Source organism: Pempheris klunzingeri, chromosome 23 (genome assembly GCF_042242105.1).
Source record: "Pempheris klunzingeri isolate RE-2024b chromosome 23, fPemKlu1.hap1, whole genome shotgun sequence".
Classification (NCBI taxonomy): Eukaryota; Metazoa; Chordata; class Actinopteri; order Acropomatiformes; family Pempheridae; genus Pempheris; species Pempheris klunzingeri.
Window position 1 is genome coordinate 2,690,184 of NC_092034.1, and position 69,927 is coordinate 2,760,110.

The following is a 69,927-nucleotide window of genomic DNA, read 5'->3' on the forward strand; positions in this document are numbered from 1 at the left end:
AATATAAGAAAATGTAATGATAAAGTTATCAACACTATCTGAATCAGAAACCATTCAATCTGGTTGCATTTACACATTTTCTCTCTCTGAAACACTTGATTTTACTCTTTTTTTTCCCCCAGTTGTCCAGACAAAGCACATAAAACCTTCCAACAGGACTGATCATTATTAGAATATATGCAGTCATTACCTGCTCTCACAGTACCTGCATGTGATTGTTGTGTGATTGTCCTCAAACGACCGGGCTTTTATTCTGAAGGCCGAACCCGGAAACAGGAAGTGCTCTCGTTGTTGTTGTGTTTAGCTCGGAGGAGCTTCCTGCCAGCAGCCCGGAGACGCACCTGAGCGAGTGGCAGCTGCGAGATTCACACACAAAACCCAGAAGGTATGCCGGAGAACAGCTTAAGAAACACGGAGGGAACCACCAGGCGCCTCCAGCGGGGGTTGTCTAGCGGTAGTTTCTGTAAACGGGCCCCGCTGGGAGAGCTCCGTTAGCGGTAGCTCTTGCTAGCAGCAGCGCTCAAGTCCACTTTTAGACATTTTAGGGCTCACAGACGGTTCAAACTAATCTTAGCCGCTTGACAACATTTTGTTTTACTGTTAAATCTCCACTTTAAAGGCCGGAGTGCAGCCTGTTTTAGAGACACCTTTGGGGGGGGATGTGTTGATCAGTAATTAGATATTAAAAATCAGTGGCCTGCAGTGAACCCACCTGTCTACCTGCCTGGATGTTGTTGTAAACCTCTCTGTGCTGTTTGTCTGAGTTCTTGGTTTGAATCTCAGTTTAATTGAAAAGTTAAATGAGAATTAAATGGGATGTTTTAGGAATACAGGCCTGATCATGATGGAGTTAGGGAGAAGTTATTTTCTGTGAAGTTGTTGAATATAATGACACCTCTGTGCTCATCAGCTTGGCTTGACTAGAAGATTCAGAAGGTTTTGGTAAGAAAGGGTTTGATTTGAGTTTGTCAGGCAATAAACTCTTCTGCAGCTTGTTTTCCTCACTCACTCCAAGATATTTTTGGAAGTACCTGGATCATTCATTCCTCATTGTTTGGGCCCCATAGAGGATACAAGTGTCTCAGGCCTGGCGAGCTGGTAGACGTTAACACGATTGGGGCTCTTCTACATTTTCCAAATGCTACTGGACTGTATGGATCAAATTCTGATGGTGAAATGAGTCATTTCATGGAGGATATGGCCTACAAATCTATCCCCTGGTTTACAGACGCCTCTTTCACAATGCCACTACGTGAAATTGGCCTCAAAGCCCGGCACGCTTCCTTAAAGCTAGTGAGCTAGTTGTTTAGAAACAGCCGAAAAAGTGCAGCCAAAACTTGAGCAGCAGTCGAAAGCACGAACCCACTGAGCCGAAGAAAGAGAGAAGACGCTCCGATGTGTGGACAGACTGTGGTTTGGTATGACAGCAAGATGCATTCAAGAACTTCATCAACCTCCGAGTCTGATATCACAGGCAGAGATGAGAGACTAAAGAAGCTTCCACATTTTTAGGATTCTGCAAGTAATATCTGGTTTCACGTGTGTGAGGGAGTAACCCAGACATGGACGTGACCTTCCCTTGGACCCAACAGATGTCCAGACAAAGCGGAGCCAAGAAGATCAAATTCGGACTTAAAGATAGCGTGCACAGTCCATGTTCCTGCAACATGTAACATAAACAAAACCTGCTAACGTCCATGGAGCTAACCTGCTAGCACAAACCACAGCTGAGCCAAGTGATCATATATTGTAGTGTAACAGACAAGTGTTGTGCTAAAAGGAATGAAGTTTGCACGCTGCTCTGTTGATTGAAGCACTGGAACTATAGGAGTAATGGAAAGACACTGGAACAACTACATATATGCTGGAGGGTGATATGTTGTTTGTAGTTTTAGTAATTATCCCAACTATGACTTATATTCTTCACCATAGTTGAATACATATACTCCTCACTATGATCTTACATGTACTCATCACTGGACTAAAGTGTGACTGTGTGTGTCCCTCACTCATTGACCCTCACTGTATCACATGTCTTATAAAATAAGAAATAAGGGTGTAATAAGAAGAGAGAACTTAGAATAAAAATAAGAACAAGGCAAGTTTAAAAGATACTGGTGTAAAGTTTAGATAACATGGCATATAAAAAAGGAAACTTTAAGGATTACATCATCTAGGCCCCACACCTGATCAATGAATATAATGGTGTAATGTTACAATATAACTCCATTGGTCATTTTGATGCTGTGACGAAGGAAAAACAGGTGGAGCCCCATGGGAATATAAGCTGGTGTACTGTCTGTGAGAGCTCAGCATTGTTAAGACAACTGTAAATCAGGCCCAGTGGCCTTGGACCCTGGTTCATTGCCACGACAATATATAGATATATAGATTGTGGCATTCAGCAATTGTTTTAGGAGTTGTTTATTTGTCCGACTGAAAAGTTAAGAGAGGTTGTCAGTCAGCAGTTTTGTAAAGGGCGGATGAGAGACCTGGCCATGGAGCCGTGGAAGTGACGGCTGATCCTCTCATCGTTGTTGTAGACTCGTCTTCCAGCAGTAGTCAGGTGGGACTGGCTCTGGAGGGACACCTGAAGGGAGGGAGTGGGATTTTCTTTTGGTGGGATAGTTTAAAAAAAATCTGGCTGCTCTAGCTCGTCTCTCTAATGCTGCAGATCCTGCCTTTAAAGTGGCAACTTTTATGTATTTATTTTTGTATCGTCATATTTGCTGAAACCGTCACTGTATCCTAACAGCAGTGCACGAGAGAAGTCATCTGTGAATAAAAATCAGCCTCCTTTGTGCTCCTAATTTCAATTTGCGAGAATCCACTGTGCCCGAATGAAAACAGGAGGAATCTGTGACACCGTGCCAATCAGTCAAGCTCAGTATCTTCAGCGGCAGCTTCAGGAGGAGCTTTGCAAGCACAACGGCTGAGAAACGTTCACCAGCAATGAAAATGTATGATTTCTAGCTGTGTGGAGAAGGAGAAGGAGAAGGAGAAGGAGACGCCATGAAGTGCCAAGATTTGTTGTTTCTCGCCTGGCTGTTCACAGCAGAAGCATTTTTCTCCACACCGGTCTGCAAATGTTCCTCGTCTCTGTGTCTCTCTGCTTGTCTTTCTGCTTGTGTGCCGCCTTCTTCGCTCTTTGTGTAAACATAATTGAGGAATATGTGGAATGAGGTCGTAGTTTGAAAAAGCAAATTAGAAATGAGTCTGAATTTCATCACGTGGGGGGAAAAAAAATCAACAGTTCAACAGCAGCTCATGAAACATAACCCAGGAAGTCCAATTAGAGTAACAGATCCATGAGATTTAAGGGGCAACAAAACACTGCACAGTGGTTTTGTAGTATAATTTTCAATAAGACAAGTGTTGTGCTAGAAGAATAAGCTTGCAAAAACAGTATATTGTAACAGTAGAGTAAGAAAAAAAACATGTTATGAAACCTATTTACAGTTTGTTCCATGTAATCCTCAGTACATCGGTCATCTTATCTTTATGTAACCTCCACTGCAACATATTGTCGCGTGTTCGTTTATTTCGATGAAGGACAGGCAACTTCTCTCATTTAAGGTGTTTTATTTTCTGTGTGAATAAGTATTGAGTCTTGATCGAGGGCACAGTCTGAGCTCTGAACAGGTCCCAGAGTGAGCCCCGGACCTCGTATGCCGTAGCAGTTTATTACATTCCAGCAAGAAAACAATTATTTATGATTGGTCAGGGCTAGTTGGGGAGTAACCAGTTTAGACTTGGTCCTCCCTTGTTGGTGCTCAGGCTGGTCCCAGCCTCTTGGCATCACGACCTTCCATTCAGTAACCGCACCTGTGAACAAAGTATCCTCCCTGGTGACCTTTCCCTATCATGTGAGCGCTTCATACAATAGAGTCATTCTGAGAGCATCCCTCCCCTGCAGCTATCTCGCCCTCCCGTTACAATGACGGCCTTCCACCAGCTTTCGGCCTTGGAGCTCACAGTATGGGGTGTGAAGTGTAAGCGTGTTTGTGCTCTCTTGCCATAAACGATCCTGATCCTCATGTGTCTGACCCTTCAGAACCTGGGGCCAGTGCTTGCTCCCCTCATTAGCAACTATGGGGTATGGCCCTCCCTGTGGCGATACATTGCATTATTATGTCTTTCCCTGCAGATACAACACAACACATACATTGTTAGTAGGAACTGAGCATCCAGTGTTATTGGTTGATTATATAATATTATTAGTTCACTCACAGGTCACTCAGTTAGTTCAAATATAGGTTATACAGTTTATTATGATGTTAGTCATACAGTTAATAGTGCTAATTCAAGTCCAGTGTTCTGTAATTAGTTATACATATAGTGCTGTTAGTACAAATTTGAGGCACACAGTATATTATGATTGGGCCCTTTATAAGTAGTGATTAAAAGTAGTATTAAATTCCCCACAATATGTAACTCATATATGCCCTCACATTTTTAAAAAAGGCAACCAGCAGTCATTGAGAGATAAGGGTGTAATGTAGCATGTAATGCTTAGTTGATGGGTGGAGCGTTGAGGGCTCCAGGGAATATAAACAGGTAGACTGTCCAGTGGAGCTCAGAGCTCTCTGGTGAGAAGTCTCTGGCTTTGCTGCCAGCATTAAAGACGTTGCTGCCTCTGATCGGTTGTTAACTGACTCCAGCCGCTCGTTTTTTGAACCTATTGAAAGACCTTTTTCAGACAATTTTGACATAGCTGAATTTCTTGAAGATTGGCCTTTGGCTTCAGGATCCCTCCATCAGTTTATAGTCCTTTGTGTCAGGATTTCCCAACTGTTAACAATGATTTTAGCCTCACTAGTAGAAATCCGGCATTTGAATCACATAGTGGTCCACCAGGAACGTACATTCGCTTGTATTTGTAATGAGGTCTGGCACAAGTTGAGTCAGAGTCCACTGTGTTGAGGTGGAGCTCTCTGTATCAGCACCAGCTGACCAAGTTTGACATGAATTTTAACTTTTGTTTTTGTCTTTTGGGGGCCCTTCACACCAGATATCCATTTGGTTTGGTCTGAATCATTTATTGGATTTATTGCATTCTTTTGTTATTAGGTAAATTACAATGGGCCTCATTCACAAATATATGTAGGAATGTTGTTACGACAGATGACAGAGTGTCCACTATTTGCGATCAGCAGACTGCCGTGGCCCCATTTGCCTAAACAAGGAAATAAGTTTGCCTTAGAGGAAAGAGTTGAAGTGGACTGGAACAATCTGGAACAGTGTTCTGGCACTGTAATGTTCAATTGGTACCGGGCTAGCCAGGACTCAGCCCAGTTTTGTGTGTGCTTGCAGAGCTGATCATACTAGTAATGTTTCAGACAGATTAGTGCAACAAATTGGCCATGTGTCAGATTTTTACTTGGATTAAAATAAAGTAAAGGCCAGATAAGATTTTGCGGTGTCCAGGATTCTGCTGCTTTATTCCAAAATATTGAACTGGATAAACCTAGAGTGGACCTGAGCAGCACGGTGGTTAACACTATTGCCTCACAGCAAACCTACTGGCCGGATGAGGTCCTTGTGTGTGGAGTTTGCATGTTCTCCCTGTGCTTGCATGGGTCCTCCCCAGGTACTCCAACTTCCTCCCACGGTCCAAAGACATGCAGGTTAATTGGTGACTCTAAATTGCCCGTAGGCGTTAGTCTGAGCATGTATGGTTGTCTGCCTCTTTCCCAATGTCAGCTGCCAAGACCCTGAAGGATAACCAGTATAGATAATGGATGGATGGAACTTAAAGGACCTTCACTGTCTGCCCATACAAAACTGGTCTGCTCTCTTCTGGTCTGTAGGCCTAGTCATCAGGGCTTAATAAACAGATTTATTTAAAAGATTTCACCCTAAGTTGTCAAAATTCTTTCATGTACATTCTTGTTACAAATCATTACCTTTTGTATCTTCCAGTATGATCTAATGTGATGTTCTGAAATGCAAATTGCATTTATGAGAGTCAAATGTCACCTGTTTCCACCAGAGATGAGCATGGACAGGAAATAAATGAATATATTCTGAACATCTAACAGCAGTAATGTTGTTTTCTCTCTTTCTCTGTGCTTTGTTGCTTTTTGCCTCCACTGTTCTTTCTTGCTAGTGAAGACCAGGAAGTGAAATAGACAGAATGAATGTGTGTCCAACAGGAGGCACCAGAGTGAGCATCTCAACACCTTCCAGATAATGGATGCTGATAATTCCTGAATCGTTGGGTCTCTTAATTAAAGAGTTTGGTCAAGACCTATTGTTTATGGAAAACATTTGTTAAGAATTGGCGCTATATACCTAATGGTTGCCTGATTGTTTGATTGTACCCGTCCAAGAAGTTTAATTTCAGTCTTACTCAATAATCCGTTCCTTTGTCTTTTTTTTTAACTTTTCAGCTTTGCATTGCTATTGGAGCTTTGTGCCCCTTCCCCTGGTTCCTAACGAGCCCTCTACTTGGAGGGCTCCAAGGGAGCTCACTCACTCCTGATTCGCCAGCAGACTATCTCCTTGTAGCTGGCTAAAGTGAAAGTCCAGCTAGCACTGACAGAGATGAACAACGCTCTCGCTGCTAGCAGCTGAGCCTCAACTTTTGCAGCCAACTCCAACATACTTGTTCCCTATATACCTATGACACCCCCCTCCCCAACTGCTGTGGCCATTTTATTAACCTTCTGAAGATTGCAATGTCCCATCCCCTGTATAACCCCTATGCCTCTGGGGACCAGAGATCCACCCAGGGGCAATATGGACTCCCTGGTATACAGACAGAGAGGGACCTTTGGAGGGCATCCTCTCGTCTTGAAGCTGGGACCAGCTTCAGTTCTTCCGGAGCTTCCTCTGTGATTCCTGACACCTCTGGGGGAATGTTACCGCCGCTGATGTCTCAGTCGGTGAGCTACAGGCCTGAACAGAGCAAGGCCATAATGGATCAAGACGTAGAGAGGTCTGTAGACATGCATCTTAGCAGAGCCAGAGAGGAAGTGAGGATTCAAGGCAAACCAATGTATCAGCCTGTGGACCAGGACACTTGCTTTAGCAGCATTCGGGGGGAGGGGTTTCGCCCCTCAAGTACGGGGATGGCCTCTTACCAAATGTCATCAACCCCTGCCCCTCTAGGACAAAGACACTCAGAAGTTGAAAGTGGCAAGAGCTCCATGGACTGGTTGTCAAAGTGCAAATGGCCCCTTGCTGATAAACTTTATTCATCATCGACTTCGTCTAGCTATGCAAGCGGAAGTGATGGTATGTTTAAAGCCCCCAGCAAAAGAGAAGGTGATATTCAGTCCGTTCCAGGGTTAGGTGATTATGACTACCCAGTGCCGGACAAACCTGCAGCCTCTACAGACTCCAGTCGACCCAAGTATACGTCTGAATCAGCTACTAAAATCCTTCTAAGCTTTGGACTTGAAAAAGAGGATTTGGAACATCTCTTCGCCTACCCTGAAGATGAGCTCACTCCTGCTAACCTGCCATTCATCTTGCGCCAAATCCGCCTTCAGAAGACCAAGAGAGCTACAACTGTAGTGCAGTCGAAACCCTACCCTGAACCCCAACCTACCAGAAGCATGAGTGGGATCAGCGGTCACAGTTTGAGTAGTTCTGGAGGGGCCTTTCTCCAGCCGAGTAAAGTGATTGATTATGGACATACTGGCAAGTACACTGGAGGGGTTGTGGAAGACATTGGAAGGACCAGTGATAATAGAGCTGATAGTGGTGGGAGTGGAAGTTTGCTGCTGATGGACACTTATGACAGTAGCAGACATGGTCGGGAACCATTGAAAAACAATCCAACAGAAATGAAAAGCAGTGCCTCGGGTCCTTCACATCAGCAGGCAAGTTCTGTTCCCAGTTTTGGCTCTTCGTACAGTTCAGTACTGAGCTCTATGGCTCCCACAAGCAGCGATCAGACCAAACGATTGCAGACGGGACCAAATCAGACTTCCCAAACAATCCCCAGCTCTTTCTCTCTACCAAAGAAAGACACCGACATCAGAGTTCTCAAGTCTGAAGCCTCTAAACCTGTTCTGTTTAAAGAAGCAGAGGCAGATCACCAGCCAGCGTCGAAAAGCCAGCCACCCCATACTCTGATACAAAGCATACAAAGCGTGCATCCCAATCGACCTGGCATTGTGCTCATCGACAGCAATGACACCAATCGCAGTAAAGACCAGAGTAAAAGTAGAGGTCAAGGGCCAACGGTTCCTGAGCAGATGAAAAAGCAGCAGATGCAGAATCAGCCAATGCAGCAACAATTGGAGCAACAGATCCAGCAGAAGCAGCCGATTTCAACACCAATATTGCAGCAGGGTCAAGCAATGTGGCCTCCATTTTTTCCTGCTTCTCCATTTGTTTTCCCTGATCCTCGCATCACCGGCATCACCGGCATCACCGATGCCTCACGGGCCACGCAACATCCGCTGTTTGTCCCTGGTGATCCTCGCACCATTGCTTGTCCTCCACCTCTGCTTCAGCCAACCAAGGGCCCGTTTAATGTGTCACCTTCCCAGATGAATCCTCCATCATCCGTCTCCAAGGGTCTGCCAACACCAGGCATGCTGTATGACTATGTGACAGCCTCGCCGAGAAACTTTCCACATACCTGTTCTCTGTGTAGCAAAGAATGTGCTCATATGAAGGTGAGTGGACGACTGCACTCTGTTCTCTCTCCCTGTAGGACATTGTCTGTTGTTTTATCTGAAATGTTCGTTCTTTTTTCATTTGAAACTACCAATTTAAACTGTTTCTTTCTTTGTTTTGTTCGGAAGCACGTAGGAATTTATATTATCTTAAAAAAAACCAAGGCTTACACAGTCAAGGCTACTTTAAAGTAGTTTCCAGTACCAAGGCTTTTACCTTTAACAAATTAATCAGTGGCCCTAAAGCGGAGGTCGACCAATTAATTAGTCAGGCCAATTAATAGGTGCAGCTAGGATGTTATCAGTGGAACTTGGCTGTGATAGTGGCTGACAGCTGTGCAACCTCCTCCTGTCATGCGGGGACGTACATCAACGTCTTCCAAGGAGAGAGGAAGAGGCGCAGTACTTGTTAGCTGTTAGCTTGCTAATCGCTGGTAACCATAGACTTTATAAAAGACGTGGACGTAACCACTGTGATGTCACCCATGTCGACTGCCATAAATATCTTGGTTTAGGAACTAGAAGTGACATTCAGTCAGGGAAGACCTCAGTGTCTAATGGGCAGTCCCATTCAGTCAGTCCCTGAAGCAGACCCTGCTTTAATGGGACCTTAATTTACTGAATGCGCATTAGCCAAAAGGTCTGTCGTTTGTAGTTTTACTCCTCAGTAACTTCTTCCTCTAATCCCGAAATTCACCAGCAAACCATCTTGTTGGTAAAGGCCGATTAATTGGCAATAAGTCTTTTCCTTCTCTTAGCCATAGTTATCATAACAGCCTTAGAAAATACATCATTGGTCGACCGCCATGAAAGTAAATATTTAGGGCCAAAATGTTTTAAGGTTGCCTGTTGGTGCTAAGGTCTGATTTACATGTGATTTGATTGACGTAAACTTGCTTTAACATAATTGTCTAGTTAAGACTGATGTGTAGCAGCCATTGCCAGATCTAAACTGACTGTTTCATAACTTGATGTAAAATGATGAGATATGGCCAACCTGGGAACCTGAGACTGGAACCGCGGGCTTAGAAGACCTAACGAGGAAGAATCTGAAGAACAAGTGCGTCAGAGGATGATGAAAGATCCTTGTTTCCCATTTTTAGTTTGAAGTTTTTGAAACTGCTGTCAGTGAATGTGTTATTTTTGTCTTTTTTAGATCTATCAGTAATGCATTTTGTTTTGTACCACTTAATTGTGATATTCACTATTGTTATGGAGCCCCTTTTGTATTTTGTAGTACTTTTGTGTCTGATAAAGGAACTCCAATCACCACTACAAATACCATTAACCCCACAATATATCCGACTGAAGAACCAGACATCGCTGGATCAAGAATCAGGAAGAAGAATTTTTTTTGTTTTGCTCAAACAGTCACTCTTCTTGTTCTTTATTTGTCCAATGTTTCCTCGTGTGGGGTTGCTTTAAGAATCAGGGGGATTTAAGGAACTTTTTTGTAAGGCTTCTGTTTAGTTCAATAAAAGATATCTGTATTGTCAAAAATGGCATTTGACGTATTGAACCTGATAACAGTTTTGAAGAAACTGAAGCCAATCTGAATGCTGTTTCTGTGTTGTTCTTACTACTAGGATTGGATCTCCCACCAGAGCACCTGCCTTCATCTTGAGAGCTGCAACCTCCTCCGAAAACAGTCAGTCGTTTTTCTTTTACCTTTCCCGTTTTTGAAAGATGTTGTTGATTTGAGTTATTTTTTCATAATCGTTGCCCTTTTTCAGAATATTTTTGGGGAATGTCTGATAGGGATGCGCCAAAAAGGAGAGGTTGTAATACTATAACTTTTAGCTCAGGATTATTGGTCCCTGATGAACTTGTCCTTTTGGTGTTACCGCTTTAATTACACAGCATGTATAGCAATTGCCAAATGCTCATAAGCATCTCCTGCAGTAGTTAAAATGTGTACATTGTGCGTATCTTTGGGGGGTAGAGCTTTCAGCGTCGCAGCCCCGACCCTCTGGGGCTCTAGGGCCCTCTGGGGCCCTCTGGGACGCTCTCCATGCTCACATCCACAACGCTGCATCTTTGGACATATTTAAAAGACTCCTCGAACACCACCTTTTCCCCACAGCCTACAACCTCTTTTGACTCTGTTCCTGTTCTTTTTATTTGCTGTATTGTGTAAAGCGCCCCTTGAGTTTCTTGAAATGCACTATTTAAATCCAAGTCATTATTATTATTATTAATAACTTGTAGCATACCAGAAATCCAAATGGCTGGGAAGAGACTGTTTGCTTAAATTCCACCAAATTCTAAAATGTGTGACGTGCTGTGTGAATCCGTACAGTATCTGCCTGGCTTTATTTATTTATTTATTTATTTTAACTTTCTCTTTCTTATTGTTCACATATGCATTTCTGATTCATTGCTCTGTTCAGGGAACCAGCTAGTGATGCCAAGCCCTCAACCTCGACTTCCCAGCATCGTCAACAGAAAGCCAGGCATGGAAGACGCTCCCGTTCCCGTTCCCGTTCCAGCTCCCGTTCCCGTTCCTGCTCCCGTTCCAGCTCGCGCTCCCGTTCCCGCTCACGCTCACCCAGCCCCCGTCGTAGGAGGGACAAACGCAGGAGCCGATCACGATCGCCACGCAGCTCCAGACACAAACGGTCTGTCAGGCATAAATCCTGATATGAGCAATAACATGCGTGAAGAGAAGAGATTCCTCTCACAACTGCATAGTGAAATTACCAAATAAGTTCCTGCAGAACATTAAAACATCTGCATCAACATCAGCATTCATTTTAGTCTGTATTTGTCAGTCATTCCTCGAGAAATCTGAATTGAATTACTTAATTGCCATTCTTCAATTAAGTGAGTCATGAAATTATTTCATCCATACTTTAATCAGGTCCCGGTCTCGTTCACGCTCCCCATGGTATGACCGTCCGACCTCCTCTCGCTTTCGATCACGTTCAAGGAGCCCCGAGAGACGCTCGCCGCAGAGAAGAAGAGATGAAAAACGGCCCTCACCAAGGAGGAATGATGCGAGGCGATCGTCTCCAAGGAGGAGCCGTGAGAGACGATCGTCTCCAAGGAGGAGCCGTGAGAGACGATCGTCTCCAAAGAGGAGCCGTGAGAGACGATCGTCTCCAAGGAGGAGCCGTGAGAGACGATCGTCTCCAAGGAGGAGCAGCGAGAGACGATCGTCTCCAAGGAGGAGCCGCGAGAGACGATCGTCTCCAAGGAGAGGTGACGAGAGGAGGTCACCGCCAAGGAGAAGCCGTAAGAGCCAATCGTCGCCGGAGTCATCCCCTCAACGAAAGAGGTCAAGCAGTGCAGAGAGACTCGCTAAGAAACTTCTGGAAACATCAGGTTTGAGAAATTGCAAACGTTTTAAGACATCTGAGACTGAATCTTGTCAGTGAATATACCTACAGTACATACAGCGACATGCCACAAAAACAATTAGTAGTTTTGTATGTAATGTTCAGGCAGTGCTTTGCTGTTTTCGCTTATTTGCTTTCTTGCTTTTGAGAGTTGGATTCGAAAAACAAGGCCACAGAAATCTGCTCACCAGCCCCTGAGAGGAGTTAAATGTTGAATGCAAGTAGGCTGAGAACATTTCGAGATCTTTGTCTGACACTCTTTCTGTCTTCATCCCTCTAGCTGCCAAGTCTCTGTCAAAAGAGTCCGACGTGGAGGCCGTGCTTAAAACCCTGGCTCCTGCCATACTGGCCGAGCTAGCCAAGATGAAGTCCTCCTCCTCAGCATCCTCCTCCTCTTCTTTGAAAGGAGTAAACCCCACCTCGTCTCCTCCCACTGCAGGAGGAAAGAGATCGTCTTCTAATGCCTCTTCCTCATCCTCTTCCTCTACAGCAAAGAAGGATTCGACTGCAAAGCCTTCTAAAGCAAAGCCCTGCCTGAAGAGTGAGACAAGTCTTCCCACAAAGACTAAGGTTGGTGTGTGTTATTGTACCAACAAACAATATCATCCAGTAAATAATTTCTTGTGCCTCTGTTGGATTCTTTTCATCCATGTACCACTTTGATCAAAGACTAAGTAATGATAATTACACAAAAAGGACCCAAAGGTTTCACTGGACACTTAAAGCACAGAGGCATTTGTTATTTCTAAGTGTTAAAAAAACCAAAAACTAATGAACTAAAAAACTAATTTATAGAGCGAATGGATGCTTCTTGCTATGGCAGGTTGTCGGAGTTCTGTCAACTAGTATTTATGCTGTCGTGTATAATTTTATGTGGACAGGAAGATTAGCAACCACAGTAGCAGAAGCTAAAGAACATCCAAATAAAGAATAAAGTAGTCCGCTCATGATGACCAACTCTTATTTGGTCTGAGTTTGTTTTTCTCTCTGTCTTCTCTCAGTCTGGTAAATCTTCACCTCCAACCATGGTGAAACTAGAAGGGATTCATAGTTCTCTGACTCACAAAGATGTGACCTCTGCTGTGGAGAGCTTTGGAAAAACCAAGTCAGTCATACTGTCTCGGTCCAAAGAGCAGGTATGTGTAGAGGGAGTGAAGAGTGAGAACGTTATTTGGTACCCAAGGAGATACAGTTCTGTTTTCCCATGACCATCTGTTGGTTTGATTTTGTTATTTGGTTTGATGCTTTTATCCAAAGCATCACTTTAACATTAGGCCCAGAAGTCTGTATTCAGGCCTCTATGCGGACTGAGAACATGATGTACATGACTACTGAAGAGTCTGTGTATTATGTCTCCCACAGATCCCCAAATATCACTACTTTTATTATTGATTAACCTGCTAATTAGATATTTTTGATCAAACTGTAAAATGTCCAAAATGAATGTATCACAGTGTGTCAGACCCCAAGATAATGTCTTCAAATTTAGAAATACTAAATTTGTTATTGCAGAAGAAAATACTCACTTTTCTGAAGCTGAAATTGCAGATTTTTTGGCATTTTCCAAACATGATTGAAACATTGACTTGATCATCAAACTTGTTGCTGTTTAATGAATTGTTATCTGTGTGCACATGTAGTGCCTTGTGTGCTTTGAGAAAGAGGAAGACGCCAAGAAACTGAAGAGCGTAAAGAGCCTCAAGGTGAAGGGGATGACAATCACTGTTGTTGGAGAAAAGGTATTACAGATATTGTCTTTCTTGTCCTCTCGGTTCCTTGGAAAATATTAACATGTGCTGCAGCGTGGTCACACTGTCATTTATCACATCAATCTAAAATAACGACTCTCTCTTTACAGGAGACTGTTTCTAATGAGCAAAAGAAGCCTCCTCAGAAGTAAGATATATTTCACACAGACCTGTTTTTAACAGCAGCAATGAAGGATTTTGTCAATATGTTACCATAAGTATTCAATTTACTGCCTAAATGTGTGTTCGGATTAGGATCTTTCCAGCATAAAGTTCATGTGTTCAGATTTGTCGATACTTGCTGTATTGACTTTATGGGGATTAAAAAGAATTCGGTATGTGCATGCACAGGGGACGGACACAATATGTGTCACCTGTGCAATTTAACATCTTTTAACTGTACAGGTATTATGAACATGATAGGCACAGTTCATCCCCTGTATTAAAGGTCATTAATATTTTTCCATTTAAAAACAAACTTGCTGACACATGGAATAAAAGTCATTCCAGGAATTCGGCCTAACTAACTTAACTTCCAATAGTTTGGAACATATAGAAACATTCAGACTGTGTCCTTGACTGTCCATTTCTCAGTTTCCTCCTGCTTGACCCATGCAACTCACATTTGTTTGCAGAAAACCTGCCACGTCTAGTGTTTCTACACGTCAGACCACTAAATCCACGACCACCACAGCCACTGAAAAGGTCCCTCTCCAAACACCCAACACGCCTCCGCTTAAAGGGCATTCATCCTCTGGAGCCAAACAAGTGACAACAGACAATCTTACCAACCAGAAAATTACAGCTGAAGTTAAGCACCCTGCGGCTGTCACTAAAGCAAAAGAGGTTTCACCCAAGCAGAAAGCCAAAATGGTAGAAACAAAGAAGCCTGACGCTAGTGATTCTAAACAAGAAACGACACTTGAAAAATCTGAAACGAATGTTCAAGAAGCTGTGGTGGTGCTGAAAGAGACCGCTGAGGTTGATAAATCGACAAACATGGCTGTTACTGAACCAACAAAAAGCAAAAGGAGCAAAACTGAAGCGAAGGCCTCAGCTACAGCCACCAGAACGCGCTCAACTCGAGCGCACAAGTCAGCTGCAACAGGAACTCTGACAAAAGAAAAGGTTAAAGAAACATCTTCAAAGGTTGCGAGTGGAGAAGAAGAAACCAATGTTAAAGAAGCTGTGGTGGTGCTGAAAGAGAGAGCTCAGGTTGATAAATCGACAAACATGGCCGTTACTGAACCAACAAAAGGTAAAGGGATCAAAACTGTAGCAAAGGCCTCAGCTTCTGAAGCAAAAATATCCTCAACTAAAGAGAAACCCCAAACTCCAGCGGACAAGTCAGCTGCAACAAGAACTCTGACAAAAGAAAAGGTTGAAGAAACGGCTGCAAAAGCTGTGAGTGGAGAAGAAGAATCCAATGTTCAAGAAGCTGTGGTGGTGCTGAAAGACACAGCTGAGGTTGATAAATCGACAAACATGGCTGTTACTGAACCAACAAAAGGCAAAGGGATCAAAACTGAAGCTATGCAGAAACCCCAAACTCCAGCGGACAAGTCAGCTGCAACAGGAACTCTGACAAAAGAAAAGGTTGAAGAAACGGCTGCAAAAGCTGTGAGTGGAGAAGAAGAAACCAATGTTCAAGAAGCTGTGGTGGTGCTGAAAGAGAGAGCTCAGGTTGATAAATCGACAAACATGGCCGTTACTGAACCAACAAAAGGCAAAGGGATCAAAACTGTAGCAAAGGCCTCAGCTTCTGAAGCAAAAATAGCCTCAACTAAAGAGAAACCCCAAACTCCAGCAGACAAGTCAGCTGCAACAAGAACTCTGACAAAAGAAAAGGTTGAAGAAACGGTTGCAAAAGCTGTGAGTGGAGAAGAAGAAACCAATGTTCAAGAAGCTGTGGTGGTGCTGAAAGAGACCGCTGAGGTTGATAAATCGACAAACTTGGCTGTTACTGAATCAACAAAAGGCAAAGGGATCAAAACTGAAGTGAAGGCCTCAGCTACAGCCACCAGAACACCCTCAGCTAAAGTGAAACCCCAAACTCCAGCGGACAAGTCAGCTGCAACAGGAACTCTGACAAAAGAAAAGGTTGAAGAAACAGCTTCAAAGGTTGCGAGTGGAGAAGAAGCAACCAGTGTTAAAGAAGCTGTGGTGGTGCTGAAAGAGAGAGCTCAGGTTGATAAATCGACAAACATGGCCGTTACTGAACCAACAAAAGGCAAAGGGATCAAAACTGTAGCAAAGGCCTCAGCTTCTGAAGCAAAAATAGCCTCAACTAAAGAGAAACCCCAAACTCCAGTGGACAAGTCAGCTGCAACAGGAACTCTTGCAGGAAAGGTTGTAGAAACGGCTACAAAAGCTGTGAGTGGAGAAGAAGAATCTGAAACCAGTGTTAAAGAAGCTGTGGTGGTGCTGAAAGACACAGCTGAGGCTGTTGAACATCGAGCAAAGCTTGACAAAGCCGATGTTGGTGAACCAATGGAGCTTGATGAAGCAGGAGTTCCAGTGACAGAGCCCATGGAAGTAGGAAGTTGTGCTGAGGGCAAAGGGGAGAAAACGCCAACTACTATAGAGGCTGCACCAGAAAATTCAGCTGACAAACCCAGTGAGAGTGAACCACCAACCAGTACAGTTGAGACCCGGCCAACAGAAACCTCTGAAACTGTCAAAGCTTTACCTCGTGTCCAGCAAAGCACCCTGTCAGAACCAGAGTCCACCGCACAAGGACCAGAGACTAAACCAGAAGCTTCTCAAACACAACAGCAGGCTGCAGGAAGCCCAGCTGAAGCTGCTGTGGAGGCGAAAACAAAGGGGAAAGGTATGTTGGAAACCTTTTCAATGGGTGGATGTATGTTACAATGTGGCACTTGGAGTTTCTTGATCATGTTCATCATATTTCGTGGCCCTCATCCTGTTTTTTAGTCAAGCTTTCAGGCGTTTTTCTGATATTCACCTTCACTGAATTTGATACTTTGAAGATCCTGTCCCTACAGTGAAGACACAAACGGGTGCAGCGTCATTCAAGGACGCCTCCAAAGCCGTCAGCAATGTCTCAGCTGTGTCGACTGTGGGAGCCCCGTCCGTCACAATTCCGCCAACAACTGCAGCAGTGAGCAAGCAGCGACCGGCAGCGCCCACGCCATCTTCCGCTGCAGCTCACCGCCCGACTTTGGGGGAGATGATAGAAAAGCCCTTGCAGCAAACTAAAATAAGTACGAAATACAGGAAACACACTGTTTGTCAATCACAAATGTCATGAGATCATCATTTTGCTATCTCTGGCTTCACATTTCCTTTTTCTTTCTCTGTCACAGTTTGCCTCAAGTTGGAAACCTGCCTTGCACCAAAAGTAGGTTTGCAAAAATCCCTTGAAGTGCTACAAGAAATACTCCCTCAAAATGCTAATCCCATCATGCTGCCCAATGTATTCATGTCTAAAAAACCCATTACTGGCCCTTATCGATATCCTTCTCTTTATTTCTTTATTTTCCTCCAGTTCCAGTTCTTTGGAAAGAAGGTGTTGTACATAACAAACCTGCCGAGGTACAACAATGGCTACTACACCGAGGATGACATCGCCAAACTGCTCAGGCCATTTGGGCTTCAGCCTAAAGATGGCATCTATATTATTCCTCAGGCTCACATGGTAGGCAGCAGGTTATAAATCTGCATCTGGTTAGTTTACTAATCCCCACGCTTCTGCTGTTGCTTTTCAGTCTTTGCTCAAAGGGACAAATTCTGAGATCTATACTATACTAGTGTTTTTTTTATACTTGTATTTGACTTATTATTTTAACCCAAATCATCTTTTCCTAAACCTAACCAAACTGTGACTGAAAGCTGACGATAATAAAGGAGAACTGGCATATCAACAACATAAGTTATATATAATAATAATAATAATAATATAATGTATATCTATATATATAAATGGTGACAGCTGTCTTGAAGTCCTGTACCTAAAATATTTCCACCACTTTCTGATTTTTCTCTCAGGCCTTCGTTGAGATGAAAACAGTGGAGAACGTGCAAAACATTTTAAGGAGAGCCGGAAGAAGCGGCCTTTTTTTCAAAGGGTCTCAACTCCAGTTCCGTGTAATACATGAAAATATCAGAATGGCGCCGGTGAGCATGTACACAAAACTGTTTTTACTGACGGATGTTTCGGATTATTCAGTATATTAAAGAACCCGTCAAAATAGAAAATGTTCTCTATGTATGTAAACATTGTATTATTATTTATTAGGCAAATAACCAACTGGAACAACTAAATAGTCCTTATTCACATATTTTAACCAGAAATCTTAATATCTAGTTTGACCTCCTTTGGCCCTGATTGTTTTCATGGACTTTTCGACCGTCTGTTTTGTTATTGAGCTCCAAATAGTTCCCAGCTGTTCCCACAGACTTGCTTTGGATTGAATGTGTGATTCCTTTTCCATCATTTCAAATACATCATTCTGATTAAAGAGCTGCACATACTGGAGGATTAACCATCACAGGAACTAAAAAAATATTTTGGTAATCAGCAATACTGTTAATTTAGGGCAGGGGAGGCAAACACCTTCCACTGGGTGGAGGTCTGATACATTTGTTAAGCACCGTATATTTATGTAATCAGATCTTGACATGACTATAATCAGATATTATAGATATTATTGTATGTGTGCAGTTTAACAATGCCGACTGTGATCTCTCCATTTTAGGTTGAGTTCTATAGATCATTCATGAAGCTGGTGAAGTTCGTAAGTAGTACACACACACACGCCTACACATAATTCGTAATTGTAATTGCAAAATTCTTTCATTGCAACAATGCAGTGCAGTTGTGTGTGTGTGTGTGTATCTGCCCTCTTGTTAACTTCGTGGGCTGGATGTTCACTCCCTGTTCTTGATGCAGGGTGTGTGTAAAGACGGAGCGAAAATAATCTTCATCAAGAACATTTCACCAAGTGAGAGCAGAGACCTCTGCGAAGCTTTGAGGAAAATCAGTACGGTCAAGAACTACCTGCCTCTCCTCAACAAGGTATAAACGTCTATTTAAGTGACTGTAAATAAGACTTGCTGTCTTAATGCCTGTAATGCATGTGTGTGTGTGTGTGTGTGTGTTCCAGGTATTTATAGAATTTGAATCCACTTGCGATGCCGAGCGCCTCGGAATTTGGTACAGTCTCCTGAAACAACCTCCTCGTTACGAAATCTACAGGATGCAAGTACCAGAAAACTGTAAATCACAGCGTAAGTTTGCTTAAAGATTTAACAATTTGGAAAGATGATATATCAATATTCAGTAATGGAAGTTACCGGATGCATCGAATGTATTTTCACTGAGCAGTTCGTTTCGTGTTTGTGCAGCACTGTTATTTGCTGAGAGGGCTCTGCCCGACATCAAGGATGCAGTTAACGAGCCAACCGTCCCGCAAATGCAATTTGGCATTCCATGGGGCAGCAACGCACCGTTTTGGGTCACGACGAGGACTAAGCCCTTCCTGTTCCCTATCACTTCTGTTTGGTTTATCATCCCAGGTATTAAGGCTGCCGCTTAATAGTCGACTTGACATCAGTTGATGAGGAGTCTTTCGTTGGTTGGCTCTTTGCGGGGAAAACTCAAATGTCTTTCGTCACAGTTACGTTAAAAACCAATGTGGCTGGAACGTAAATGAATCACAGCCCTGGAGCTCAAACTATCCCAAAAATACATTGCATTTACATTTTTAAATTAATGTGTGACAGCTGGTCGACTTGAACTAACGACTGTTAGATGACTGGGAACATTTATAATGTTCAATTATTCAGTAGGGTAATAATGTTTGTCCTTGTTCATTTTTAACTTTAAGAATACCTGACAGCCAGAGGAAGGAACATCATCCAGGTAAGCCTGCTTCTCTCCATAACTACACCCATTTTGCTTTTATTTTTCTTTTTTATATTCAATCGGAGTTCATTCAAGAATCATTACACCGTTTGGACTGAAACATGTCTGTTTATTGCTCCTAGTTCAGAGGATGTGACTGTTCTTCTTCATGCAGTTATAACTAGAGATGTCTCTGGCTGCTCCTAAGGAAACAGTATAGGCACTGACCAGTATCAGCTAAAATTAAAAAATCTAAATCCAAACCTTACAGAAACTCACAACTTACTTCATGCATCTGAGAGGCCGTTGTTCTCAGACAGCCTAACGCACCGTGAAGCTGAATCAGCGTCTACGCGTGAATTAAACTTTTAACGTTGTGTTTTCGAGAAGGGTGCTTATCGTCATCTCCGGACGCACACAGTCATGTTGACCAATTTGCCGCCGGAAAACTACCAGCATGAGGACGTTGCCCAGCTGGTGTGGCCGTATTTCCCCAAACAGAACCTTCACTCCCTGTACTACAACGTGACGGTGTTACCGCTGCAGAGGAGGGTAAGGAGCAGGAACTGTTATGGGCATTTTATTAGTTAGAAAGATCTCTGCTGCTTAGAATAACGGCTTAATAATGATAATAATTCCTTCTCCATCTTTCCTCTCTTCACCTCCAGGCCTTTGTGTTTTTCACCGATTGGACTTCGTGCAGCAATTTTGTCCTAAATTACATCACACGTCCGGTTCCTGTTGCAGGTCGCAAACTCAGTGTTCATTTTGTTTTGCAACCCATGAATCCTGAATCCAGTGAGGTACGGACACTAAAACACTAAAGGGAGCTTTAACACTTTTTATTTAACACGTGTTGTTATACTGCAAATAATTCCTGTGTTCTTTAGACATTTTAGAAAGAAATAATAACAGATGTACAAGTATTTTTGGAGGACAAGCACAGAAGATGTACATGCAATTCAGGCCATATTACAAACACCAGCATCTATTAAGATGACTTTCTGATCTTTTTGCAGGAAATGATGTACAGAAGTCTGATGCAGTTGAGCAACGCTGTAAGTCATCAGTCACTAATGTAAATCTTTAGTAAAAGCTTCATCTGTGAATCTCTGGTCCTTACCAACAACTCTGTCCTGCTCTTCAGGGAGATCCAGACTCGGAGTCTCTGGAGGAGCGTTTGCTCTGCGTGGAGATTTCTGAGACGTCTCTGGAAGTCATCAGGACGGTGATGAAAGTGGTGGCGTCCATCGCCAACTTTGTCAACTTCCTCCCGCTCGCCAACCGGGTACAGGAAAACAAATGTGTATTTTATAAAAGATTTAATTCTATATTTTTCTTAATGGCTTAATGTTGTCTGCGTGTGTTGCTCTCGCTCTTCCTCAGATATGCATTGAGATGGCTGACTGCAGAGGTGCAACACAAGTGGTGGAGAAATACCACACGTTCTCACCAGACTCTTTTAATGAGTCGGCGGCTTGGTATGCATGTGTCCCTTTAAACGTTTGGGGTATGAAATGGGGATTAAATCTTTTTTTTTTTTTACTACTTTAATCTCCATCCTCACATCTAAACCGACCAACTCATTTTTCTCTTCCTCCAGGAGCAAAGTTCGACGTTTTGAGACGTGAGTATCACTTTGTAATTGATTCTTGTCTGATTAAGAGGCAGATAAAACATGTTTTAGGTGCCAAAGCACAACAATAATCACATTTAATTGAATATGTGTGTTTAGGTAAAGATCTAAATATTCTAAGGTCGTTAAAACATTTGACAACATCAATAAGCACTAATCTGATGATGATTAAAGTCATCGTTAGCCTTAAAGGTTCTACAGGATGAGCAAAGAGGGATTTAGACATAAAAACACTCAATCCAGTGACCTGTATTTGGTATAAACCAAGAAATAACTGAACAACTAACTCAGCGAGAACAACCCTGCTTTCATTTGCAAATGACGATCCTTTTATATTTTAGTGTGACGAGCCTAAAACAGCGTCTGCAGGAATCCAGTGAGGTCACAATAAGATTTGAAGTGAACACCATCACCGAGCCCCAAACTGTGGGATATCTGGCGCAGCCTCCTCCTCCCGGACCTTCAAGTGAGTTTGGATCTCCCTGTCTCTACAGTTATGATCTCACTCCTTCATCGGCTATCTGACAAAAAAGATCTATGTTATAGTATAACATAGATAACAAATGAATATAATTTCGTTTGAATTGGTATTTCTAATTTGTCTAATATTAACTGTGCACATCGGGCTGTTTTTTAGCTCGTCCATCTAACCTGGAGGGCCTATTGTTACATGTTTAGTGCCACAGAACTTTATTTTCAAGTAAACATACTTCTATTAATCCTAAACCTTACTTGACACTCTGATTCACCTCACTAATTGATTTTAGCTAAGAATTGTGTTTCAAAATCAATTTGAAATAGGTGTAACATTTGGCTGTGGGTCAGTCTTTAGTGTTGATCTGGAGGAAGTGGAGATGATGATGATGATGATGATGATGATGATGATGATCTTTAAAAATACCTTTGAAGATCCTGCGACTGCAGCGAAGACACAAACGAGCACGGCGTCGACCAAAGACACCTCCAGAGCTGCAGCAGTGAGCGAAATCACCAGGCTGACTGTTGGGGAGACGATCGAGAAGCACCTGGATCCAGATTCAATAAGTAAATGATCTAAAACATGACAGTGATCAGAATTCTACTGCCTCTCTTTTGTTCCTATTTTTAACCTTTTCTTTATCTCTGTTTCACAGCGTGCTCCCACGAGGTAGACGACTGTTTGCGAGTACGTAAAATCACCTGTATGAAGTACTTAAACATGCCATTTCACACATGTAGCTTTCCTGAAGACGTGAATTAAACTAGGAGGTAAAAGGGTTCTCTAAAAGAGAATAAGGCGTACCCCCATGTTTGCCTCCATTTACATGATTCACATAAAAGCAGTTCTGGCTCCTTGAGTATTTTTTAAATTTGTTTTTATTTCCCACAAAAACTTTTAGTGAAAGAGTTCATCTGCTTTATGTTGTGGACTAAACGCTGATGTGTGCACTTAACTTAAGATCACTGCCCCTTATTATCATCCTCTCTCTCTTTTCCCTGATTTTTCCAGATTTGTAGACATGTCAAGACGCTGCTGCTAGTAACCAGACTGCCGGTGTATTCCAAGTGCTGCTACACAGAGGAGGACGTCGCCAATCTGCTCAAGCCATTTGGGTTTCAGTGCAAAGAGAACGACCTCTATGTTGTTCCCCAGATGTGCATGGTAGGCACAAGGTCGTAAAGCTCTACTTATTGTTTTAGATACATGATGGTGGCGCCTATATGAGGCTGAGAAAGTAAATCAAAGAAGGAATACATTTATATTTCTGGTTTTCCTTCAGGCCTTCGTCAGGATACCAAATATAGAGGCTATGAAGCACTTAATGAAGGTCTCTGATGAAAGGAATGGCATCGTTCTCAAAGGGTCTAAACTCCGTGTCCAAGTAGTGTGCAGCGACATTGAAATGGAACCGGTAAGCACCGCACGACGCTGTTTTTATAGATGTACAGATGTTTTTACACATGTTCAGTGTATTCAAGCCCCGCAGAAAAAAAGGACCTTACACAGAAAAACAGACATCTTCATTAAAAGTTTCCGTTGCAAGAGGACGCTATAGTTTAAAGTTTGGGAATGAGGGCATGCTGGGAAAACTGGAACGATTTGTGTTTGTTCTGCTTTTAATCTAATCTTAACTGGACTCTTTCAAATTGAATTTTCATTAGATTAATTAATATTATTCTTATTGAAATATCAATACTGTATTAATATTAAGAATAAATATTACAGACATTAGGTAATGTGTTGTGGAAAAGTGTCATTAACTGTATATTAACAATGTCTGCTGTAATGTTTCTGTTTTTTAGTTTGAGTTTTACAAATCACTGATGAAGCTGGTTTTGCATGTAAGTGACACACACACACACACACACACACACTTAATTCCTCCTCATTTGTAAACTGCTTTAAAATTTAGTTGGTAAAAGTAATCATCTCCAAACGCTCCTTCTTGTCTCAGTTCAGAAATTTGAGGGCGTTTCTTAATTCCTGCATTCGTCTCACCCAAATATATATTTAACTTGATTAAAAAAAATACAGGAAAAATATCAACAATGATGTTAAATATTGTAGAAATACAGAAAAGTGCAATACAGATGTTGTCTTTTACTTTGAAAAACTGATTTATTGCAGCTATGCAGTGCGACTGCGTTATCGATCTGTCGCCCTGCTAACTTTTTGGTTTGTACCTTCGCTTCCTGTTGTTGTTTTGCAGCCTGTGCTTGATGATGGAATGAGATCAGTCTTCATCAGGAACATTTCACCGAGTCAGATCAGCGACCTGAGAGAAACGTTGAAGAGGATCAGCTGTGCCATGAACTACCTGCCTCTGCTCAACAAGGTAGAAACACACACACACTGGGATGGATTAAAGATTAAAGGGATTATCTTTAACTGTCTCTGTCTTATATGAAGACGTTAAAACTTGTTTTAAAAAAGTCTTGATTCTTATATACTGATTGTTTCATCCAGAGCTACGGCTATGGTCTTTAATTATCACTTAGATGTAGAGCTGCTCTGTTATGAACTGGCGCTATACTAATAAAGATTAATTGATTGATAGATCCCAAACAATGTCAGCTTTGCATTAAAAGTGTCGGATACAGGCAGAGTCTTGTGCACACCCCTTCAAATAAAGTGTGACCATCTTACCGTGTTGTGTGTGTGTGTGTGTGTGTGTTAATGTGTTCCAGGTATTTATAGAGTTTCAGTCGAGTCACGACGTTGATCGGCTCGGGGTTTGGTACAGTCTCCTGAGAGAAGCCCCTGCATACAACATCCACAGGCTGAAAACACCACACAGGAGCTGTAAAGCACCACGTAAGTAGATTAAAGTAAAAATATAAAGAATGGTCGCATACGATGTAGAACATTTTGTTTCTTTAGGGTTTGGAGAAACCTGTTTTTTCCCAGGTAGATGCACAAGAATGCAAGGGCATGACAAGCAAGCAAAGTAAAGCGAGCAATGCAGAATTATTTATTTTAATTTAGAATTATTTCACTAAAAGTTGAAATTGAAACTAAGAAAGTATCCTGTTGAAGGCTGAATAAGTCAACCTGGATTGGGAATAGCGAAAATGCATCATAGACGAACGTCTCATCTTATTGCAAATTAGAAAAGGTGCAAGATAATGTTTATAGGAAATCTCTTTGATTAGTTTTTACCGAAACAGGAAACATCAGAGATTATCAAAACTACGGTCACAACAATCACAAACAGCCGGGGCAGCTAGTTATCACGTTTGATTAAAGTTTAGATTAGTACAGAATAAAATTACAAAATGCTCCACTGTTCTATCTCATATTCAAAATGAGCCTTTGCTTGTTTCCGTGTCCGTGCAGCACCCAGACTTCCTGAAAAAGCTCTGCCAGACAGCAAAGACGCAGTTGCGGGGGCAGCTGTCGTGCCCGTGGAATATGACATCCCAAAAGGCACTTCTTCACCGTTTTGGATCACGATGAGAACTAGTCCCTTCCTGTTCGATACCAGTTCTCCTTGGTTCATCATCCCAGGTAAGAGAGACAGTTTTTTTCTAACATTATGAACTCAACTAGTTTTATCCTGCTAAATTTACCATGTTGAATTATTTGTTTATGTTTATTTTTCCCTCCAAGAGTACCTGACAGTCAAAGGAAAGAACGACATCAAGGTAAGCCTGTTTGCATTAGGGTTACCCACAACAACACACCTTTTTATAGACATTGCAACTGGTTTAAATGATTTTTTTATTGACTTTGTAGATTAACTAGCTAGAAATGTTTAGCCAGTTCAAATAGAAAATATTACAACAAACACAAAACAAGTCTTTCAGTATCAAAATGATCAGCATACAGTACACAACACCCACCTACTTTTGCAGAACCGTTAGGTCAACCATAAACTTACCTATAGCTGCAGAAAGACTGTAACAGAAATTATTATTTTTACATACATGTTCAGCCATACATCTGCCTGAACACCACCCACTTCTTCACATTTAGTCTTACAAAACATTCTGGTGTGCGATCGTCTGTGTTTTTGGTCATTTGAAATAGTCTGACGTCAAAATACGTTGAAGCCGCGTCGACACGTGAATTAAACTTTGTGCTTCGAACGTCGTGTTTTCTAGAGGGCCGGTTATCATCGTCCCAGGATCACCACGATCATGTTGACCGGGCTGCCATGGCAGAGCTATAAGCACGAGGACGTGGCCAAGCTGGTGTCGCCGTATTTCCCCAAACAGGACCTTCAGTCTCTGTACTACAACGTGATCGTCTTACCGCTGCAGAGGAGGGTAAGGAGCAGAAACTAATGTTATGAGTACAAACATTATTGTAGTTACAGTTGTATTAGGTAAATGAAACTGATTTCAATCCTTCCTCTCTTTGCCTCCAGGCCTTTGTGTTTTTCGCTGATTGGACATCGTGCTGCAATTTTCTCAACGATCACATCGCATGTCCGGTTTCTGTGGCGGACCACACGCTCAGTGCTCACTTTGTTGTGCAACACATGAATCCTGGATCCAGTGAGGTATGGACACTAAAACACTGAAGTAATCAATGTGAGCTGTAATTCTGTGTCAGGACAAAAAAAACACTTTCAGAAGTCAACAGAAATCAAGAGGAATTTCTATCTGCTAGAAAAATACGTTTGAATACAAAATGTTATGTTATGTTATGCAGATATGATTTAAACTTTGTTTTGACAGCAGCTGTTACAACCTGTGACTTGTCGTCTTTTTGCAGGAGATGATGTACAAAACTCTGATGAAGTTGAGCAACACTGTAAGTCATTAGTCACTCATGTAAATCTTTTGTCAAGTGAAAGCAGCTGTTCATCTTTGGATCTCTGGTTCTCTGGGATATATAATCCCTCCAGTTGGTTTTGGGTTTGCCCTGGAGCCTCCTCCAAGTTGAACGTGCCTGGAAGATCTCCAAGAGGAGGAGTCCTGGCTAGATGCCCAGACTACCTCAACTGGCAGCTCCTTCCGGATGTCTGAGCTCCTCACCCTTTCTCTAAGACTGAGCCCAGAAACCGTGTGGATGAAACTCATTTCAGCCACACATTTGTTTCTGCAATCTTGTTTTTTCAGCCATTACCCAAAGGTCATGACCATAGGTGAGGGCTTCGCCTTCCAGCTCAGCTCCCTCTTCACCACAACGGTCTGGTACAGACCAATCTGTCTGTGCATCTCATGGTCCACTTCACCCCTAGTAGTGATCAAGACCTCGAGATCCTTGAGCTCCCTCCCAACCCCAAGGGAGCAATCCACCACGGCCTCAGACTTCAGACGCTTCACAGTAGACTACAAACCGCCCCAGTGCATGCTGGAGGTCAGTGTTGTGGAAACCAACAGGACCACATCATCTGCAAAAAGTAGAGATGCAATTCTCAGACACTCTCCTCAGCTCGGCTGCGCCTCGAGTTCCTGTCCATGAATATCACAAACAGAATTGGTGACAAGGGGCAGGTTTGGTGGAGTCCAGCACCCACTGAGAACGTGCTTGACTCCCGCAGTACCCCCCCCACAGGATTGTATGTAAAAAAAATGATGTGTTGTATTATTTATGATCTATATGCTAAAATAATGAATGTGTAATCTGTGATCAGGGAGTTGCAGACCCAGACTCTCTGGAGGAGCGTTTGCTCTGTGTGGAGATTTCTGAGGCATGTCTGGATGTCGTCAGGACGGTCATGAAAGTGGTGACGTCCATCGCGAACTTTGTCAACTTCCTCCCGCTCGCCAACAGGGTACAAGAACTCAAACATCTGCACTTTTTACATTTAAATGTCGAGAGAAGCAGGTTTACTGCCATTTCCATACGAAGACAGACCTGGGAAAGTGTTCAGATGTCCTAACTTTCATTTATTGAACCTAAAATATGTTTCCTTCTGTAGACAGTAACATTAGCTATAAGGTTTTATGTATGTGGCTGTCAGGAGACGTTACATACCCATTAAAAGCATTATAGTGATTTCACATGTAGTAGGACAAACCAGCCATTCAAAAAAATGTACAAATCTATTTTGTAATTTGTAATGTAACTCAGTTTTCTCTTTTATTGGCTGTCTTTCTACCTCAGATATGCATTGAGATGGCTGATGCCAGCGGTGTAACGCAGGTGGTGGAGAAGTACAATACTCTCTCACCGGACTCTTTTAATGAGGACGCTGCTTGGTACGTCCTTTTTGAAAGTCTGGGTTATGAAATGGGGTTGAATTACTTATATAATAACTCAAACCTGCGTTTCAGCACAGTTTTATGAAAGCAGGTTTACCTTTCTGTGTGTGTTCATGTAGTTTTTATTTCTGAATCCCCATCCTCACACCTAAACTGACTGAGTGCCTTGTTTTTCTCTGTCCAGGAGTAAAGTTCAACGTATTGAGACGTGAGTATATCACTTTGTAATTGATTCTGTTTCTATTTACTACTATTACATTTTGGGATTTCACCATCTACAATTCATAATATCTTCAGATTCGACAACAAAGACTGATTAATCAGTCATCACAGCATTGAAGGTTCTGCAGGACAAGGAAAAACAGGGATTTTGATATAAAAACACTGAAGTCACTGACATAAATCATGAGATAACTGAATAATTAAGTCAGGGACACTGGAAGAAATCTTGGAACTATTTCTTACTTGTTAAACAAAGACATGCACTCAACCATTTTATAAAAACAACACTGCTTTCAATTTGCAACTGACAATCCTTTTCTATTTTCAATTTTAGTTTGAAGAGCCTAAAACAGCGTCTGCAGGAGCCTAATGAGATCACAATAGGCCCTAAACAGGAGAACACCAGTGTCAGTACTGAGCCCCCAACTGTAGATTGTCAATCACAACCACCTCCTCCTGAACTTTCGGATAATCAATCACAACCTGCAGTGATAACCAGTGGCCTTGGTGGAGCCACCATTTCCGAACCCATCGTAGAAGCGGCGAATGCCACTGCAGCAAGTGACATAGCAATGAAGGAAGACGGTGAGAAGCCAGGATCTGATCAGATCACCGTGGACTCCACTGTCGGTGCAGAGGAACATGAAGATAAAGAGAAAGGAAAGGGGGAAGAGGGGTCACTGCCAACTCTGGTCTCTACTGCTGATGTGGCCTCTGTTTCTGCAGTCAGCAGTGGAAACACAGTCCCAGCTGCCTCCACCCCTGCCACCTCAGCCACAGCGCCTACACCTGAAGGAAACGTGGCAGAACTTCCTCAGATTAATGACAACATTTTCAAGGTCCTCACAGCGGCAGTTCACCAGCACAGACTCACCCGAGGGAACAGTTCACAGCACGGGGAGAAAGAAGTAAGGCCTGGCTTTAAATCTCACTTCAGCATTTTGGCATTTAGCGTATTTTAAGTAAAACTTTCAATGGCCCATGCTACAAAATAACTTCAGTGGAAAGCGCTCGTCAAACGCGCAATGCACAGTACAGCTACATATAAATTAGTGATACTGATGTCTCAGATAACGACATGCACTGCCTCATAGGTGGAATGAGTTACAGTCACTGCAGGCCACTAACATGCTTTCATTGTACAACACTATTACATGATCTTTGAAAACCGAGGAAGGTAGGTTCAAAGAATGAGGCTGTAATGGACTGCAGTCGTTCCAGTGTCAGAACATTTCTCTTCACACCTGCTCCACTCTTGTTTCCCATGTAAAAGTTAGAGAAAGTTTGTTTGGGCAAATGTAAGATTATTTGTAAAACTAGTCTTAACAGAATTAGTTTGGGAAAATGTGACCAAAAAGGTGCATCGTGCAGAAATTGGCCACATGCAGGATAGTGATGATTATGATGATATATGGTCTTCATCTTCACATTGGGAGTTGGACATGTAGGAGACATTGTCCATCAACATTGACTGCGTTTGAACAACAAGCATTATTGATGTAAACTCAGTCCACAGTCCTTATCAGAGTCTTGACTTGTATGCAACAAATGAATTGACCAGCAATTTATCAAATTGCCTGTTTTATACTGATTGATGATTTATTGTTTCAGTGATTGATTCTGTCTTTGTTCTCCATCCAGGGTCAGGAGGATTTCACCCCTGACACTCTTTCTTCGGATGCCTGCCGTTTTCATGATCAAAATTTCAACATGGATGATTTTATTACTGTTGATGAAGTTGGTGAGGAAGAGAGAGAAACAAACCCTAGGTCTCATCGCTCCTCGTCATCCAAGCTGTCGTCCAGGGCGACAAGAGAGAGGCAGGGCTCAGCGGTATCATCCGCTAGCAAACAGACCTCAACGAGGACTTCGAAGGACTCTAAGGGCTCAGCCTCTTCATCACTCTCGTCCAAGTCAACCAAAGGTTCAAGCTCTTTGCCATCAAAAAAGTCCAAGGAGTCATCTGAGACCACCAGATCCCCCACCAAACCCTCGTCCTCTGCCAGTGTCAGTAAGGCCTGCTCCCCTTCTTCTCGACTGCCAAGTGAAACCCACTCCTCCTTTGGTCACAAAACACAACAGAACAGGATGAAATCTCCATCCAGACCATCAAATACGACCTCGTCTAGTTGTCGTTCCCGCTCATCCTCCACTGCACATGAAAGGACAAAGATAACATCAGCAGCAACGGCTGAGGCATCAAAAGAGACTCATCCAGAGCAGCTCAGAGGAAAAGCAAAAGACACAGAGAGCGTAGTGGCAAAGTCTGACCACAAAGTGTCAGCAGAGGGCATTGCTGCAAAAACTGTTGAGTCAGAGACAAAAATAGACACATCATCAGAGATGCATCCTCCTTCACAGGGACATGGTTTAGATTTGAGCCAAGCCCAAAGTGTGGAGATTGATTCAAATGTCCACACACTACAAGACCAGAGGAAAAGCAAAGAGGAGGGGACAGAGGATGATGACTGCACTGAGGTGGAAAAGGCAGATGGTGAGAATTACCAAATCCTCGATTCACTCGATGATCAAACAGATGAACAGATGGATGTTGGAGGTCAAGTCAGCAGCTCTGAAACCCAGCTAACTGGACCTGAGAAAGGCCGGACATTACATGAGCAAAGCAGTCAGGTCTTGGACGGTGTGGACGATGAAGACAAAGCCCGCCCAGTGGGGTACAGTGAAATGGAAATGGGTGATTCTTTCCGAGTGTTGGACAGTATTACCGAAGACCAAGCAGCAACGGGTCAAGTTGATGGTTCTACAGTGAAACAACCGTCTGAGGAAAACAATCAAGTCGTGGACAAATGTGAAACTACAGTTAAAGATGTGCTGGATAAAAGTCAAGAGACAAATCAAGATAATCTCCAAGCTCCAGTGGGCAATGGGGATGAGGAGAAGAAGCTACAAAAAGAGGAAGAGGTTAAAGACAAAACGCCTTCAGCCGAATCCTGCAAAGCCTCCAGAGATGTGGAAAATCCTGATGGCCAAATCCAAAATGAAGACCAGCCTCTTCAAGACCCTGACAGTGATGTTACTGAACAAGAAACCTTTGAGATACTGGATTCAATTGATGATCAGACTGCAACAGAAGATGGCAACCAAAACCCTGAAACTCCCAGTGAGCAGATATCTAAAGAAGACATTGGGCCCGTAGAGGAAGAGGACACAGTGGAGGATCAGCCAACAACTACAAATATAAAGTCAGAGTCTGACAACACAGAAAAAAGAACGAAGAAAGAGGAGATGACTGCCAGAAAAGATGGTAGACCATCAAAGAGGAGTGGCCCCACAACCACTTCATCTGAAAGTGAAGAGAAATCACCAAAGAAACAAGACAAGACGGTTAAAAGATATGAGACACGGACGAAGAAGGACACGACTGTTGGAGCTTGTAAAGAAGACAAACAGGTCTCTGAAGAAATGGAATTTAAAATAGTAGATTCTGTAGAAGACACACCAATTCAAGATGTCGGCACCACAGAAAGGTCTGGTCGAAGAAGGAGCACAAGAGGACGGAAAGAGGATAAAATTACATCGAATCCCACAGAAACATCTGAAAAACCAGAGGAGGCGACTTTAGGCTCTGTGGAGGAGGAGACTGCTGATAATGAACCGACCATTATGACCAGATCTACCAGAGGAAAAAGGGAAAGAACAACGAAGAAAGATGCTACGACTGAGGCAACAAAAAAAGAGGACACACCAATGAGAAGGAGGCCCACTCCTGCCAGAGAGTCACAGGAACGAAACAGGGACAAAACACCACAGAAAGAAGAGAAAGTCCCTCCAAAAGACAGCACACCAACAAAGAAGAGTGATGTTGTTGTAAAAGAGGTAACCAAGGAAGATGCTGCCTGTCCAATGACTGATTCTGTGGTGGACAAAGTTGTTGATCGACCCGCTACAGGAGGAAAAAGAAAGCGGGGAAGACCAAAGAAAGCAGTTAAAACAGTAAAGAAGGGTGAAAAAGTGGCTGAAGAAGAAGAGGTGACGTATCAGATTCTTGATTCTGTGGAGGATGAAACAGTTGATGATCTTCCCCCCACAGGCCAGTCTGAGAGTGAGAGAAAAGAGAACCTGTCTAAAAACAATGACGAGCCCAAACATGAGGACGAGGAGGACGAGCCTATGTATCAGATCGTAGATTCTCTGGAAGAGGATGAAGTTCAAGAGGAGCAAAAGGCAGCGGCTGAAAAAGAAGACACACCAACATGTGGTACCGCAGTTATGGAAGTGTCTGACAAAGTGGTGGTCAAAGAGGAAACTCTTTATAAGGTAGTTGATGATTTAGAGGAGGTGAATGAAGGTCCATCTGCTGCAGAAGGTTCTGGTACAGCAAACAATGATGGTAAATCCAAAACAGGTAATAAAGACGACAAATCGACCCCTAAACTGCACAGTGATGCTGCCAAACTCGAAAAGGAGATCAAACAAACGTGCACTATGGTCAACCTGGATGAAGTGAGCGAGGAGGAGGAGGATTACCCTGACGACACGGCAGAGGAGGAAGAACTGAAGATGCTAACTGCTGCAAAGGAGAAGCAGGTTACCAGGGTGCAGGAGGAAAGTAGGACCAGGGAGAGGGAGGAGAGGAGGACCAGGGAGAGGGAAGAAAGGAGGACCAGGGAGAGGGAGGAGAGGAGGACCAGGGAGAGGGAGGAGCGGAGGACCAAGGAGAGGGATGAGAGGAGGACCAGGGAGAGGGAGGAGAGGAGGACCAGGGAGAGGGAGCGAAGTAGCCGGAGCAGCAGCAGCAGCAGCAGCAGCAGAGGAGGAGGCGACGGGGGAGGGACGAGGAGGAATCAGGAGAGGGGGAGTAAAAATGAGGAACGGGTTGAGGTTGATGCCAATGAGCTGGTGACTCTGGATGAGGTGGGAGCAGATGAGAGCGGAGAGGACAGAGTGCCGGAGAGCAGAGAGTTGGACAGGGAGATCTCGGAGGGAGAGCTGCAAGCACTCGTCACTTTGGACGAGTTCGTGGAAGAAGAGGATGGAAAGGCGGAGCAGAGCACGCTGGAGACCCGCCCACTCAGCCAGGAGGACGAATCAGTGGACTCCCTAAACCCAGAGGTAAAAGTCAAGATTCACATCCATGTCTTGTTTTCTTCCTTTGGGGGAATTATGGTGAAGTCAATACGCTCTACAAGTACAGAAACACTGATGAAGGTCTCTTGTGTCTGTTTTTAGACTTTGGTGACTTTAGATGAAGCTGGAGATGATGATGAGGAGGAGAAACCAGATGAAGATCAAGCTGAGAAAGCATCAAGATCTGCCAAACGCAAACACGATGATGACACAGGTGTGTGTTACTCTGACAATATACTGCACTGCATCCTAACAAAGTTTCATAACAGTATTTTCACACCTGTGAGATTGGCAGCTGAATCATTGATTGATCATCACCCCTAGTACTCGTCTGGGTAAATCTGCATTATACCGACAAGAAAACTGTTATTTCTCCATTTAGCTGTATGATTACAAACTCATTTTGCACAGCAGACATTGGCAGCAGCTCCATTCTAGTAAGTGTCCCAGTAAGTCCTGTCAATTAGTGGTATCAGAGCTCTTTGATCTAAATGGAATGCAGCCCTTATTGTTGTTATTATTGGCTCCACCTGAGCTTTTCCTGCTTTTTCTGTAAAAAAAAAAAAGAAATTGGCCGCACCGGAGATGGAAGGAAGTTAGGGTAAAATATGCTGTCCACTTTATACCCTCCAAAATAAGAGCCTCTCCTCCAGTTTCTTTTGTGTTGATGTTCTTTAAACTTATTTTGTTTTAGAGGAGAGTGTGAACTTTGTGACAGTGGATGAGGTGGGAGAAGTGGAGGAGGAGGAGAAGAAAAAGGAAGTGGTAACACCCAGGACGAGAGGAAGACCCAGGAAGAGAACCAGACAGACCCCAGGTAACACACACACACACACACACACACACACACCTGCAACCTTTGGCTTCAGTGTTTTCTAATGATTGAGCTCTAAAACAGGACACTTTGTAATTCAAAGTTATCATTCAGCAGTTTTCATTTGGTCTCTCAACCAAACTTTTCTTTGACCACAGTGAGAAAATCTACCAGAGGGACAAAAGTGAGCACCAAAGAAGAACGAGGGGAAAAGGAACCAGGTGGTGTTGATGCACTGCCTCCCTCTTCCCTCAACGCCTCCTCGTCATTGGACAAAGATCCAACCACGCTGCCAAGTGACGGCCGGCAGGAGATCCAGAAGACAGAGGAGGAAACGGTGAACCGAGCTGACGTCAGTGCTGCCTCTGCTGGGCAGGAGCCTCCGTCAGGGAGCCCTGAAGACCAGACAGAGGAGGGATGTGTGGAGGAAGGAGAGGAGGAGAAGGAGCGATGGAGCAGGGCGGACATCAGAGGTACAGAGAGCTGAGAGATGGATGGACGGAGGCCATTTCTGCTCCAACAAGAGACATTTTATTCCTCATTTTTAGCCCATAAAATGTCAGTTATTTATTTATTTATTACATTTGAGAAGCAGGAAGTTTTGGCATTTTTGTCTTAAATGACTTGAAACGACTTGAAACATTGAATTAATTATCAAAACTGTTGCAAATTAATCAATTAAATCATTTCGGCTTTACTTAAATTGTAGCGCGGATAGAAAAAACTTAATGTGTTTATTCTAGAGGATTTAAATGACACTGACTGTTTTGTCCTTGTGCTCTGTAGCTGTGAGTAAACTGAGGAGGGAGCCTGTCGGACCTGAGGCAAAGCGATCTCGTTCTCAGTCTCCTTGTGTCGCTGCTGACTTCAAACTGCCGCCGTTCAAACCCAACAACCCCCTCGGTGGGTCACACACACACTAACACGCTCCCATTTTATTTGAAAAGGACAAGGACACTTTTCTTCTTCTGTCTGACTTTCATCGTCTCCCCTCTCAGGTCAGGAGTTCGTGGTCCCTAAACCAGGGTATTTCTGTAACCTCTGCTCTGTTTTCTACATCAACGAGGGCACCGCCAAGGAGCTGCACTGCAGCAGCAGGACACACTACGACAACCTGCAGGTACACACACACACACACACACACACACACACACACACACAGTGAAACACACACTTGGCCTCACATTGTTTGTGTTCTCTTTTCTCAGAAACATCAGCAGAAGCTTCAACAGAAACTGTCCAGACAAACTTCTCAAGGCTCCGTTTCCGATTGATCCCGACTTCCTGATTTTTATTTTTCTATTTGTTTTTGTCTCTTTTGTTAAAAACAAGCTGGACAGGTGAAACGTCTGCAGCTGCATAAACCACTGCAGGAGTTCATTCGACAAGTCAGTGTGTATAAATGTCTTAGAGAATTAACTCCTTGTTGTCTCGACATGATAACAATATAACAAGTTGAAATGAAATAAATTATACGTCTCCCACAATGTTTGATGAATATTTAGCATGAATTGCTCCTCTGGGATTCAAACTCCCTCCCTCGCTACAGTTTCAGTGCCTTGCTCTGCCCCAGGAGCACAGTTACGTTGCATCAGACCAGAAACATGAAGCAGTGACGTGTCACATTTTAGTTTAAAGCTTTTTTTGAGCTATTTGGTTTAGTCGCCCCAAACAAAGAGTAGATTGTGACCAGTGAGCACATTTCCTGTTTTCATTTTCAGTTTTTACTAAGAAAATATCCCGAAAAAACTGTTTCAACTTTACTGAAAAGCTGAAAACATCAGATCCGTATGGAGCGATGAGGAGGCTGTGACCTTCCTCACTTTTCCATCACGTACCCGTTGTGTCCTCTTCTTCTGCGATGATTTACCGGCACATGACTTGATAATTGCTGCCACCAGCTGTTAATCTGCAGCGTTCAGCTCTTAACTCTGATGGATGGAAATACGCTTAAATTTACAAGAAAAAATGCTGATTTTTGTGGAAATTTGTGCTGAATTTGGATGCAAGTTTTAGTTTTTAAAACTTTATAAATAAGTTAATACAGTGCAGTCACTCCGACGTCTCTGCTTCAGTGAATGAAGAACCAAAGCAACAAACATTTTGTCTGTCGAGAATCTATTATGATAATTATATCTGTCAAGATCAATATGAATTCTTTCCTTTCCTTTTTAGAATGTACCTGAATCTGCACCTGCTTCCAGTTTGTGCACAGGACACACTGATGATTTATCTCAAATCACATCATTTTTACATGTAGTTGCACATGAAGTCACATATTTCAACATGTAGTTAAAGTTTCTTTTTAAAAAAAAAAAGGACCAATATGTTATTTCTGTTGTACAATTTGTTCCATTTTGATTAATCATGAATAAAAATCTGAGTGTGTCTCATGTTTTCTGATCGCGGTGAATGAATTCTAATTATTTTTTAAAGTTTTCCTCGGTGTGTGGAGCTTAATGTCGAGTACTTAAGGTGGAATTACCTCCAAGGACTATGAAAAGTTTATAAAATATGATGTTTTGATATAAATTAGTATATACAGGTAACTATTTTGCTTGTGTAGGTAAATTTGTATGTAAAACATTTCATGGTTTCACCTCAAATATGAGGATTTGCTGCTTTTCCTGTATTTTTTATTTACTAATATTGCATTAATATTTTTAATTGATCTTTATTATCTTTGTGAAGGAGTCACTTTGGGCTGTGGACCATTGGAACGACATTTCAGACATGAATAAGGTCTCTGTTAATGTCACAAACGCAGCACTTCCTGTATCCATTTCAAATTAAAAGCCCTCCAGCATTTCAGCAGGATGAGCCCCCTCATTGCCTAACAAGACTTTTATTGTATTTATACATTTGCAGGAGTGTGTTGTGATAAACTCAGTGACCTGCACAGCTCCTGCTCAGTCCTTCAGAGGTAGCTGCTGCCATCCTACGGCGCCTGTGAGTTACTGCACGATACAGCAACACACACACACAATACACACAATACACACAATAGGACGTCTAGCTTGTCTTAATAAACCTCATATTTTTATTTATACATTTAATCACACCATTATTCATTTCTTTGATATTCAGTTTCAGTTTTCAGTGTTTCTCAGAGCTGTAGCTTTCCCTCCTCCTCACGTCCTCCACCAGCTCTCAGGAGAGGAAATGTGATTACCCCGACGTCACCGGAGAGGAACATTTATAAGATCAATAACCACCAATAGACATGATGGAGGATGCTGCTGTAATGCAGGCGGCGCCGTTTAGATTCAACTTCAACCATCTGAGAGACGCATATGATGAAATGTGACATAAAGACAGAAGAAGAGTTCATGGAAAGGGATTAAAAAAAATAAGGAGGACTGACATTAGAGATTAGATTTAAGATTTAAAAGTGAAAATATGAATTAGTTTGATTCATTTTTTTGATAAATGACAAATCAGCTACATGCTTGGGAGCTAATTTTTATACAATGCATCATATTTTGAATGTTCTTCATGTGTTTGTATGAAGAATCACTGATACTTCATCTGTATTTAAGCTTAAACTCGACTAAATGCAGCCTATTTAGTTTAGTTTACAGTCAGTAACTGGACGTTAGAGCTTTAACCTGCACACACACACACACACACACACACACACACAATCAGGTCCACCTTCTTATTTTTATCTCCCCCTCCCTCAGTGACTCCTGAGGTTAGCATACTTCCCGTAAACCACACACACACACACACAGTTTCCTAAATGTGTAGATGACTCGACTGAAGCCCAGTGGGTCGGACTATAAATAGAGGAGCAACAGAAACCCCCCCCCCCCCCAATGCCAGCTGACAGTCTGCCCCCATTTCTGAACAACATGCTGAACCTCATGTGCACACAGCTCATCATTTTACCTCCTCACCTGTGTACATATATGAAAAGTAATAATAATACAATGATCCAAAGGGCCGTTTGAGGGTTCAGACTTGGTTTTGAGGTTAAAAAGACTCCATATTATGCAAAATACACTTTAAATAAGTCAACTTCCCCTGTCGTGGGACAAATAAAGGATCTTATCTCGTCTTAATGTCTTTCAAACATAGATATTTGTCGCCAGTGTGCCTAACGACACATTAAACCATGTAAACCTGCTCTAGTAGCATCTCCTAATACACGTGTGGAGTAGAGAGTGAGTGTGTGTGTGAACGTCACATGAGTTTGACCATTTAAATCCTTCACTGCCTTTTTTTTTTTACCCTCTTGTTGCTCGGTCACATGAAGCATCTTAACGTCCACATTTCACAAAGCTCAACACAGTTTCCTGTCATAGTTCATGGTCGAGTCTTTGTATGTTCACTTAATTCACTGTAATCTGTCCGTCATGTCTCTGGATGACACACACACACACACAGTTACACCAGAGAAATGACTCCAGCCTCCGTCAGTGTCGCCCAGACGACCTGAAGTCCTGATTGATGGGGGCCGAGTAAATCTGCCCGAAGTTTAACACCCGTGCTTGAGGGGCTGTGTTTCCATGGTAACCGGGGCGTGACCACACCCTTACAGTCTCCTGACGTAGTTTCATAACCTGCGACTTCACGTTGCCTCGTTTTTCCCCATGAAAATGTCCCTTATCGCTGCACAAATCTGCATCGACAAGCACATTTCCCCCCCCGACACACTCCTACCCTTTGTCAGTGTGTGTGTGTGTGTGAGAGTGTGTGTCTGTGTCTCTGTGTGTGTGTGTGTGTGTGTGTGTGTGTGAGCTCCCCACGTGTGTTGGTTTAAGTTGGCAGGGTTTGGATTGTTGATTGTGTGAAGGCATGTGTGACCCGAAAATAAAGGCCACAGTGTGTGTATATGTGTCTATTGTGTGTGTGTGTGTGTGTGTGTGTGTGTGTGTGTGTGTGTGTGTGTGTGTGTGTGTGTGTGTATATGTGTGTATATGTGTGTATGTGTCTACTGTGTGTGTGTGTGTGTGTGTGTTGCTGGCCCTTTAAGCCAGTTGTGATTGAAGGGACTGAGTGTGTGTATATGTGTGTGTGCGCATGAGTCAGCCAGTGCACTATGCCTGCTTTGTGTGTGTGTGTGTGTGAGAGAGAGGGAGGGAGTCGAGGGGCGAGCGAGACAGCTGAGAGCTGCAGCTCTACCTCTCTCAGTCACACTCTGTGTCTCTCATCCACTCTCTCTCTCTGTTACTGACCTCTCCTCATTTTAAGGATATACTTTGGACAAACTGCCTTCTATACATGGTGATCAGCCGGAGCTCTGCTGTGTGTGTGTGAGTGTGTGTGTGTGTGTGTGTGTGAGCCATGCTGCGTGTGTTTATTCTGTGCGCAGAGCGTCTGCTAACGCCGGACGATGACATCAGTGATGCCTACTGCACCGTCACCTATGAAGGTAGGGATGGTGTGTGTGTGTGTGTGTGTGTGTGTGTGTGTGTGTGTGTGTGTGTGTGTGTGTGTGTGAGAGAGAGGGTAAGGCATGATGGGAGAGAGAAAAGGGGGAGTCGGGGGGTAAAAAATGTGGATAAGTTCATGTATGAGGAGCGAACTGAGTGTGTGAGACAGTCTGACAGCTGAGGTTATTATTGGAAATCCTCTGCCAGTCTTCTCCCATGGTTTCAACTCTGTTGGGGTGGGGCAGAGAGAGAGAGGGGGAGAGAGAGAGAGGGGGAGGAGGAGGGAGAGGAGGAGAGAGAGAGGGAGTGGGGGAGACAGAGGAGATAAAACAGAGGATGCAGCGACAGAGAGGAAGATGAAACTCCCACTTGCAATGATTATCTCAGCAGAGTTTAGTTTGTCCTCTGGGGCCCTCCATCTCTCTCCCCTCCATCTCTCTCCCCTCCATCTCTCTCCCCTCCATCTCTCTCCCCCCCTCTCTCCCCCTTCTCTACCATATAATACAGCTGGTTCACTTGTTGATTTGAAGGATCTAGGTATTCAAACGTTGGTGCAGACATTCTTCGTCCCCGGAGGATGAATCCCGATGTCTCAAGTGATCCTTTGACTCTTCCTTTAGTGCCACCAGCTGGTCGATGTCCTCACTAATCTAGTGAAACATGCCAACACCCTCTTAATGGACTGGAGCGACGGGAGTGGGCCGCTATACATGACTTATTACTTTAATCTAAACCGTGATCTTTGCCTAAACATAACCCACCACAGAACCCTCCCATGAGCCTCAGCTGCACTTTGTGTTTAGTGCTAATGAGCTAATGTTAGCATTCTGTTAGCACACTAAGTAAAGACTGAAAGAGGTTAGCATTTAGCTCAGAGCACCTCTGTGTCCACGTCACTGTCACGCTCTTCATTCCTGCCTACGCCAACACGGTGTTAGAAACTTTTACATATTTAGGTCACAAAAAGGGTCCAGTAGTGTTTTCAGGGAGTCAGGATCTTTATGAAATAAACTTCAGCCACAGAACAGGTGCAGATTTAGCAGAAAATACTGTTCAAGCCTGTTTTACAGATGTGTCTGTCTTTGAGTTTATTATTATTCTATTTAGTTCCTTTTCTTTCACTTTTTATCTCTTTTTTTTTTATTCTTTTCAGTGAGACCACAACAGACTACAGTGCAATACAGTAGAGCTGTGTGTGTGTGTGTGTGTGTGTGTGTAAAGAAGAAACAGAGATGAATTTTCTAACATTTAATAAGTGTGTCATGAACTCATGACACTTTGTCTATTTTGCTGCACAAACGTTTCCCTGTCCAATAAAGGGCAGCGCCTGCAGTGTGTTTCCACACACACACACACACACACACACACACACACACACACACACTTAAAATCTGCTGCATCACTTCTTCAGCTCACAATTCATTATATTTAAATAACCTCTGGAAAGACTTTTATCTCCCAAATCTTTGTCTCTAGCTTTGATTTGCTGTCTCTTTGCCTCATCGTGTCCTTTATGTTCCTTTTACTCAAAACAGCCACAAGATCTGAGATTAAGTTTATTGGTACAGTTCTTTAAAGGCAGAATCTTTTTGGCCTCTTGGTGGCAGCACATAAGTCCTGTAAACACAACGTTGGCATTTGATCACTTTATAAAGTTAAGTTAACAGACACATTTGGAGTTGTGTCCAATATTCACTCTCCTTTTAGCTCCACTTTTGGTCTCCACCACCTCCTAAGTAAAACAGCTGTCTCTTTAACTGCTGTTTCTGTTTGTCGGTGCTGAGCAGGTGTAGTGTACCGTTGGTTTAGCAGAGCTTTGTTGCTCCTGAACCAAATCAGTGAGCTAAAAGATGCTTTATTTGTTTTTTATTTAACCAGAAAATGACCCATTTTGATTAAATCAAATATTCGACATACGGAAGAACAAACGTCGCGCATCCAAAACATTTCAGGACCGACACACCGTCTCCAGCTCTTTCAGAATAGACAAGCATTTAAAGAAATTAAACTATGGAGCTTTAAAACAATATTTTAAAGTCTCTTAATTAATTCAATGTAGAAATATTGATTAAGTAGCTTAAAAGATGTTGAATTGTCTTTAATGGCTTGTCCCAAAAAAGTTGATCACACCAAACTCGTCTCATTTTATGTTCATGCATCGTTACTCATTAAATTCCTGTTTGATTAACATTTTATATTAGTACTCCTGAAAATATCCCGTTGATCAGTTTTCTTTTTGTTTTTGTTAAACTATTTATTGGTTGCTGTCGAAAACATCCAGCTTTAACAACAGTGTCTTCATCAGATGAACCAGAGCTCCTTCACATGATGGGAAGCATCAGTGCACATCATTTGCATGAAGCGTATCCGTGGATCAGCTGTGATGAGGTGGAAAACACGCTCATGTGCTGCTGGTGGGGTTAATGAGGTCGTGGCGTGCACACAGCGGAGATAAAGGGCCACGCTGTAAAACATGTAGCTCCAGTAAATCTAACTCTTCTGAAGATTTCCCAACACATCAGGCTGTTTGGTATCTATAACACATCCACATCTTTCTTTCTCCTTTAAGTCTACAGCCATGACAAGTGGAGTCCAATCAATATATTTGTTACAGGGTCACAAATTACCTGCTATGTAATCACTAACCTTCCATTGATGCTTAGGTACAAGCTACAGCTTAAGTTTCAGATGCTCTCGCATCATAAACCAGACAGTGTGAGTGTGTGTGCCCTGATTTTTGTCTGCAGGTGGCGCTCTCTTACTGTGCAAGCCTGTGTGTGTGTGTGTGTGTGTGTGACCTTATTGCCTTGTTCCCCATTGCCTCCTGATTTTGACTCGTCCATATTTATATTCTGATTTTTAAAATCAAAACTAAAGACTCAAGAGACGATCAGTGGCAAATTCAATGCAAATAAATTTGGGCTTTGAGGTTTTGTAGTTTTAAATTTAGATTTTTCAGCCAATCTTGAATGATGCACCGGGCCTTGAGGTCAAGTCTTACCACAAAACAAAGGTCATTTTGAGCCCCTAAATTTCCATCACATAAGTCCTGAGTGTCATTGAAAAGCTGAGTATGGGATCCTGCATCTCTTAGCTAATGAAAAAAGTTCCTCCTTTCAAGTTTTGGACACGATTGTAGTTGCAACAGACTCATTTAGGTTTTTATAAAGGCAGTCAGATACATTTTCTCCACAAGAATGGGATTAAAAAGTCTGAAAGACGTTGACAGTTTACTGAAAACAGCAGCTGAAGAGATAAGTTCCCTGAAACGTACAAACAGAGATGCACAGGACGGGTTAGAGGACAGAGAGAGGCGGGGGAATGCTCTGGTAAAGATGTGGGTAAGATACAGAAACAAGCAGGAGACAAGAGAGGAAAAGAGAACAGGAAGTGTTGAGATTTCCTCTGGATGTGAGGTGTTCCCGACATGCTCGCTTGTTGCCCTCTTTCCTTGCCCGTGAGTTAGAGTGAGGGTAGCCGGCTCTATGTAGGCACGTGTATACTTTAGGAAAACAGCTTTTATTTTGTAGTTTCAGACGCAGTCAGGCTTGTTTTTGCAGTTCTCGGACTTTTGTTTTGCCCAACAAGGACCTAAGCTGCTGACAATCCCTTAAAATATCCATAGAATTGAATCCAAGTTTTTCAGAGAGTTGTTTTTTTGCAGTGGATATCCTCTTCTCCCTTTTGGTGGTCGGGCCACATTGGTTACTGTTGTCGTTAAAGTTCCCAGGGCCATGTAACCACCCGTCCCCTCGGCCCTGGATCCCTCTCACCTGGTGAATCGAGTCACCTTCCACTCAGCCGGACCACATTCGTCCCCGTTTGAGCGAAGTTCTCTGAGCATCGCAGGTTTCTGGACATGTTGCGCTGCGTTCTTCAGCGAGCGAACAACCTGAGACACTCTGACCCCCTGGCTAGTGTCACCTTCAGAGGTAAGAGGATCATGGGAGGTTCGAGATGAAAGGCTGCAGAGTAAAGTCAGGCTCTTCCTAACCAGGGGTGTCTGCCTGTAATTCAGATTACCAAGGATTACCAATTGGTGTGAGGCTGAGCTTTAGTTCCAAGTTTCCATCCAACAGTTACACAAATTTCCAAAAGAAAATGCAAATGAATGCATGTTTCTGTCTTTTACTGTTGAGTGAATAGCGTTAGTCATTACTTCAACACTATTAGTTGGTTCATTGAGATGCACAAACTCTCCAGTTAGAAGAAGAGATTATGTAATGAAGAGCACAAAGCAGTGGTAGAAAACCATGTGGTGGAAAAATGGTGTTTTAGTTTTAGTTTGCCGCCATTTTTTGTCTCTTCAGTTGAAGCTTTGATGGGCGTTTAAGTCACATGCTTCATGTACATCAGGATTTATTTGCTTCTCTTTATCTGCTTTTATTGCACTTTGCACAATTTTGCAATATTTAGATTTGCCATTTTCACTCAAATTTGTTTGCTTTTTTTTTCCCGGAAATGTTCTGACTCACCAATAAATTATCAACTATCATGTGCCGCCTACACAGGACCCCCCAACCTCAGACAAACTAGAAGAAAAACTAATATAAAAGTCCAGCTTATGCAAGTCAAAGTGGCAGCAATCCAATCCAAACGTACTGATATCTGCACATGAATCAAGTCATTCAAGATGAAGCTGAGTCAGGTCACAAGTCCGTCAGAGGAGGGCGATTCTAAGTTCAGTCTCCATAAGTTGTGTGTTGAGATGCAGGTCAGCTGGTGGTCCAGGTCTAAACTAGACAGATTTGACTGTTTAAGTCGGAGTGAATCAGGTGATCAGGTTGGGCTCATCTGAAGTCACCAGAGGGGACAAAGTGGTGAGAAGGTGACTTGGCTACCTGCTCTGTTTTTCCATCACTTTGTTGTTGTACTTTCCACCGGTCGCTGTCTGCCTTCTTAATGAGGTGAGCTCCGCTGTGGACTTCCTGCCTTTGTCCTCACATGGTTTCCTGGTGCCATCACACACGCTCGGACCTCTATAACGGTTGTGAGGAGCAGGAGCTACAGATTAGATGAAATGTAAAATGTTAAACAACGGATTGCATTTGAAATCAAACAGCGTCTGCATGAGTAACCCAGAGGTCATCACTAAATCTTCTTTATTTATTTAGCGTAGCTGGCAGTGACACAGTCCACTGGGAAACCAATGAGCTCAAGTGTTTCTGGGCTGCAGCAACTTAAGGAATTCAGAGAGAGAGAGAGAGAACAGATACCATGTCCATTTATAGAAATTACAGATGATAATAAAAAGAAAGGAAGCTGTGGGAGGAGAAAGAAAGGGCAGGCAGATTAAGCTGAATACAGAGGGTGAGATGGACTTTTGCTGTGATTATTCCACCCAAACTCTTCTCTGACAAACTGAAATACACATTTGTGTATCAGCTTTTTATTAGAAATTCCACCTTTTGTTACGGCTCCATGTGGTTTAGGCTGATAACACTGGATCTCTGGAGCTTTGACCAAAGTGTGGATAGTTTACCTACTTTTTTCATGTCTGTCTATAAGTCATGTGTCTGAGGCATGTTTATATGTGACTAAATGTGATCACATGTGCTTGTGTTTGCGTGATTAAGGCAGGATTTCTGGCCAAAACGTCGTTATTGGAACGATGAGTGTTGTTCTCCGTCAAAACCAGACACACAAACTGGCAACAGTGCTGCTTCATCCCAGTCCTGTGCTAATTATAGCCTGCACACACTCAGTATCTCAGCATTAGCTCCTAAACACACGTGACTTATTAAACAAGAGGTAAAGTTTGTTCCAGGAGTCCGAGAAGAGTTAACGAGTGTTGTATATCAATATTTACAGCTGACCAGTCGAACAGTTCTGCATCAGGAGCTTTAGTATTTATAGTTCCTGGTATTTCACAGCGTTTCGTGATATCTTTCAGGTCGTAGCTTTATGAATTTAAGGTTTTGTCTTGCTTTAGTGAACTGAAAATGTTAAAAGCTAAATCTAGATTGAATAATGATTCATAAGATAAGATTCTGATTTAATAAAAGGAAAACAAACCTGAACTCTGCAGCCAGAAGGGTTAATAAGCTGATTCTTATACTGAGTCAGCTCAGATTATAAACATCTTTCATTTGCATATATATATATATGTATATATAGTATAGTTTAAAGGTGAAAGGGTGCCATTCACATCTTGCTGTGCCAACAGTGGAAGTGAAGAAGAAGACTAACAGCAAGTAAACATGGACGTTAAGATGGGCAATTTTCAATATTTTAAAAATCAGCTTTGCAAATATTGAAACAAGCTGCATTTTGTTGCCGTCTCTGACACATCTGACAGCCAACAGTGATCTGTTACTGCGTACCGAGAGAAGAGAAGAGAAGATGAGATAAGAGAGACTTTATTTATCCCACAGTGAGAAAATTCACTTGTTGCAGCAACAGAGGAGACAGAAAAGGTGCAGAAATAAAGTGTCAGTAACAGAATTAGTGCAAAAACGAGGGAAATAACACACACACACACACACACACACACACGTGTCTAAACTTAGCTTTCCCAAACGTATTTCACGGCGCTCTGGGTCACAGATTGTTCTATTCTCAGCTCATGACAGAAAATGTGCCAAGCTGAACCAACCAGGAAGTTGATGCTGTGCCACTTCCTGTCTCTCAGATGCAAACTCAGATATCAGCTGTTGGGATGCACACACACACACACACACACACACACACACACACACACAAATATAACGTACCCTCTCGACCCCTCTGTGGAAGGGTGGAGGTGTTTTTTAAGACATCTTCCAAGAGCGGAGGTGCACTTACGTAGGTATTTGTGTAAGAACACACTTGTGTTTGTGTGTGTGTGTGAAAACAGGAAAGCAAACATCCATTCTCTGGGTGTGTGTGAAGAGAGAAAGAATGTGTTTGCAGTGTGAGCCTGAATCAAAATCAGTTGGGCTAATAACAGCAGACAGACATGAAGTTTTTATTCTTCGGCACAGTTTTTGTTTTTCGGCCTGTTTGAGACGTGCAAACTCATGAACCGCTCGTCCGAGGAAGAGCGGCAGCCATATTGGAGAGGTCAAGATCAACTAAACGTTTTCCTCTAATGATACAAACAGCTTCACACTCGACTCCTTTGGTCTTAACGCTAATTAGTAAATGTTGTGTGTAATGTAAATGCAGACGCTGAACACCGTAAACTACTAAGTAGGTCTTCTAACGTGGCGGCTTGTTTATGTATTTCACGCTCATTCCCTGGAAATTAATGAGTTCTATAATCAGACAATAGTCATTGTCTTCGTTTCCTTTCATCTGGAAAAAACATCTCAACCTGAAGTCTGCTTCAATTCCCCTTTTTAACTAAAACCAAATGGAAACACTGATATTTGGCACATTTGTGTGTGTGTGTGTGTGTGTGTGTGTATGTGTGTGTGTGTGTGTGTGTGTGTGTGTGTGTTCTGTGATGGCATGCTCTTAAGTAGCTAATGATAAATCCTGGCAGTTCATTGGTCAGTCCTCTGTCCCACTTCCTGTCACAGTGCTCAACGGACAGGAAATCAGAGCTTAGAACTCCATGTTACAGGAAGCCACGGGAAAGATAACACACACACACACACACACACACACACACACACACACACACACACTGACACAAACACAAGACTATATTTGTATCATGCATTACTCATGTTGTGGGGACTCACAGTCAGCTCCCAAGATGATCTGAGGACACACTGAGATCTGTAAATAGTTTAATAAAGTTTATTTAGTTTAGCAGAGTCACAAAGAGGACTTCACAGGAGTAAAAATTAAAATAAAAACAACATTTATATGATAAAATCATAAATAAGATCATGAAAACAGTAAAAGAAGCAACAATCAGCCATGAGAGTGAACAGATCTAAAACAGGAGGCGAGAAAAAGGTGTAAAAATGTTTTCAGCTGCTTTTTAAAAGCATCAACCAAGACTGCAGATCTACAGGAAGGCTGTTCAACAACCACTTCAAAGGCACCTTTGGTCTTTAGTCGAGTGTGAAGGACTGACAGTAAACCTCAGGACTCAGGGGTTTTATATGTAAAGACAAGAGCCTTAAAATGGAGTCTGTAGAGGATAAGATGGGTGTGATGTGATCGGAGGTAACTCAAAGTGCTTTACAGGGACATAAAACACAGTAAAAACAACACACAGAAACATTAAAATTGCATAAAAAAGATAATAAAAGCACAAGAAAGTGAACAGTTAAAGCTTAAGAGAAGATGCATGAAGAGACAATAAAAGCATGTGGATAAATAGCTCTGTTCTGGTAAAGCCTCAGTGAACAGTGATGTTTTAAGGTTGATCTAAATGTGCTGACAGTTTTAGCAGAGCTCAGGTGTCTGCAGTGTTGTAGGATCTGACACGTTGAACCCAAAATGTTTTACTTTTCGATAATCTAACTCCTGATGATCCAGTTTTTCCTTTTTCCTCAGGGTCTAAGAAGAAGACCAAGATCATCAAGAACAACCCGAACCCTGTTTGGAACGAGGTGCACAAACTCTGATTCACTTCTTGCTGACGATAGCTGCATTTTGGCTTTTCAAACATTTTATTTGTCACATTTATCTTCATTTATCACGATCCCTTGAATCTTCCTGTCGCTCTGTCAGGGTTTTGAATGGGACCTGAAGGGGATTCCTCTGGACTCTGGAGCAGAGCTGCACTGTGTCGTCAAAGACCATGAGAAGATGGGCAGAAACAGGTACCGACCTTTTTCTGTTGGGCTCAGGGCTGACAGAGGACGTAGCGTAGGGTAGGGGATGTCAGACGCAGCGATGACTCCTCGCTGTCAGAAATATTTAGTTCATTCTGCACTAAAAGGGACCAAAATGATGTCATGAGTGATTAATATGAACTCAAGTGACAAACAAAGAGTCTGAAAAGTTATAGATTTCAACAGTTTTACCTCCAAAAAGACAAAATGAAGCAGCAAAAATTCACATTTTCTTAACATCATCCCATCAGATGTAATGTTTTAAGTAAGTCTTCTATGTTTTCACTTACATTGTTGATCATAAATACATTTCTAATTCTGACAAATGGGCCCCAGAGCTCAGTATAGGCTCTGAGATAAGAGCTGTGGTATTGTTGGACTGGACAGACTGGACCAATCTTGGCTCGGGCGGGGGTGTGGTCCATGTTTGCTGTGTGAAAACTCCCCTTCAGATGGTTATTTCTGGATCGTTCAGCTTCATCAAGATGTCAGGCACGCTGGAGTTCCCTCACAGCGGAAGGGAACGTGTACGAGAGGATCGGGCCGTCCTCTCATTGTGGACGTGGAGTATTTATTCACTCATATTTCCACCCATTCATCGGCCGACGTGTTGCTTGAATTATTGATTCATTCATCAGTGTGTGACCTCTTCGCTTTGGGCCAGCTGTGTTTACAGCTCAAGTATGAATTTAAGGTTAATGGCAAGTTTTCTTTTGGCTCAAACACGTTTAGAATTAATATATTTATATATATTTTTATATTTACCGTCACAACAATGGCTTCACTGATTGTTCTGAAGTGTGAAAGGGGTTTGAACCTCTCGTACCCAAAGCAACAACCACACCACCAGAACAACGAGCCAGTTTTGTATCAGACACTAAAAGCTTTTAGTACTGCTTCATGCTCAGTCCTGTACACTGAGGTATAGAAGCCAATAAAACGTGGACCATATGGAGGCTTTGAAGAGAGAAAACAAAACTTTAGAGCATCAACGCTGCATCGAGCAGCTCCAGGTTTGAAACGCTTCAAAGGACAAATGTGAACATCTGGGAGCTGAGGAGAACGTCACGTCCTGATTCACACACCTACTGAGATCTCTGACAAACATCAGAAGGAAGAGAAGCTCTCAAAGAAACAAGCTCTGCAGAGCAAAGTTCACGAGCTCCACAACTTGCTCCAAGGTGAGAGAGCTGTGCAAATCACTAATGACACCCTGGAAGTGGAGAAAGACACCGTGAGGCGGCAGAATAACACAAAAAACAGATCCAGAGGTTTCATCTCAGTCTCATGTCAGTCCTCGTGTCGTTTAGGTTCCTGGGGGAAAGCCGGGTGGCTCTCAGAGACCTGCTCAACTCTCCCAACCTGGCCGCCTCCTTCACCATCTCCCTGCTGGACACCAAGAAAAACAACACAGGGGTGGGCACACACACACACACACACACACACACACACACACACACACAGAGTTAAGCACAGACAGATTAATTTACACTCTCATTGTATTTTGAAGCAACGATGAATCATAAATCATTCTGAATTTCCTGCATCTTAAAATACCGGCAGACATTCCTGAGTCAGAGCAGAATAAAGACCAAGCATCTCTTTTTGTCTGACCCCAGCCCGAAAAAACAAAGTCTGCACCCTCAAACAGCCTTTGGAAGCTGCTGGTCACCAGATATAAAGCCCCCACTTTTACAAAAATGTCCAAACCAGAGGTGAAACTCTCGTAAACCTTTTGCGGGCCACACCTATAAGAGTCATCCAGTTTTTAGGAGCAGATGAAACAGCGTTCTGTTTCCCATCCTCGTTTCCTGAAGCCACAGCAAAGTCTTCCTCTCAGTGTCAGAGCGGACCTGATTGATGTGTCTCTCACACACACACACACACACACACACACACAGATGGTCAGTTTGAGGTTATGAAAGTAAAGGCCTGTGTTTACCTTACAGAAAGTACAGTGTGTATGATGCACGGGGTCATTTTTCTAATGTAAACCAACTGTATTCACTATAAACCACCATAATCTGGATATTATATTTACATTTCAGACTTTAGGCATCTGTTCTTGCAAGTGAAGATCAAACCCAACTTATAGGAGATGAAGGTATCACTTCAGGAACATCTTTTACATGCATTTTTACAGCAAAAAACAGAAATTACCAAGTAAAAATGACAAAATCTCCATTTTTCTACCCTTTCATGACACGGGAAATAATTATAAAGCCGTTGAACAGAACGAGACGATGTGGCCGCTGTACGCACAGACCCTGATACCTTTGTTTACAGAGGCATTATAGCTTATCACTCGAGCTGCTTTTTCCTGTTGAAGGAAACTGTGGAGGACTACACCTTGGACCCACAGAGTCAGCGCCTCGGCTCTGGAACATCGTTTTGCAACGAAGTTCCTGAATGTTGTATATTCAAGTAGATTCAGCAGTTTTTGAAATGAAAATTAACAATATACTCATGGGCTCAGTTGGGATTTGAACATAGGACCTCCTGCCGCCAAAGTGAATCATTTCCCCCAAACCAATGTGCCTCAATGTGTGATCTTTAAGTTTGATTGGATGTCAGTTTTCCTCATGACGTGTGGCTCGTTGGTCTAGGGGTATGATTCTCGCTTTGGGTGCGAGAGGTCCCGGGTTCAAATCCCGGACGAGCCCAATCCCCCCTATAATACACCTATGAGGGTATAAGTGTTGCAGTGTTTATTAAACCGACCTCTGCAAGACGATTCTATCTTCTTTGATATATGGTGCTCATGAAACTGTGTGTGTCTTGACCATATGCAGTGTTATTTGAACCTTGCTAGCATAACGTTGGCTCACTCTCCCTATTGTGGCAGAAGGTGCGTGAACAGGATGTTGGATTCAAGCTAAAGCAGGTTTTGAAATGGAATAAAAAGTGGTGCCATAAGTGCCTGAATTCACATGTTAATGTTATAAAGTTTAAAATAGTGTCATAGTGCCCCCAAAGCCAGAAGTACACCCCGAGACCAACGTCTTACAAAACATGAAATTCAAGCACTTTGAGGCTGAGTTTCAGCTAATGTCAGTTTTCCTCATGCCGTGCGGCTCGTTGGTCTAGGGGTATGATTCTCGCTTAGGGTGCGAGAGGTCCCGGGTTCAAATCCCGGACGAGCCCCAAAACCATGTTTAAGGCGATTACACAATAACATCATATGCACCTGAGTTCAAAAGAAATGCTGCTTATGATTATCATGGCCAAAAGATCATGTGATCAATTCAGTCTTTACTTTGTTAATTGTGCAATTTGCCTCTTTTCTTCTCTTCAAAATACAAATGTCTCCTCACAGTACTAAGCCGATGCTAATGCTGGTGGCTACGTTAGATGAGTAACCATAGCAACAGGGACACAGTCAACAGGCTGACTTACCTCCAACAGCTGAGTGTCCTCCTTCAGGTCCTCATCCTCTGAACAACCTTCTTCATGATTTGAAGGACTCCCATCCACATATACACAGAATCACAGCCACACACTTTGACGAAGGGGACCGTAGGAGGTTTGAGCTCATATAATTCTGCTTTCTGTGTCTCCACCAGGCCACACTGACCCTGCAAGTGTCCTACATCCCTCCTCCAGGATCGGCTCCAATCTTCCAGCCTCCCTCCCTGCCTGAGGCTCTGCCCCATAACAACCCCAATGTGGAGTTGGACACCGTCACGAGTAACACAATCTGTCATTTCCTTATTAAATCTGTTAGTCCTTGAGTCTGTGTCCACCCTGGAGAATCATCCTAGTGTGTCATTTGTATTTGCTTCATCTACACTCACTCCTGGGACTACTTTCTGTCAATCTCCCTGCCTGTGCAGTGATTTCTCTGGACACTCTGGGGGAGGAGGACACAGAGAGTATGATGATGCTGGAGCCGACAGAGGACCAGGGTCCTGACGACGGACGCTCCATGGTCATCGTCGGTCCTCAGGGGCCCTCGGGCCAGGAGTCCCCCACCGCTCAGACCCCTAAACGTGCGCCGCCGTCCTACAACACCCACGGAGGGCTGAGAAAACGGAGGAGAGGGGCCAGCAGTCAGCCCAAACCGCTGCCCAACAAACCACAGGACATACAGGCATGTATTATATGACACCGCCTGGACTTTAGGAACACGGAGGTCATGAATCATATACAGATTAAAAGTTGCACTTCTATGTGTTCCAATACCTACACATCCATATTATTAAATATATCAGGAAAAGCATATTTTCTTAGCTGTTCTTACCCACAATCCTCTGCACAGCGACAGCAGTCCTATAGTTCACACTGCAGACCACAGCATAGAAAAGGAAGATTGATGAAAGCATTTTCAGTGTTGTATCTCTAAGGCGACATTCTTCAGCAATATTTTATACCTTTTGAGCTAAAGACTGTGATGGATGTATGAGCAAGAGGGCTAAAGCTGATTTCAAGCTGAAAATATACATAAGAAGTGGACGTAACCACCGAGACTTCGTTCTGCAAAGACTGCCTCTGACTGGTTAGGTTTAGGCGTGATCCGCCTCTGATCGGTTAGTCACAGGGCCTAAAGCATACCCTGATTTAAGGACTATTTTCCTCTAAATGGGACCATAGTTTACTGAATGAACATCCTGCTGTGTTGAAGAAGGCTGTAAACTGTTCACTGAGAGTTTGGCCATCAGAAACGATGCAGCTTTAAGGCTCTGTCTGTTTCCTAGTGCCACTGTGTGGTTATTGTGGTGAATTACAGAAGGAGCACAAGAACATTTTTATATTATAGTAGGAAAACCTCCAGACCTCCAGAGGCCTTTGTACATTATTATTAGTTAATGGTGATTCATGCAGATAATAAATGTTTATTTTATTTATTTTATTGTTTATTGTACGCACTCTTCTCTGTACATGTGACCGCTCATATCACTTCCTGCTCAGGTTCGCGTGCGGGTCATCGAGGGCCGACAGTTGCCGGGCATCAACATCAAGCCTGTTGTCAAGGTGACAGTCGCCGGGCAGACCAAGAGGACCCGCATCAGAAAAGGCAACAACCCCATCTTTGATGAGGTAAAGAATAATAATAACTAGAAGTTAAAGTATCAAACATCTTTCTCTGTCAAACCGCAACCTCAGCATGAATCTCTCCACAGACGTTCTTCCTGAACTTCTTTGAGACGCCATCAGACCTGTTCGACGAACCCATCTTCATCACCGTGAGTCTGACACTGTGTCTCATTCAGAAGAGGAATGTCCCACAGCTGTTGTGTTCACTGAGACGTCTCCCTCTCTGCCCGACAGGTGTGCGACTCTCGCTCGCTCAGAACCGATGCTGTGATCGGAGAATTCAAGGTACACCGGCCATTTTAAGCTTCACTTTCAATGCTGCTCCAGCTGATGGAGACACATAAAGAAGTACTTACTGCTGGACGTAGACAGCAGAGCATCATCTCAGGGTCTCTTTTCCTTGAGTAAAGGATCTGAATACTTCCTACACCTACAAGTATTCATTCAAAACCTCAGTGAAAGCACTCACTGCTGCATTAATGCTTATGTGCTGTAGGAGTTCAGAGCTCAGAGCAATGAGCACAGAGTTGAGTTGGCTAATTACATCATCATGTCCTGTGAGAACCATATATCTCTAAAAAAAAGTCAGAAAAACAGCCTGTGATGATGAATTTTCCGGCTTCAGCGTAAGAAGCTGGATCCATAAAGGAACTCCTTCATCCCTCAGTTCATCACAAACATTTTAAAATCAACATATGTAGAAATACGTGGTTTTCGCTGCACAGGAAGTGGATAAAAACTGTAATCTAAAGCTGTCAGACAGAAGAGTGGAGCACAAGTATAAAGGTGCAGGAAATAGAAATACTGGAGTAAAGTAGAAGTTACCTTGAATTTGCATTTTAAGAACTGTAGTTGAGTAAATGCACACAGGATATATGGAAGAAAGAAATGATCTAAAGTCCTCTGATGTGTTTTCACAGTTGGACGTGGGCACCGTCTACAGTGAGCACAGTGAGTACACGCTCACCATGTTCTTGGTCAGAAGCCTCCTGGCTCTTATTTTGAAGGTCGTGGTTCCTGTATATATATGATTGGTCACTTTTAACCCCCCCCCCCTCTCTGTAGGACACTGCTTCTTGAGGAAATGGCTGCTGCTGTGTGACCCTGATGACCTCTCTGCCGGGGTCAAAGGTTACCTGAAGGTCAGCCTGCTGGTTTTGGCAGCTGGAGACGAGCCGCCGGTGAGTCCGACTGGATCAGAGCATTTAGCCAAAATATAGCCAACAACATGGTCTTTTCTCTAACCAGCCTTAGTTTGTTTGTTTGGTCTTTCCAGAGGAAAAGGTACAAGCTGCTCACTTCAGCCTCTCGAATGTTTTTAATAAGTTTGCACCAGTGGTAGAAGATGTAAAAGCTGGACTGCACTAGTCTGAAAATACCCCAAATTCAAAATGTTGCATAAATAAGTATTATCAGCACAATGTACTCAAAGCATCAAAAGTAAAAGTACCAGTTTTACTCACGTTATCAACATCGAATGCCTGTTATTAGGAAGAACAGCAGGAAAAAAACTCCCTCTCTCCTCACTTACTTCAAAGCCACCAGACTCCAATGATAAAAACACAAATTTTACGTCTCAGAACAGAGGAGTTCACTGAACTACCACTGCCTCGACCAGTGACCCAGCATGCGAGTTTATCTCCAAACTAACCAGTTAAAACACCAAAGTCAAAGAATAACACAAACAAACTAACCGATCGAGGCAGCGGTAGACTTGAAACCTCTGTATTATACGATGTAAAATCACTGCTTTTGTCAATGGAGTCTGGTGGTTGTGAAGCGAGCAGAGAGAGACAGAGATCAGATGATTTCTTCCCCATATTGTATATTCCACATTTGAAAAAAGGCTTTTGTTGTCTTGCTGCTGATGAATTCAGGTGTTCACTTGTATGTTAATATGTGTTTTTATAACTATATTTGTATCTGCAGGCTGACAAACGTGAATGTGTGGAGGACAAAGAAGACATAGAGGGAAACCTGCTGAGACCAGCTGGTCTGTCTCTGAGAGGAGCCACGTTCACCCTGAGGATCTTCAGAGCTGAAGACCTGCCACAAAGTTTGTTTCTAGTGTGTGTTCACTGTTTATTCATCAAGAGAAAATAGAGACTGAGACATTTCTAATGTCTTTCTCCTTTCTGTCAGTGGACGATGCCTTCATGGATGGGATGAGGCAGATTCTTGGGTTTGACAGCAACAGGAAGAACCTGGTGGATCCTCTGGTGGAGATCCACTTCGCTGGGAAAACCGTGCGTTTGACTTCCCACGACTTTCATCCAAATCACTTGATCCGATTCTATCTCAGACATTTAGAGGGGTTTTTGCCTTTTCTTCTGTTTCAGGTCTGCACTAAGATCCTGGAGAAGAACGCCAACCCACAGTGGAACCAGAGCCTGAGCATGCCGATTAGGGTGCGACACACCGGCAAACAGTGCAAACACACTTTATTACCATGCAGCTTTACTGTGCTCATATTACAGCGTATTCTTTCTTTCTCCCTCCCAGTTTCCCTCCATGTGTGAGAAGATGAGGATCAGAATTCTGGACTGGTGAATCCTAACTGATATATAACATTATTTTTTTACATTATTACATTATTCTTATCATTTGTTAAATCAAACTCTCCAGATAAGGAACACTCTCGATATTGAGACAACGGTGTTGTTCTGCAGTGACAAAGGAGCAAAGGTTTAGCGGGTTTCTGAACATTAATGTGTGATGGACACAGGAGTTAATGATATTTTTGGAAAGCGTGAGTCACTTTGCATCTAAAGATGTTTATATCTTATCTGATTTGAGTCTTAGCTTTAGGATCTTCTTATTCTCTTTCCAGGGACAGAGCCAGTCACAATGACGCGATTGGCACGACCCACATCTGCATGTCTAAGATCTCGGCCCCCGGGGGAGAAATAGATGGTGAGTAACTCGTCCAAACTGGTTTGAACTGGACTGGATCTGACCAGCTTGGCTTGGACTGCACAGGAGTGTTTATACTTAATCCTCTGGTCTGGTTTGTTTCAGTCTCTTTAAGATCCAGAATGTTCATATAGTTGTAATAAAATTACATAAAATTATATAAAAAACAAGCAGGAAGGATTATAAATCGAGGTTTATAATATAATTGGTAAAATATAAGTATAATTTGGAAGCTGAGGTGAATGGACCCACAGGCTGGATGGTTGTTGGTCTGCAGCCACTTGCAGTAGTTTAGAGGCTAAAATTACCATTTTTTTCAATGGAGTCTGGTGGCTTTAGGTTTCCTGGTTTTGCAAGACAGTTTCATCTTATTGGTCATGTCGCCCTGCTGTTGTTTGTGCTAAACTTGACTGTTCTGCTCTGAGCTGATCAGTTTTGTGTGGCTCTTCTTGGTCTGCAGACTACACACCTTCTGACTTTAGAGGTTCAGACTGGTCTCTACTGGTCTGGTCCCACTCTGACTCAGTTCAGACTGGACTGGTGTGTTTTACCATCAGTTTAAATCAGCGACATGTCATATATATATATAAAACAGCTGCATATATAAAACCCATTGTGAACCACCAGGAGGATGTTTGTGAACATAACAGAGCACGGACGTTTCTCCAGTGACACGCATGACGACTAACTTGGTGATGTTTTAAGTTTCTGTCCTGGAAGAAGACAACCTGCATGAGATTTGCTCACTTGTGTGACCAGTTCTATTTCTACTCTCTGTCTTTGTTCGAAGTCCTCATGTAAACTGTGGTGGAGCCTCAGCATCTAGCAGCATAATGATGATAATAATACAGCCACTAAACACCTCGGTGCTGCTTTAAACAACTTATTAAGTTACGAGGACTGATTTTGTTGGATTAACTTGAATTCCAATAGCCAGATTCAATACTTGCAACCATAAAGCTTTAATTATACAGACATACTTCAAGTCAGATTAATGTTAAAGTAATTTTTTATCTGAGTTTTAATAAAAATAGCATCAATTTGCTTTTAATGAATGTAATTCTTTCCAGTGGTGGAAGTCCTGTACTCTTATTATTCTCATTATTATAAAGATTATTATAGGTTAAGCTACCAAGTATTTGAATTTGCTCCACCTGTTAAGGCTACTATTTTTCAAAATAAAATGATTTCCTGTTTCTTCCTGTCATTGCTGATGTTTTCACACCTTCTTTGAGTCTTCTTCGTTCTTCGCTGTGAAGCCATTTGGCACATTTCCCTCCGTAACCAATGACTTGTTTCAACTACTTGAAACAAGTGAAGTCACTTCGGACAGCTTGCTTCAGGTCATTTACTCTGAAACAAGCCGAATGGTTTTGCAGTGCGTGCTGACGGTGAGCGTGCAGTGTTGGTGACTCAGTGCATCCGTTTGGGTTTTGAGTGGCGTTCAGGGAAGTCTGTTTTCCTCTGTGTCTGACTGACATGTGTCTGAACCATCCTTCCTCTCCACGCACTCAGATGACTTGACTCCACGGACCGTCCACTCTGGCAGTACGTCCTCCATCCTCTCCACAACACTCCTTTTCTTTGAGAGAAACAATTTGGCTTGAAATTGTTTCAGTGATTTACATTTTATTCTTCACTGTTTCCATCTCGGCTTGATTCTGATGAAACTTTATCTGAAATCATTTTCATCATTTCACCAATCAATTTTAATCAATTCTTTATTCATTCCACATTCTGTCCCCATTTGTGATTACATCTGTCGGCCATTTTGTGTCACTGCAGTTGATGACAGTCTCGGTTTCCTGCCAACGTTCGGCCCGTGTTTCGTCAACCTGTACGGCAGCCTCAGAGAGTTCACCGCCTTCAACGACCCTCACGAGGCGCTGAACCTCGGAAAAGTAACTTGGCATTTGTTCTTCTCTTCTGTTAAACACAGTCAGTCCTCCCTTTACATTTAAGGGAGAAACTGCTAATACAAAACCACCCAGGACCTGACTTGTGGTAAGTTTTGGTAGATTATTGTGAGGGAATGTGTGTAATCCTGCTGATCATTCCCTCCATTACTTATTTTATCTATGAAAGGTTTGAATTTCTTGTTTGTCAAACCAATTGTTCACCAGTTTTACTGTATTCTACTGTAGGAGTTTGGTCTTTTGTTTTCAGAATATAATGATGAGGAAAGTCAAATAATAATATCAATAGTAATACACAGGGCTCTAAATTACTGTCAGCAGAGAAATCAACACTTTTTAACAATTTTCCTTGAACTCAACCAGCAAAATTGGCCTAAAATGTAGTTAAACAGCTTAAAAAGTCTAAAAAAGCCTTAAATGTAACTTCTCTATCTGAAACTCTCTGAGCCGTAGCTTCTCTTTCCTTGAATAACTGCACCCTGTCCATGTTTTCCGTCAGTCCAGATTCGAGGAGTAGAGGTTGTTTCAGGCTTCTCAGTAACTGTACTGCAGGTTTTGGTGCTTTCGCTAAAGACTTGAAGTGATTGTGGCGATAATGTGTCGACAGTTTAAGGAATGCTGCTTGTTTAAAGGTGGTTTCCTGTCCGTCAGGGGGAGGGCGTGGCGTACCGAGGTCGAGTTTTACTGGAACTGACTACAAAACTGGCGGACAAGCCGGAGCAGAAGACTGAAGACATCCCATCAGATGACCTGCTGGTGGTAGAGGTGAGGAAGAGTGTGTGTGTGTGTGTGTGTGTGTGTGTGTGTGTGGTTGTAAAGGTGTCGCTCCTTCTCACTCGTTTTTTTTTTTTCTCTCCCTCTGACAGAAGTTTCTCAGGAAGAGGAAGTTCTCCCTCTTCGTGTCCTTTTACTCGGCCACGCTCCTCCAGGACGTCGACGACGCCATCCAGTTCGAGGTCAGCATCGGTAACTACGGCAACAAGTTTGACTACACCTGCCTCCCCCTGGCCTCCACCACCCAGTTCAGCCGGGCCGTGTTTGACGGTACGTCAGAGGTCAAAGCTCAAACATGCATCAAATTAATTTATTACACGGCTTTGTCGAATACTCAAATTTGATTCTGTGTTCTGTTATTTCTGTATAACAGACTGATTTTAAAGGCACAGTTTGATGGTTTTCATAATAATGGTCATCTGCACGTGTGTGTTTCTGTGTGTTCCAGGATGCCACTACTACTATCTGCCCTGGGGGAACGTGAAGCCTGTGGTGGTCCTGTCATCAGAGTGGGAGGACATCAGCCTGAGGATCGAGGCTCTCAACATGCTGCTGGCCGTCCTGGAGAGACTGGTGGGTGTTGTACCTGTGTGTGTGTGTGTGTGGTCTCGAACACCTGCCCTAGTTGAGCTTTAGTTGTTGAAAGTGAGAAATTCTCTGAGAAATGAGTGTGTGGAGCATTTACCATCTGAATCTGTGTGTGTGTGTGTGTGTGTGTGTGTGTGCAGGAGGCGAACCTGCAGCGGGTGCAGCTGGATGTGAAGGCGGGCAGTGATCTGGAGGAGGTGGAGCTCAGAGTGGTGGAGATGTTGGATCAGGTCATCACAGACTGCAGGTTTGTGTGTTTTAGGTATTTTACACAGTGGTGGAATGTAGCCAACCACATTTACTCAAATATTCCACTTATATATTCCATTTAATGCTACTTTAATGTATATTTCATATAAAATATATACTGCACTTAGCAGTAACATACTATTTAGACAGGACTGCATCAGTAACAATGAAATAATATCACAGTCTGACTACTTTTAGTTGTGCTGAAGTATTTTAACATTGCTGTATCGTTACTTTTACCACCAGTGGTTGCATCGCTGTCACTTCACAGTTAACGACAATAAAGTTTTGAGGAGAATTACCTGAATATTAACGAGAAAGTGTGCAGAATTGTGATTCTTTGTATTCTGCTGTAGTTCTCTCTATTCTTGCTACACAAATTGGTTGAAATGTTCTTTTATTTGCTTTTTAGTTTGTTTGTACCTCTTATATAACTGTTGACAGCACTCATGTTTCTCTCTCTCTCTCTTTTTTTCAGTGTGGAGCTGCCGTCTCTCGACCAGTGGCAGTGTGCGACCCCTCTGGATCGCTCCCTGAGGCACATCCGCACCCTCCACCTGCAGCAGATTGTGGCGGCGGCGCTCGCACTGAAGCACGGTCCTGCCACTGAGCTGTCCACAGTGCTGGAGCAGGCTGAGGACTGGGCCGGCAGGCTGAGGACGATGGCTGAGGAGGTGAGCGTGTCAGGAGTGGTGCAGAAACAAGGGCTCTACCGAACATAAACACATATAAGACTCTGGACTCACCTGGTGCAGTAATTTACCTCTGTGTAATCATTTGTAATAATAATTTTTAATACATCTTTTTTTTTTATTCATACTTTTATATATTTATATTTTACTTTGTGTTTGAAGTGTATTCTTATTCTTTTGGAGCTGTGTGTAACAAAAAGGAATTTCCCCCTGCGGATTATTAAAGTAATTCTGATTCTGATTCTGATTCTGATATCTACAAATATAAAAGTATCTCTCTCTCTCTCTCTCTGTACTCGGTGTCTCTCGCTCAGCCCCAGAACAGTCTTCCAGACATCGTGATATGGATGCTGCAGGGCGACCGCAGGGTGGCGTACCACCGCATCCCAGCACACACTGTGATCTTCTCCCAGCAGCACTGTGGGAAACACTGCGGACAGCTGCAGACGGTCTTCCTCAAGGTACACACACACACACACACACACACACACACACACATGCACAGAAACGTTTAGTCTCACTGGCCTGCTGTGTGTGATGTGCAGTGCCCACAGGGCAGCGGTGGAGAAGCCAAACTTCCTGGTCAGCTGAGGGTCAAAGTCTGGTTCGGATTGGCTGCTGACGTCAAACACTTCAACCAATACGCCGAAGGAAAGCTGTCGGTCTTCGCTGAGACGGTAAAATACACTCTGCTGCTGCTGGGAGTCGATTCATTCCACGAAAATTCAATCTCAAATTCAATCTCACAGCGATGAGATTAAATGCCACTGGGAGCTAATGAAGCAAACAGAAGCTCCGGGGCTTTAAAGTGTGTCTCCGTCTGTGTGCAGTACGAGAACCAGACCCGACTGGCCCTGGTGGGCAGCTGGGGCACCACAGGTCTGACCTACCCCAAGTTCAGTGACGTCACTGGAAGAGTTAAACTGCCCAAAGAGAGCTTCAAGCCCTCGCCTGGATGGACCTGGGCTGGAGACTGGTACATCAGCCCCGAGAAGACGTAAGTGTGTGTGTGCGTCTTTGACTCATCGTCTCTGTGAGAATCTCTGGAATTCTTCTTCTTTGATTTCTTTTTGTTCGTTGAGCTTTACAGAAGAAGATGGAGACATTTTTTTTTCATCTTCAAGCAGATGAGCTTCCTAATCTTTTGTTTTTATGAGTCATTTCTTCTTCTTTTTCTTCTTCTACTTCTCAGCCAGACCACATTAGAAATAACCACATGGCGTAAACTACAGTAGCCCACAGTGGACATAATACACTTTTAAATATACTTTTCAAATGTGTGTGTGTCCCTCAGGCTGCTGTTTGACGTGGACGCCGGTCACATGACCTTCACAGAGGAAGTGTTTGAAAATCAGATGAGGTTACCGGGCGGACAGTGGATCGGCATGCCGGAGGGATACACCGACGTGGTGTGTGTGTGCAAATACTGCGAGTGTGTGTGTTTCTGCACCTCGTCAGGCTTCGCTTACCTAAACAGTGTGTGTGTGTGTGTGTGTGTGTGTGTGTGTGTGTGTGTGTTAGAACGGGGAGAAGGCGGTACCAAAGGACGAGGTGGAGTGTCCACCTGGTTGGGTGTGGGAGGAGGTGGAGTGGAGCGAAGACCTCAACAGGGCCGTGGATGATCAAGGTGACTTTTCATTAACGACGGCTCCGTCCCAGCGAGCCGTGACAGGGAGCTACAGCAGCTAAATGGAATTCAGCCATCATCCATTTGGTCATTTACACCAGAGCTCCTCCTGTGTGCTGCAAAGCTGAATGTCTCCCATCAGAAAGGCACTAATGCGTCCCGTTCTGTGTGTGTCCACCAGGCTGGGAGTACGGCATCACCATCCCTCCTGACCGCCGCCCCAAGTCGTGGGTGCCGGCGGAGAAGATGTACCACACCAACCGAAGGAGGCGATGGGTTCGCATGAGACGACGAGACCAACAGAAGATGGAAGCTCTCAGAAAGGTAGAGAGAAAGAGTCTGGAGCCTTTATGTGGAGGTGACGGTAGAGTTACAGGCTGGGAATGCAAGAAGAAGAGTGAGAAGGGGAAGGTATGACACGCCACGAGGGCAGCGTGATAAGAAGCACCTAAAAATGACAGAATCCACCTTTGGAAAAAACTTATTTCACGTGTTCTTTGATTTCTTTTTTAGTTTGGCCCCCAACCACCAGAGAGAAAAATTATAAATGTAGATTTATTTGCCACAAACCTGCCTCCGAAATGGATTTTATAAGTTAGAGAAATAGTCAGAAACTTTAAAAAAAAATCACAATCCAAGGAAAACTTCCTACTGATGACGCACATCTTTAAAAACAGCTCACAAATATCTGTTTTTCAAAAGGCTCATCACACGTGTTATTAGGTAGTTGTTGTTTTACAGCCGTTAATCTGGATCACTAGTCATCCTGCTCGTCCTCGTCTCATCCACTAGTTTCCTTCCCTCAGCCACTAGATGGAGCTCTGGTTCCACATATAAACAAGAGGAAAGATGAACTTTACATAAACTTTAGCTTTGAGACATCCCTTTAAACTTGTGGTGCATCAGGACGTCTGGGTTTGAATCCTAATTTAGAAAAGAGTAATAATGTCATATGGTTGATATTTTATGTGAAAAGTGTCTCACACACACAGATGTTCTGAGGTGTGTGTGTGTGTGTGTGTGTGTGATCACAGCAGCGTCCGGACGAGGCGGAGAGGGAGGGCTGGGAGTACGCCTCGCTGTTCGGCTGGAGGTTCCACCTGAAGCCGAGGAAGACGGACAGCTTCAGGAGGCGCAGGTGGAGGTGCCGCATGGAGCCGCTGGAGAAGACGGGCCCGGCCGCCATCTTTGCTCTGGAGTGTTCTTTGGTGAGAGAGAGAGCTGATAAAATAAACTGTCATTTAAGATTCACTACATGGCCAGAAGTATGTGGACAGCTGAACATTTCCCCCACATGTGATTGCTGAACATCCCGTTCATAAACCACAGGCCTGAATCTGCTGCTTCAACAGCCTCCAATCGTCTGGGAGGGTTTTCCTCAAGATTTAAGATTCAAACTTGAAGTTGAAAGGGCAGTTTTGTCTAAAATGTAACGCTGAAATGAAGAGACCCAAACAATGAGAACCTGACCCTCAGTAAATTTACACAGAAGTGTGTGAGCATGAGCGTCCACACAGTTTTGGCCATGTTCAGACTTTTCAGAGCCTTAAATTAGACTTTTATTTTGAAATCCCTGCAGAAGGAGAGTGTGCCACAGAGTTGCCTGTTCTTCTCTTTCTGAATGTGATCTTCATCTTCCTTTTTCTCTGCCTCCTCTTCCTCCTCTTCCTCCCACAGAGCAGCATAGAAGACAGGAACGACGACAAGTTGGTCACAACCACGTTCGGAGTCAACAGACCGACTGTTTCCTGCTTCTTTGACTGTAAGACAGTTACATTATTTTACTCTTCAGCTCTCTTATGATCTCCTTCTTTGTCAATACAACATATACATATATATATATGTGTGTGTGTGTGTGTGTGTGTGTGTGTGTGTGTGTGTGTGTGTGCAGGTGGAACCCGCTACCACCTGCGCTGCTACCTGTACCAGGCCAGAGACCTGCTGGCCATGGACAAAGACAGCTTCTCAGGTATTGTGCAGTGAAGCATTTCAACTCTTCCTCCAGGCGTCCGTCACGTATCGGCTCTGATGCCGACACACTTGCGCCATCTGGTGGCTTTAAAGGTTTATTCCGCACCTTCACTTGGTGGTGTGTCACAGCCGCAAAACAAAGCTGAGAACATGTCTGACGAGTGTTTACAGCTTAGGACGCTCAGGGTCTTTACTTTCCTAATGTGAAACAGCGTCTTCAAGCACAGAGACGTAGACGAACCTAAAAAATAAAGCTTTAACATCAAGCAGTGTTACTGAGCTTTTAATAAAAGCCACAGGCAGAGAGAGAGCAGCTAAGACTCGATGTCTGCGGAGAAGAAAAGAATAAAAAAAAGAGAAAATGTCTTCTCCTTTTATTCGCCCGTCCTGGAAACTACAGCTACTGTGTGTGCGGTAATCAGAAACCCACCGCAGACTCCGATGTGAAAACAGAGGCGAAGCTTTAAAAAACACAGAGATGAATAGACAGAGGAAGAGAGAAATGATAGATGGTGGCAGGAGGCTGGTTAAAGAGAGGGTGGGACACACACACACACACACACACACACACAGTGTAACGGATGAGTAGAGTTGATGGATGGGCTTCAGTTGCGTGTTAATCTGGTATTAAATGGCTTCTTGGCGGCCATGATTAAAGACTGAGTGAGCTATCAAAGACTGAGGCCTTTTTTCTGTCTTTGTCTTCCTGTTTTCTTTCTGTCTCTCTTCTTCCTCATCTCTTTATTTCTGGTTTTATTTCTCGACGTCTTTTGATCCGTCCAAAGCGAACGTGACAGTTTCCCATATTCTCTGTTCGTCTGTCTCTGATTTTGGAATTTATTTTTTGTGATGATCTAAATTCCCACATTTAGAAATAAATCTAATCTCCTCCTCCCTCCATTCTTCTCTCTCTCTCTCTCTTTCTCTCCCCCCTGTCCCTCACCCCTTGTTTCCCCCATCTATCTGTCTTTCCCCTCCTCATCTCTAACTCTTTCTTCCCGGTCGCCGTCGTTGTGTTTATGCACTCCTGCGGCTCCCGCTGGGGTCCGGACTACTGTTGCTTCCCCTCCACACACACACACACACACACACACACACACACACACACACACTCACTCACACACAAACTTACCTAACCCCTCTGGGCTGTTTGTATTGCTGTTTATATGAGCTAATGGGCTGTTGGGAATGGACAGTAATTGAATGGGTCACCATGGGTGGTGTGTCTGTGCAGTGTGTGTGTGTGTGTGTGTGTGTGTGTGTGTGTGTGTGTGTGTGTGTGTGTGTGTGTGTGTGTGTGTGTGTGTGTGTGTGTGTGTGTGTGACCCAAGGTTAATTGAGGGTTGGTGGGAAAATGCAACTTAGCTTCTGTTTACTCTAATGCTAACGGCTCCATAGAGACTCTTTACTGGGCCTGAAATAACAAACTACTCACTTTCTGTGTGTGTGTGTGTGTAACTGTACATATATGTGTGTGTTTTCATGCATGTGTCCACATTGTAAGCTGTGAGTAAGTCGTGTGTGTGTGTGTGTGTGTGTGTGTTAACATGGAGGAGAGTGGTTCTGACCTGGAATAACAAACTTCTCCGAGCGGTGTTCCCAGCTCTCTGTCTCGAGCTCGGCATTCCCGAGCTGCTGATGTCACTGTGTGGGACGCCGGGATAGTTTGGACACACACACACACACACACACACACACACACACAACCACGACATCATCGTCTACTCTGCATCTTACTGCAACTTCAGCTGAGGCTTTTAGGCGCCGACTTAAAATGAGCGCTACGTTCTGCTGTGTCTCTCCAGACCCCTACGCCATCGTGTCGTTCCTCCATCAGTCCCAGAAAACAGTGACGGTGCGCAACACTCTCAACCCCACCTGGGACCAGTCGCTCATCTTCTATGAGGTGGAGATCTTCGGCGACCCAGAGGCCTCGATGACCACTCCGCCCAACGTCGTAGTGGAGCTTTACGATTCGGACACATACGTGAGTGTTTGACATGTTGTCCCTGCTGAGGCTGGACCGAAGCCTCTGACGCTTCCTTCTTCTAAATGTCCAGGGTGCAGATGAGTTCATGGGCCGCTGTGTGTGTCAGCCCTCCCTGACCGCCTCCCCCCGCCTGGCCTGGTTCCCAATCCGCCTCGGGGAGAAGAACGCCGGCGAGCTGTTGGCCGCCTTCCAACTGATACGCAGAGAAAAGGTCGGAGGTCAACCTTCCACCTTTCACATCATGTCGTGTTCACGTCACTTCAAACTGACGCCTGACTCTTGTCGTAGTCTGTAATAAATTTCAGCCATCAGCCAGTGATGGGTTTGGTAGCTTTGTCTTCTGCATATCTTCCTCCAACATCTGTATTTTTGTCTTATCTCTCCACTTTGTGTCTACAGCCGGCGGTTCACCATATTCCAGGTCAAGAGGTCAGTTTATCCTTGTCCTGCTCTTCCTCTCTGTCACTTTTTCTTGGATTCATCATCACCATTTCACCTGTTTTGTACATTTCCAGCTTTTAAAACCAAGCTGGTCTTCTCCTGTCTCACCCACAGGGAGACATCATGACCTCCACCCACGTTCTAGACGAGGTAAAACCACACTGACGGCAAATCACAACCATTTCTCCCCATTTAGTCCCATAACTGGAGTTCAGGAGACCGTGATGAAGTGATGAGGTTTGACTTTGATGCTGCGTGGGTGTACGTGTGTGGGAAAAGAAAACGATGACAAGAATATTGCAAGAATGTGTCATATGAAATCCTTAATATCTTTTGCTTTTGCCGACGTTCCACACCTACAGTTCTTCTCCTTTACTTCACTTGCTCTTCATCTTTTTTTTCGTCTCCTTTCCTTCAATGTCGCTTCCTCAGTTGCTGTTTCCAGGATTCCTCCCTGAGAACCTGCAGCAATGGGTACAACGTGCACACAGCCGTGGACACAAACGCAGACAGAATTAGGGAAAACATCCGTCCTGTTTCATGTCTGCATGTTCACCTACTGCACACACACACACATCACCTCATCATTCACCCTGTCTGATTCTGTTATATGTGCCTGTTTGTTCTTTACCTTTTTGTTTACTTTCCAAAATTCCTCCAACAATGTTTTGTTGTCTGTTAGATATTTAGTTGATTCTGTGTGGAAGGCCAGAGAGGACGACTGACACATCCTTCACTCTTAGATAATAAAGATTCGGGGTTAACAAATGTTCCCTCTGGAGATCATCATCTTTCAGTGATTTCAACACACTTAACATCTATCTTTCTTCTGCAGGTAGTTAACATAAGCTGTTTAAAGTGGTTCACATCATTCTGTGGTGGTTCTAGAAGAGTCTGTGTAGATAATGACTCATGCTGTAACGTAACAGACGTCCTCTCTGGTCTTTTTGTAGTGACGCATCTGGTCAGAAACCTGAATTTGTCTCGACTTGAACTCTTTTAACCCACTAAAACTCATCTGGCATGTCAATACTAAACATTAAGTCATTAAGTCAAGACAGAGACCAGCATGGCTTGTTTTCTTTTATCTGTGCTCGATGACTCACCGCTGTCCTGCGTTCCTATTGGCAGCCGGAGGAGTCGGACCTTCCTCACCTGCCCCCTCAGAAGGAGCCCAACGTTTTCGTGGTTCCTCAGGGGATCAAACCTGTTCTGCAGAGGACCGCCATTGAGGTATCACCACCATCTACTACAACCATGCGCCTCATTTTCCTGTTTAACTTCTCAGTGGCACCGGTTTCTTGGAAGCTCCTGTGTGATTGACAGGCGGCGCTGGAAAGTTTGTAGCTCGCTCCTTTGGGGAAGATGGCAGCTGTGGTCAGCTTGGATTCACAGCATTTATAATGAACTCCAAAGCCAAAGCAGACAGACATCCGATCCAAACAAATGTAGACACTTATTAAAGGAACAGTTTTTTTCAAGAGTTAGATGAGAGGATTTCTACTATTTTGTCTGTTAACTCAAAATGAAGGTGGAGACGGCATCCCGTTAACTTGAACCAGTCCTTCAAACCACCTTTTGACACTTTTCTCAATAAATCACTTCATTGTTCGGATTAGAAAATGTCAGGAATCTCATTCATTCAATCTCCTGAAGTGACATCTTCATATGTCTTCGTTAGTTTAACCATCAGTCCAAAGATATTTACACTTCTGTCACATAAGATAAGCAGCAAAGCTGGTAAGCTGCTTGGGAGTATCAGACATTTCTGTCAAATGGACAAAGCTCTGAGAGGGGCCAGCTGATTTACAAGATTATTGGTAATCCTTTGTAAACATTTGTAGATTCCACCTTCTAAAATATAAAAAGGATTTACTGCTTTTCTCACGTTGATTTAATTTTGTTCTTGAAGACCTTTGTGGGTTTTGTCAAGCAAAATAAACAAGTTTAAGATGCCACGCTGTGCTGTAGGAGAGTGTGATGAGCATTTTTCATTACTTTACAACATTTTATAGATTAAAACGATCAGGTGATGGTTGAACAACTTAAAGCTGAACCTAAACTTCTCATGTCCTCTGTCAGATCTTAGCGTGGGGCGTTCGCAACCTGAAAAGCTTCCAGTTGGCCAGCGTTACCTCCCCCAGCCTGCAGGTGGAGTGCGGCGGCACCGCGGTCCAGAGCTGCGTCATTCGCAGCGTGAAGAAGAAGCCCAACTTTGACATCAATAAGTTGATCCTTGATGTGGTAAGAACATGGGGACACGCTGTACTGTACATATACACAGATTACGCAGATGTAATCAGTGCAGCTCACTGCTTTCGTGGCTAATGAGAGTTCTGCTGTGATGTGGTTTGTGTCAGTCATTTATCTTCATCAGTGGAGCCACAATAATGGACTCTGCTGCTCCTTCTGCTCTTCCAAAAAAAAAAAGTAGAAACCCTCCGTTAGCATAAAATCAGTAACTGTGAATGTGGACGTTGGCTATTTTAGATAAAAGTGACACATTTTAGACGCCTCCAGTTCGGTCGCAGAGCTGTTTTTCCATCAAATGAACATTTCTGGAGTTCAGAGTTGTGAAGATGCAGGATGAGGCCACCAGTGTGTCCGGTACTACTGCTGAGTCAATGCAGGGATGTGACCGTGGTACAAAAGCTGGCTAGACCCTTTCACACTGGACGTCACTGCAGGACGAGGGAATCTGACGCCTCATATCAGATTTATCTTCAAACGCTGATGCTAAAATGTCTATTTTCTCTAGATTTCAGGGCTCGTGTGTAATCCAGCAGCCTGAAAAGTCAAAGTCAATCTCATAGTTCAGTTCACCAGGAAAACAGAGGGATTATTTTAGAAACTGTGATTTCATATTGTGTTCACATTTGCACCAAAATTCACTTTGAAAATTCACTCTGTCTCTCATTCACTTCAATGACTGTTGGTCTTTGATGTGTTATTTTTAGAACCACTTCGTTAATCTTTGACAGAACTTTGTGCTTTATAAGTTCATCATACATTTCGACGTAAGGTCTTAATATGAAAAGTAATTTGTAACTGAAGCTTGTAACATTTTTTAGGACCAAAGGGAAAAATGGTAAAATTGTAAAAGTATTAAATAGTTTCTTTCCACCACAGTTTTAGGGAACAGTTAAGGTACATTTCCCTCTTTACACCCACCTGACTCTACAGAAATCTTATCGTTGCTTGAAAGTACAACGCTGCTTTTTCAGGATAATAGATTAACGCTTCTGTTCCAGATTAATGTCGAGCTGATTGTACAATGTTGGCTAAACTACACGCACGTCTACACATCATGTGACCGATACGATGCAGAAAGTCATTTATTTTAATCAACACAAACCCACAATATTGGAAACTAGAAGGAGCCTCAACATTCATTTATTCTTCAAATGTAAAAACTGTCCTGCATGAATGTATTTCCACTGAGTTTACATCGCTGCCATTACATTCCACCTAAGTGTTTTCTTATGAAAACCTAAACTGAAATATGGAAATATTACACACATTTTTCCCAACAGCAGCTCCAGAACGGGCTCAGAGAGTTTAATGTTAACAATATTAAGGTCTGAAGTTGATCACCTCGGTGTTTTATTATGACAGCTTTAACTGGAGTATGGAAATATTCACATATTTTTCCCTCAAAT

At 43.2% G+C, this 69,927-nt stretch overlaps 2 protein-coding genes and 2 non-coding genes across 4 annotated transcripts in view; all 4 read left to right on the top strand.

Moving 5' to 3' along the window:
* Positions 1-323: 323 nt before the first annotated feature.
* Positions 324-36,292, top strand: LOC139223213 (uncharacterized). Its single transcript, XM_070855187.1, has 44 exons — positions 324-385; positions 6,393-6,525; positions 6,593-7,651; positions 11,123-11,251; positions 11,563-11,957; positions 12,252-12,541; positions 12,973-13,107; positions 13,612-13,674; positions 16,183-16,549; positions 16,710-16,943; positions 17,046-17,080; positions 17,228-17,377; positions 17,728-17,856; positions 18,438-18,476; positions 18,632-18,757; positions 18,846-18,969; positions 19,087-19,257; positions 19,569-19,603; positions 19,976-20,137; positions 20,733-20,873; positions 20,972-21,066; positions 22,054-22,265; positions 22,355-22,386; positions 22,711-22,863; positions 22,982-23,113; positions 23,505-23,543; positions 23,912-24,037; positions 24,390-24,516; positions 25,039-25,209; positions 25,312-25,346; positions 25,806-25,970; positions 26,072-26,206; positions 26,422-26,460; positions 27,287-27,427; positions 27,760-27,854; positions 28,042-28,065; positions 28,414-28,987; positions 29,721-33,152; positions 33,270-33,381; positions 33,862-33,984; positions 34,140-34,454; positions 34,768-34,884; positions 34,980-35,101; positions 35,190-36,292. Exons 3-44 carry the CDS (start codon positions 6,681-6,683, stop codon positions 35,253-35,255), a joined length of 10,278 nt encoding a protein of 3,425 aa, XP_070711288.1. The 5' UTR covers positions 324-385; positions 6,393-6,525; positions 6,593-6,680; the 3' UTR covers positions 35,256-36,292.
* A 2,962-nt stretch (positions 36,293-39,254) lies between these two features.
* Positions 39,255-69,927, top strand: part of dysf (dysferlin, limb girdle muscular dystrophy 2B (autosomal recessive)) — a 71,475-nt gene continuing 40,802 nt past the window's right edge. Inside the window, exons 1-39 of the mRNA XM_070855188.1 lie at positions 39,255-39,358; positions 47,793-47,848; positions 47,970-48,061; positions 49,384-49,489; positions 51,637-51,760; positions 51,907-52,163; positions 52,982-53,110; positions 53,194-53,256; positions 53,342-53,392; positions 54,028-54,058; positions 54,173-54,288; positions 55,037-55,163; positions 55,250-55,353; positions 55,447-55,515; positions 55,610-55,653; positions 55,938-56,020; positions 57,536-57,568; positions 57,806-57,921; positions 58,588-58,701; positions 58,803-58,980; positions 59,159-59,283; positions 59,439-59,545; positions 60,026-60,221; positions 60,554-60,700; positions 60,785-60,916; positions 61,070-61,236; positions 61,534-61,648; positions 61,761-61,866; positions 62,048-62,190; positions 62,901-63,074; positions 63,544-63,628; positions 63,758-63,835; positions 65,643-65,824; positions 65,898-66,038; positions 66,227-66,256; positions 66,383-66,418; positions 66,701-66,742; positions 67,400-67,501; positions 68,351-68,512. Coding sequence (XP_070711289.1) covers positions 39,271-39,358; positions 47,793-47,848; positions 47,970-48,061; positions 49,384-49,489; positions 51,637-51,760; positions 51,907-52,163; positions 52,982-53,110; positions 53,194-53,256; positions 53,342-53,392; positions 54,028-54,058; positions 54,173-54,288; positions 55,037-55,163; positions 55,250-55,353; positions 55,447-55,515; positions 55,610-55,653; positions 55,938-56,020; positions 57,536-57,568; positions 57,806-57,921; positions 58,588-58,701; positions 58,803-58,980; positions 59,159-59,283; positions 59,439-59,545; positions 60,026-60,221; positions 60,554-60,700; positions 60,785-60,916; positions 61,070-61,236; positions 61,534-61,648; positions 61,761-61,866; positions 62,048-62,190; positions 62,901-63,074; positions 63,544-63,628; positions 63,758-63,835; positions 65,643-65,824; positions 65,898-66,038; positions 66,227-66,256; positions 66,383-66,418; positions 66,701-66,742; positions 67,400-67,501; positions 68,351-68,512 — 4,251 coding nt within the window. The 5' untranslated portion in view covers positions 39,255-39,270. The remainder of the gene's footprint in view (positions 39,359-47,792; positions 47,849-47,969; positions 48,062-49,383; positions 49,490-51,636; positions 51,761-51,906; positions 52,164-52,981; positions 53,111-53,193; positions 53,257-53,341; positions 53,393-54,027; positions 54,059-54,172; positions 54,289-55,036; positions 55,164-55,249; positions 55,354-55,446; positions 55,516-55,609; positions 55,654-55,937; positions 56,021-57,535; positions 57,569-57,805; positions 57,922-58,587; positions 58,702-58,802; positions 58,981-59,158; positions 59,284-59,438; positions 59,546-60,025; positions 60,222-60,553; positions 60,701-60,784; positions 60,917-61,069; positions 61,237-61,533; positions 61,649-61,760; positions 61,867-62,047; positions 62,191-62,900; positions 63,075-63,543; positions 63,629-63,757; positions 63,836-65,642; positions 65,825-65,897; positions 66,039-66,226; positions 66,257-66,382; positions 66,419-66,700; positions 66,743-67,399; positions 67,502-68,350; positions 68,513-69,927) is intronic.
* Positions 50,665-50,736, top strand: trnap-ugg (transfer RNA proline (anticodon UGG)). Its single transcript has one exon. It is a non-coding gene; the product is annotated as a tRNA-Pro (tRNA).
* trnap-agg (transfer RNA proline (anticodon AGG)) lies at positions 51,146-51,217 on the top strand. The gene has a single exon. It is a non-coding gene; the product is annotated as a tRNA-Pro (tRNA).

Excerpts from the sequence above, each read along its gene's own strand:
- LOC139223213 (XM_070855187.1), top strand. The coding sequence starts at position 6,681 with ATGTCCCATCCCCTGTATAACCCCTATGCCTCTGGGGACCAGAGATCC. Across the intron at positions 12,542-12,972 it reads GTCTTCCCACAAAGACTAAG|TCTGGTAAATCTTCACCTCC; the intron begins GTTGGTGTGTGT and ends GTCTTCTCTCAG. Across the intron at positions 20,874-20,971 it reads TCCTCCCGCTCGCCAACCGG|ATATGCATTGAGATGGCTGA; the intron begins GTACAGGAAAAC and ends GCTCTTCCTCAG.